The 72089-nt window shown below is 41.2% G+C and overlaps 1 protein-coding gene across 11 annotated transcripts; it reads right to left on the reverse strand.

Moving 5' to 3' along the window:
* Positions 1-19089: 19089 nt before the first annotated feature.
* On the reverse strand, positions 19090-48756 carry Slc35b3 (solute carrier family 35 member B3). Of its 11 annotated transcripts, none has more exons than XM_040755857.1 (11): positions 48621-48756; positions 44378-44493; positions 42047-42168; positions 32619-32773; positions 31201-31308; positions 27240-27337; positions 25131-25223; positions 24595-24706; positions 22725-22794; positions 21062-21200; positions 19090-20621 (listed from the first exon to the last, which is right to left on the reverse strand). In XM_040755857.1, the coding sequence occupies exons 2-11, from the start codon at positions 44423-44425 to the stop codon at positions 20553-20555; spliced, it is 1014 nt and encodes a 337-aa protein (XP_040611791.1). In that variant the 5' UTR covers positions 44426-44493; positions 48621-48756; the 3' UTR covers positions 19090-20552. The 11 variants fall into 11 exon arrangements, 10 of the variants coding, with proteins under 10 accessions (XP_040611791.1, XP_040611788.1, XP_040611784.1 ...); XM_040755854.1 differs by lacking the exon at positions 48621-48756 and adding an exon at positions 48416-48554; XM_040755850.1 differs by lacking the exon at positions 48621-48756 and adding an exon at positions 48416-48554 and having other exon boundaries at positions 44206-44493.
* Positions 48757-72089: the final 23333 nt, after the last annotated feature.

Genomic DNA, 72089 nt, shown 5'->3' on the forward strand with positions numbered 1-72089 from the left:
TCTTCCCTGAAGAATCCTTTCTGTTGTTCTAGGATTTCCCATAGCCTCCATCAGTCAGAATTATAAACGGTACTCTATTATTTATATGACAATTACTTTTTTATTGCTATGACCAAATACCCGATAAAGGCAACTTAGGAAATGCAAAATGTACAATTTGAGGAAAAAGGGGGCAGTAGGAAGTGGAATGGAGTTAAATCCCGTGTTCAAGGAGATAAATAAATTAAAGAAATGCCTGGTGTTAAATGGAATAAAGGGAATGGTGACTTCAGGGCAAGATCCCACAAGCTAAACTTCCAACTTGTGAAAAGGGATTAAAGAAAAGCTCAGAGCCTGGTGTCGTGGTACATGCTTTTAATTCCAATACTCCAGAGTCAGAGTCCGGAGGATTTCTGAGTTCAAGGCCAGTCTACAGAGCAAGTTCTGGGATAGCCAAGCTTAGGCAGTAAAGGAAACCATCAAAAACAGAAAGCTGGTGAAGACGCAATTGGGCAATGAGGCCATGTTCCAGCCCCAACAAGCAGTAGAACTTGATACCTTAAACCGCATGGTTCTGGTTTTAGAGTCAACAATAGATGGAAGGGGTTATGAGGCCAGGTGTGTGGCAGGTGTCCCTGAATGGAGGCCTAGAGAGGCTATTGTGTGAAGCTTTGAAGGTGAAACTTGTATTGCCTTGGAGACCATAAAATTTTGCAGATGACAGAGTTGTGGGATACCTACCCTCTGCTATGAGGGCATGGAACCAGCCCAAGAGAAAGAAGTGTGCTGCTTTCAACAAAGATAAAAGGATTGAAGATCTGAAGAGTGATTCGACATCAGATATAGAGATACAGATCTGAAGAGTGATTTGACATCAGATATAGAGACACAGAGTTTGAAGATTGCCCAGCTGGTCTTGCTTTGGCCCAGTATTTCCTTGCTATGCTCCCTTCCCTTCATTTTGGAATGGTAATATTTATCTTGTGCCATTGTATGGTGAAAGCCTGTGATCTGCTTTGTGATTTTGATTTTACAGAGGATTACTGTTAAGAGACCGCATGCATCTTAGAAGAGACTTTGAACTTTTAAACAGGGTTGAGACTATGATAGACTATGGAGGTCAAGGAGTAGAAAGTGGTAATCTGAATATGAATGCTCCCCATAGACTTGTCCCACAGGGAGTGGAACTATTAGAAAGTGTGGCCTTGTTGGAGGAAGTGTCTCACTGCAGTGGGGGAGGGGTGAGCTTTGAGGTCTCATGTGCTCAAGCTAAGGCACACAGCCTCCTTCTGCTGCCTGCAAGATGCAGAATTCTCAGCTCTTTCTTTAGCACCAGCACCAGTTAAATGTTTCCCTTTATAGGAGGTGCTGTGGTCATGGTGTGTCTTCACTGCAATAGAAACCCAGACTTAGACAGATGGTAAGGAAAAATAGGGTCAAAGCAAGACTAAAACCCAGCAAAAAAGACAATAAATCCTACAGGCCATTATCTAAAATCTGAGGGTCATGATGGAATCATCTTGGTTCCAAAGCTTTGGGAAACCTCACTCTTCTAGTTTTCTAGGCTTTAGCACACACAGCCTCTCTTAGGCTGACTGGCCTCTTTCATGCCTACAGCTTGCCTTTCTGGATGGGCTAATGTTCCTGTCATCTCCCACATCTTGGTATTTTTATTGTAGCTTGAGCTTCACATCCTCAGTGGCATACATGATCTCTCAGGACCTCCTTGTAAGGAGTACAACCATGTCACATATTGTCTGGCTTCAGGAACTTTCTAGAACCTTGCTACAAGTTTCCATGAGCATCTGCTTCACTCTTATCTTTCATGCCTGACTGACGTTGCCAAATTCTCCTGTCATTTGAGAGGCAGCCTTGCTCTTTGGGGCCACAGTTGCAGCTGGCTTTGTGAGTCTTTGTGGCCAGCCCTGGGAAAACAAGTCCCCAGGGGGTAGTTTTTCCAGCAGGATATCCCTTCAGCAGCCTTCTCAACAGTGAATCCCCTCTTTCAAATGAATTTGCATTTTCACTGGTAGGAGCCTTTGATGGATGGATCCTGCCCCGAAGGCACTTTTCCCATTGTCCCAGCACAGAACACTGGGTTTCCCTTTAATGGGGATAATCTATTTAACAATTACGGCTGCTTTTTCACTGTCCTGTCTGTAACTTTAACTTATTCATTCTATGTTTTTCCTCTCTTATAGAAGACCTGAATAAGAGCAGCGAACAATAGCCATAGCATAGCCTGGATGCTATGGTGTCTTGAATTTTTTTTCCAGCAAACAATTGAGTCCATTATTTTCCAAGTCATTCTCACTCAAATTCTTTTTTTTTCTGTAAATCTGTCTCTTTTTTCCCATCAATATATGTTTTTATTTAAATTAGAAACATGAATGCTTCACATGTCAATCCCAGCTCCCTCTCCCACCCCTCTTCCCTTGTCCCTCCACCAGTCCTCCCAGCCCCCCACTCAATCCCCACATCATTCCCCAGGAAGGGTGAGGCCCTCCTTGGGGGGGATCTCCAAAGTCTGTCATTTCATCCAGGGAAGGACCTAGGCCCTCCCCCATGTGTCCAGGCTGAGAGAGCATCCCTCTATTTGGAATGGGCTCCCAAAGATCATTCATACACCATGGTAAACATTGATCTACTACCCAAGGCCCCAGTGATTTCTGTGGCCTCCTCACTGGCACTACATTCATGGAGTCTGGGAACCAAGAAAAAGAGAGGGGGATAAGATGAGGGGAGAAGAAGGCATGGGGGAGCAGGAAGGTTGAGTCGAGGTAAGAATAGAGGAGAGCAAGATGAGAGATACCATAATAGATCAAGTCATTATAGGCTTGAGGAGAGAGCTGACACTAGTGAGATCTCCAGAGATCTACAAGGATAACACCAACTGGCAAACTAAGCAATAGTGGAAAGACTACATTAATAGGCCCTCCTTGATGATAGGGTTGATGACTATCCTATATGCCATCCTAGAACCTTCATCCAGGGACTGATGGAAGCAGAGACAGATACCCTCAGCTAAACACTGAACTGCACTCCTGGAACTTAGTGACAGAGATGGAGAAGTGATGAGCTAAGGGGTCAAGACTATGATGATGAAACCCACAAAGACAGCTGACTGGACAAGGGGGAGCTCTTGAATCCCAGACTGATGGCTGAGAGGCCAACAGGGGACTGATCCAGACTCCATGAATGTAGTGCCAGTGAGGAGGCCACAGAAATCACTCAAATTCGTAAGACCAGCAGAATATAGGTAGACTTTTTGCCAAAATATTATATGAATGACCTCTAGCCTGGTTCCCATTAGTGGTCTCCTTTAAAACCTCAGGAGACAGTCCTCTACTTTGTGTTTCTTCCACTGTTCTACATACAATCTCAATCTCTCTCTCTCTCTCTCTCTCTCTCTCTCTCTCTCTCTCTCTCTCTCTGACTTATTTTTATGTATTTTTATATTTATTTATTATTTTGAGATAGGGTCTCTCTATGTAGTCCAGACTGTCCTGGCACTTTCTGTGAAAATCAGGCTGGCCTCCAACCCATAGAGATCTGCCTGCCTCTGCCTCCTGAGTATTGGGATTAAAGGTGTGCACCATCATGACTGGCTCATACCAATTCTCAGTATTAGTAACTTTCATCATTACTGTGGCCAAAACAACTTAAGGGAAAAGAGTTTATTTTAGCTCACAGTTTAGGGAACACTTCACCGTGGTGGAGAATGGCTAGTCCTATCACACCTGCACTCAGGGAGTAGAGACATGACTTCTGCCACTCAGCTCATTTTAAATCAATACAACATCCTCGTCCAATAGGTGGTGCCACTCACATTCAGAGTGTGTCTTCTTTCTGTAGCACAAGTAACAGAAACCCAGAGACAGACATTGCAGTTCAAGATCAGAGAAGCAAAACAGCCAAGCCATCAGGGATACCTCCAACAAGGCTGGGGAAATCCTGTTGTCAACATGGCTGAAGACTAATTGCCCAAGACTGAATGCCGGGTCTGAGACCCTGCTCCTGTCCTATATACCTCTCTAGTGCTGGAATTAAAGGCATGAGCTCTGCTTCACTTTTAGACTGATTCACTCTCACGTAGCCCTGGGTAGTTTTGAACTCACAGATAGCCATCTGCCTCTCTCTCTTGAGTCTGGGGTTAAAGATGTGTGCTGCCACTGCCCAGCTTCTCTGGCTAACTAGTATGGCTGCTTTGCATTCTGATTTCCAGGCAAGCTTTATTAGCTCATAAACAATATATCACCACAACTTTCTCCAGTCAAAACATTCTGGAACTACTCTCATAGATACACCCAAGGATAATCCTAAATCTAGTCAAGTCGGCAGTGAAGATTAAAGATTAGCCACCACAATTGCCCACTTAATGATAGTTAAGCCAATCTAAGCTTACAAGAGAGCTTCTTGGATTCTTAGACATTCCTGTGACTTCTAAGGCCATCCAGAATGATGGATAGGGTCTCATTTAGGGCAATTCCTGACTAAGAAGGAACAGGAACTAAAGGAAATAAGAAGTAGCCATGTAGACAGAAGGGACAGGACATAGGGACTGCATACTGTCCCAAAGCTTTTTTTAAATTTAATTTAATTTAATTTATTTATTTATTGATCTCTTGGAAAGCAAGTTTGAAATTCCTGGCCTTGGATTCTTTTATAGAAATCACAGTGTTCTGGCAATAAATCTGCCCTTCTCCTCTCAAAGCCACTTAAAGGTACTTCATTGTGACTTTGGCACCACAATTCCTTTATCTTCATATTTCAGCTCAGCCAATCATTCTAGAATTTAGACAATTTTAGCATTTAGTTGTTTTTGCTTTTTTTTCCAGCCAGCATCCCTTTATCTGCTCCCTGTCCAAAGCAAGTCTGTATAATTCACTCAAATAATTAGCAATATGTGTTAGTCTAGCCAAGTCTGGCTATATATTGAACTTTAATGAATGTCTAACCTCAGCAAATGGGCTGGCTCAATTTCTAACATGTGTGCTTGGTTAAAAACGAAGGGCTGGTTCAGAACACGCATTTCACTGCAGATCCATCACCAGAAATCTAATTAAAATGCTGAGTGAGTCCAGGCTAGTCATGTCTGTGGAGGGAGTGAATCTGTTATTTGTCACATCTGATGAATAATTTATACCCACAAATGCCTAACAGTGATTCCCAAACCTCACTGAGGACCAGGGAGGTTTCATAAACACAGATTCCTAGGCCCATCCCAGAGCTGTGTGGGAAGAGGTCTGAATATCTGAAAATAATTCTTCAGGTGTTGCTGAAATCAGCTTTGAATACCATTATTTCAGAATACATATAATATGCAGTGGAAATTGTATAATGGAAAAATAAGAGACTAACCAGTATAGGAAAAAATGTATCTCTATATACCAAGAGTGCACACTGAGAAACTCAAGTTAGTAGGAAGTATAAGTTACAATAGCATCCAGAGTCATAGTTGGGTCTAAATCTAATAACACATACAGTGCATACATGATTTAAAGTGACTATTACTTAAAATTTGCACTCCATCCAAATGAAAATCATAGCAACATTTTTAAGGATGGAAATTAAAGAGATGATTCTATAATATACATAGAAAAGCTCAAATGCCTTGAGACCCTTAGGAGATGCAGAGCAAATGTACAGAATCTACCAGATTAATTCTTTCAAAGCTACACATCAGCACTGATTTACACATAGATGCATGGATGGAATAGAGACAGCACAGAGGTGGATCCATGCATAATTCATTGGGGAGTTTGGTAGAGAAAAGCATATTTTTCTAGAAAATGATTCTGGAACAGCTGGAAGTGTATGTGAACATCAATGATGTTTGAGGTATACTTTATGTCATGGAATTATTAACTGCCCAAATATAATAGAACTAATCCTAAAGCCTAAAACTAAAATAACATTCTAAAATTCATAGGAGAAATTTTGGTGACCAAAAAGTAGGCCCGTATGTTTTAGAACTACCAAATCAAGTTCCACAAAAGAAAAAGAAGGACTTCATAAAAAATGAAGGCTCCTGTTCTTTGAAAGACACTAAGAAAATGAAATTAGTGGCAAGATATATAACTCAGTGGTGGTAGATCCCTTGCCTGGAACCTGGAATTTACAACAACAACAACAACAACACACACACACACACACACACACACACACACACACACACACACACGGATAAAATATTGACAAAATAAATATACGTCTGATAAAAAAGGAAATTACTCGATGAAAGCTTAGCAAAAGATTTGAATATAGGTTAGAGAGATGGCTCAGTAGTTAAAAGAACTTGTTGCTCTTACAGAGAGCCTGGGTTCGATTCCCAGCACTATCATGTTGGCTCACAACCACCCTAAACTCCAGTGCCAGGGGATCTAATGCCCTCTTCTAACCTCTGCTGGCTCCAGACATTCACATGTTGCACATACATATATGCAGGCAAAACATTCATATGTATAAAATTAAGGGAATAAAAAAATTAAACCAAGATTTTAACAAACAAACCTCATGAAAAGTTACCCAACATCATAACTATTAGGGATGGTATATTTAAAACTGGATAAGATGTCTCACATACTCTTTAGAAAGGCATATTTTATTGCATTGTCCAGTGTTGGTGAGAATGCAAAGTTACAGGAACACTCACACATTGTGCCTGGAAATGGAATTTTGGAAAACAGTTTAAAATATTATTGTAAAGTAAAAGTATATAAAAAAAACAACCCACTCCTAAGTATTTCAGAAAAATAAAACACGTTAACGTAAAATGGTGTCCAGAGAGATACTCAGAATAACTTAATGCATAATTTTGAATATTAGAAACACCTCTAGTGTTTATCAACATGTGGCATGAGATAAACCATGGTACATCAATGTAAGGGAAAGTTATGGAGCACAGAAACGGGACATTATTGTATACACCATAGGTATATTAATTTCAAATGCATAATGTTCATTGAAAGGTTATATATTCTGTTTCACTCCATTTATATAATACTATTCTTGAAAATATAAAACTGCAGAAGCAAAATAATGAAGGAGATGACAAGATAAAGGGCCTGAATTCAAAAGACTCAGGATAAGGCATAGTTGGTAGGGGCCAGGCTGGTCCAGGGTCTTTCCTGAGTCCATGATAGATGCAGAAGGGTGTGATGAAGCTGTACATTACACTACTGGTTTCCACAATTTACAGAATATACACAAAAATGTATTCTACAAAACTATTTCTAAAAAGAGAATTACAATGTCTTAGTTGCTCTTCTGTTGCTGTGAAGAGGCACCATGACCAAGGAAAGTCTTACAAAGAATTTAATTGGAGGCTCGCTTACAGTTATAGAGGGTCAGTCCATGATTAATCGTGGAAGGAAGCAGATAGGCATGGCATGGGAGCAGAAGCTGATCTGAAAGCTTTACATTCTGATCTGCAGGGAGCAGATAGGTAGGTAGATAGATAGATAGAAAGACAGACAGACAGACAGACAGTGACACAGAGAGAGATGGCGAGAGAGACAGAGAGACACAGAAAAGACAGAGACTCAGAAAGACACACAGACAGACAGATAGATACTGGGCCACGTGTAGGTTTTTGAAACCCCAAAGCTGACACCCCGTGACACATACCCCCTCCAACATTCCCAAATAGTTCTATTAACTAGAGACCAAATATTCTAATATATGAGCCTATGGAAGTCACTATCACTCAAACCATCACAATATGTATGTCCACATACATGAATGCATAAAGAGGTCAAGGATTTGAAAGAGAGCTGGGAAGAGGTGTACAGGAGGGTTTTGAGGGAGGAAAGGGAAAGGGAAATGTTGTAATTATAATGCAACCTCAAAAAATAAAAGAAGTAATAAAAATGAGGAGGGAGAGAAAAAATGATAATTACGTTTTCTTATCAAACATTGTGAGATACATTTTGCTTATTTCTGGACAATATATAAAATCAGATTATATCATTGCATATGGTACACATGTGTCAAGTCTTTAAATTATGTATGCATGCCAGAAACTCATATATTTAATAATAAAGGAGGAAAGATTATAATAACAATTTTACATTTAATTTCAAGGCCTATAAACACCTTCTAGAAGTTGTTCTGATTCTCCATGAAAAAAATGCCCCACATACCTTTAAGTCAAGTAAAACTTTAAGTTAATGAAGAAGAAAAAATACTATGATGCATTCTAATGATTTCACCTTAAGCTGGAAGGCCTTCTCTTCTGCACACATCTGTGTGGGAATCTTGATGAGGAAGGAGGGGGGTCTGTGTGCTGCCAGTCATTAGGTATTGGGGTAAAATAATAGCTAATCTCCTGACTATTAACTAACTTTTAAGTGTTGAGGTATCCAATGGCTACAACACAAGAATTGAGAATATTACTGAGTTATAAAGATCTATATACTTTTAAGTATATTTAATTCCAGAATTCACCATCTCCCTGCAAGATCCCAGAAAAAAACTAAACAATTTTTCCATAACTGATTAGCAGCAGGGATTGTACTTAAAATCATAGCTTGTACCTCCAAGAACCTCTGCTTTGCTTAAATAAAAACAAAACCAGAGGTCTTTTCTTTTCTTTTCTTTTACAAAGTACACTTTGCATTTTCTCTTCCAGGAAGCCATAGTAAATGCATCTCTGATCAAGGGATGTGTGGGCTAAAGCATGGCCTTGGAAAACACATTCGAGTTCTAACAGATGCAGAAATGCCCCGGGAAGATAGATGCCCGTTGTCAATCACTGCTTCTAAATAGGACTAATGCTGATAGTGGCTAGTGTTGTTTCCTACAGCTGGACATTATAAAATCTCCGGATGCACAGAGGAGCAGTTGCCAAAACTTTCCATGTTTTGTTGTTAGTTCTCCAGTGTTTTAGACTGCAGACCCGGCATGTAGATGTCTTATCTTGTTTGTGATGTCACTCCTATTTATGTGTGATGTCACCAGTACCAAGGAGTTAGGTGCATATTTATCACTATTTGGAACAAATTATTGTAATATTAGTTTAATCATGTGTCCAAGACCCCAGTGACCACAACTGTCACCATTCCACAACTCACAGACCAGGAGCAGTGGCATATTGAGAAAATTTGAATGGAAAATAAACTTAAGGGGACATAGTGTCGGAAGTCCACATGAAGATATATTTAAAGTGAAAAGAGAAATTCCATTTGAAAGTGGAATACTTCCCTTTGACAGGTAACTAAAAAAGGCAGGTGCCTGTGTTTCAGTGAATGGTGCCACGGTCTGTGGTCAGTGAGGGTGTGATCAGGCAAACGCCCTTAGTTTTCTGAGACAAGTAGGCTTCATAGGATGATATTAATACAGCTGTGTTTTAAGGTGTCAAGAATCTGTTGTTGAGAGCAATAGACCTGAGGGACTGGAAACAATGCTTTGGTGAAGATCAGGATGGCTTCTCCCAGCTTTACCACAGTGCAATGCTTGAAAGCCTACTCATTCTCTGAGCCACAATTAGTGAAAGAAGGATTTGTAGTTCTGGGACCATTTCAGTCTCAGTGGAGAGGGCTTTGCACGTGAATTTTCTATAACTAAGGCTGATTCCCATTAGGGAAGAAAATCAAGTGTATGATTCATAATAAGAGACTGCTGCCTTTGAAATCACTCCCTCCCATAATACCGGCCACTTCATTACAATGGTAATTAGAAAAGAAAGAACTAGAAATGGCCATTTGAAGGGAAATTAGTGCTTAATTTCCAAGACTGTTTTGTTTCAATGGATTGCCACTCTAGCAAGATTTTACACTTAAATTGCAAACCTAAGAACGACAGTGCTGGTGCTTCCAATCTGTCTTCTAAATGGACAGCATTTAATGCAGCCTACAATGATGCCGGAGTGTCTGATGTGGTGCACCCGGGTAAAAGTTGCAGCCTGCAATGACGCCGGAGTGTCTGATGTGGTGCACCCGGGTAAAAGTTGCAGCCTGCAATGACGCCGGAGTGTCTGATGTGGTGCACCCGGGTAAAAGTTGCAGCCTGCAATGATGCCGGAGTGTCTGATGTGGTGCACCCGGGTAAAAGTTGCAGCCTGCAATGACGCCGGAGTGTCTGATGTGGTGCGCATCAGGTAAAGTCACATAGACTGTGGAGTAGGGGTTTAAACGGAAGATTTCTGTGTAGTTTCATGCTGTCATTAACCAACGGACAAGACCAAGCTCACCATTCACTTCCTAAGGCCTTGCAAATTGTCTACCACGTGTTTGGTTAGTTGGTGCTGTGTCGATGGGTGCTACGAGGATGATGCTCACTGTCTTCTCAGTGCTAACTGTTGCTGCAGCTTAGGTTTGTAGTTCCTGGACTGCCACTGTTCTCAATTGTCAGTTAAGACAGGACCATTGATCTGAGTGGACATGTGTCACAGGGCTATAATAAAGCCATTCGACTTTATAGCTACTTCATCCAAATAGTCATACAGATTTTCAAGATGACGAAACAACGCTGAAATTGTTTGCCTAAAACACAGAGAATTATATAATTTGAGTTTTGAGTGTAATTTTAAATTAATAGCACTATTGTAAGAACATTTTATGGGAAGATATATACACATATAAAATATTTTTAATTTTTAAAAATTTGTGTGTGTGCACATGTATGTTTGTGCTGGTGCTCATAGAAATCAGAAGGCATCAGATCCCCTGGAGATGGAGTTATAGGTGGTGTTAAGTTGCTTTGGTGTAGGTACTGGAAACCAAACCCAGGAGCTCTGAAACAGAAGCAAGAGCCCTTAACCTCTGAGCCATCTTTCCAGCCCACTAGTTTCTAGTTTTAATCACCTCTTTTGCAACATGATAGAGGAGCCACATGTGGCAGGCAGTTTGTGAATAAATCCTATTCCGTTACTGACAATTCAAACTCGTAATTTCCTACAGTAACAATGTTTGCAGCTTTCAGGAAAGTCACGTGATATCACTAAGAATAGCTTCACCTCTGTCTCTTTCACCCCCAAGTTTTTCCAACTGTTCTTTTATTCCTGCTCTCTTGCTAGCCTTAGTTTCATGGGGGTTCCATGGTTGAGAAGATATCTTTTGTCTTAGAGCTCTCAGTTTGCAAGCCAGATTCCCTCATCTCTCTCTTTTCTGACCGTGGGGCCACTATTTTCTGTCTGTGATCATGCCTCTACCTGTTTATTTCCAGTGCTGTCTCCTGTCTTGACGTCTACCATGGTACCATGCTTGAGGCCTTTGTCATGTGGAGATTCAGATATAGACTGGTCCTCTGACTACTCCTTCTTCCAGTATCCTTAAGCATCTCCCTGTGCATTGCCACTATGCTTCTCAAGGTGCCTGTCTGAAACACAGGCCACCCCCTCCTCACACAGGTGGATCTGGCTGTTTGAAGACAGACGGGAGGAAGTTATCCCTCTGTTAGTGCTGTGTCTATCTTACAGTGCGTGCCAAGGAGACCAGTTCTTTTGATTGAGGATTTTCTATAAGTCCCTGGAAAGAGTCTTGCCCAGTTTAATTGGGCCAGAGAAGACAGCCAGTGTTAAGGCCTCTGAGAGAACAAACGGCTTGAGAGGTGTCAGTCCTACCCTGTGTATAGTGTTGGGAAAGGGACCCAGGCTCAAAAACTGCAGGCCCTGCATTAGCTATTTTCTGTTGCTGTGAAAAGTTAGCAGGGCCCAAAGAAACTTTCAGATGACAACATTTACTTTAGCTTAAGGTTCCAGAGGGAGAACAGTCCGCCCTGGTGAGAAGACCTGGCAGAAATGGTAAGAGCAGGAAGCAGAGCGGTCACATAATCAACCACAGACAAGGAGCATTGGGAACTAGAAGTGGGGTGAGACCTTGACCCTTCAAAGCCTTATCCCCTGCCCCCAAGTGACATACTTCCTTCTGCAAGGTCCCACCTCCTAAAGGTTCCATAGCATCTCCAAACACAAACTAGGGACCAAGTTTTCAAATACATGAGCCCATGGGAGACATTTTTCACTTAGAATACCTCAGGTTTCTTCCAGTATTTACCTTATGTGAGTCTTATATATTTCTCTGCCCCAGACCCATTACTAATATCTAAAAAACACAGATTTCTCTGCTGACTGTTTCACTAGACCTTGTTCCAACATTTAATACTAGATGACAGATTTGGGAACTCTCACAAGGTGTGTGAATTTGTGTCATCTGAAACTATCAGAGCTTTATGATAAAGAAACAATTAGGGATCTAGATTAAAACAACCTCCCCTAATTAGCTATAATATGACTATCAGACTATCAACTTCTGTTTCTGAGGACAGAATGAATACCTTATATTTCTATCACTTAATTTTTCTGAAATCCTTATTTAAGTCACAAAACATTAAAAATCCTCCTTACATTACATTCTACCAAGTTACGCTGGCAGATGAAACATCTCTGCAACAAACTGAACCAAGGCAGAAGCCACGAAGTTCTCCAACTTTTATGTATTAGAATGGGAAATCTGAAAATCCTGAATGTAAACACTTTAGAGGAAGACTCAGGAGAAGTTCTAATTCTAAAAACAACCCAGAGAAACAAGACAGAGGGAGAGAGGAGAGGAGGAGGCCCAGCAAGAGGGACAGTGGAGGAGGAGTGTGAGAAACGGAGAAAGGAAACAAGGCAAGGGGGAGAGCGGTAGGGAGGGAAGGGGTCTGAGTTCAGGTTCTGTAGCTGTGATAAAACCCTAAGAGCAACTTGCGGTGGACAGCCTTTACCTGGCTTACATGTCCTATCACAGTCCATCACTGCGGAAAGCAGTGCAGGAACCTGGAGGCAGGAACTAAAGCACAGCCCATGGGGAACTATGTTTCCTGATTTGCTGCTCATGGTTTGCTCATCTTGCTTTCATGCACAACCCAGGACCTGCTGCCCAGGGGTGGCAGCACCACTGTGGGCTGGGCATGCCAACATACACCATCCATCATGAAAACGTACCTCCCCACCACATGCCCACAGGGTGATCTGATGGAGACAATTCCTCAGTTGATGGTCCCTCATTCAGGTCACACGAATTTGTGTCAAGTTGACAAAGATCAACCAGCACAGAGGGAAATAGGGAAAAAGAGAATGTAAGAGGAAGGCTAGTAATAGTTAGAGAAAGACATGTTTGTTTGTTCCAGGACAAACAAACACAATACTACTGAGAGATCCTGAAGAGACTGAGACTGACCTGCATGATTTTCAAGAAACATCGAGAAGAATGGTTGGAGGGATGCTGCCAATAGTTATGGGAAAGTGTATAACTGCTAGGGAACACAACTAATTGGAAAAAAAAAATCTGCTATTGGAAGCAGAATGATTAGAAAAAGCCAACCCAGGAATTTAAAATAACCCTAAACTCAAGGACACAGGTAAAAATGCTGTTGACATGAAACTTGTTAAGGAAACCAATTAAAAAGTCCATGTAGAAATATGAGGCAAAAAAATAGACAGGTAGACCAATGGAATCGAATTGAAAACCCTGATTTTAACCCACATGCATGTGAACACTTGGTTTTTGACAAAGAAGCTAAAATTTACAATGTAAAAAAAGAAGGCATCTTCAACAAATGGTGCTGGCATAACTGGATGCTGGCATGTAGAAGACTGCAGATAGAACCATGTCTATCGCCATGCACAAAACTTAAGTCCAAATCGATCAGAGACCTCAACATAAATCCAGTCACACTGAACCTGCTAGAAGAGAAAGTGGGAGGTACCTTTGAACTAATTGGTACAGAAGACCTCTTCCTGAACATAACACCAGTAGCACAGACACTAAGATCGACAATTAATAAATGGGACCTTCTGAAACTGAGAAGCTTCTGCAAGGCAAAGGACACAGTCAACAAGACAACAAGGCAACCCTCAGAATGGGAAAAAGATATTCATTAACCCCACATCTGACAGAGGGCTGATCTCCAAAATATACAAAGAACTCAAGAAGCAAGTCTCCAAAGCGCCAAAGGATCCAATTAAAAAGTGATCTACAGAACTAAATAGAGAATTCGCAATAGAGGAGACTAAAATGGCTGAGAGACCCTTAAGAAAGTGCTCAACATCCCCAGCAATCAGGGAAATGAAAATCAAAAAAACTCCTGAGATACCATCTTACTCCTGTCAGAGTGGCTAAAATCAAAAACACCGATGACAGTTTATGCTGGAGAGGATGTGGTGAAAGGGGAACACTCCTCCATTGCTGGTGGGAGTGTCAACTTGTACAGCCACTTTGGAAATCAGTATGGAGATTCCTCAGAAAAATGGGAATAAACCTACCACAAGACCCAGCAACTCCACTCTTAGGCATATATTCAAAAGATGCCCATTCATACAACAAGGATGTCTGTTCCACTATGTTCATGGCAGCATTATTTGTAATAGCCAGAACTTGGAAGCAACCTAGATGCCCCTCAACCGAAGAGTGGATAGAGAAAATGTGGTACATTTACACAATGGAGTACTATTCAGCAGAAAAAAACAATGGAACCTTGAAATTTCAGGCAAATGGATGGCACTAGATGAAACCATCCTGAGTGAAGTAACCCAGTCACAAAAAGACAAACATGGTATGTACTCACTTATATATGGATTTAGACAAGAATCAGGGGAGTGCCAGTCTACAATCTCACTGCCAGAGAGGCAGGGAAACAGGAAGGACCCTAAGAGAGACATGCATAGTACACCAGAGAAGGTGGAATGAGGCAAGATCTCCTGAGCAGATTGGCAGCATGGGTGGGGGGGAGGGAGCCAGGGAAAAGAGAGGGGGAGAAGAGGAGGACACGGAGGCACAGGAAGGGTGAGTTGGGGGAAGAATAGAGAAGAGCAGGATGAGAGATACCATAATAGAGGGAGTTGTTCTAGGTTTGCAGTGTGATCTAACACTAGTGAGATCTCCAGAGATCTATAAGGATGACACTAACTGGCAATCTAAGCAATAGTGGAGAGGCTACCTTAAATGCTCTTCCACGGTAATGAGATTGACAACTACCTTATATGCCATCCTAGAACCTTCATCCAGTGGCTGATGGAAGCAGAGGCAGACCTCCACAGCTTAACACTGAACTGAACTCCTCAAACCCAGTGACAGAGAGGAAGGAGTGATGAGCAAAGGGGTCAAGACTGGGCTGGTGAAACCCAGAGAAACAGCTGACCTGAACAAGGGGGAGATCTGGGACCCCAGACTGATGGCTGAGAAGTCAGCATGGGACTGATCCAGACCTCTAAATATGGGTGTCAGTGAGGAGACCTAGGCAATCTATGGGGCTTTGGGTAGTAGATCAGTATTTATCCCTGGCACACAAATGGACTTTGGGTGCCCATCCTATAATGAAGGATGCTCTCTCAACCTGAACACTTTGGGGAGGGCCTGGGCGCTCCCTGGAAACAATGACAGACTATAGAGATCCCCCATGGAGGGCCTTACCCTCCCTGGGGAATGGAGTGGGGGGCTGATGGGCAGGAGCAGGCATGGAGGGGAGGGAGAGGGAGCTGGGACTGACATGGTAAGCAAGCTTGTTTCTAATTTAAATATTTAATTAAAAAAGTGTTTTTAAAAAAGAAATATGAGGTCTGAATGTGTAGCAGTGGTGTCGGAAGCACGTGCATGGGAAATGGGTGCACATCAGGCAGCACAGATGAAAACAAAAGAGGCAGACACAATGGACTAAAGAATTTTCCCCATATCAGCAACGAGCATCAAGGTGGGAACCATGAAAGGCAACTCAGGACAGAAGACAGGTCTGCCAAGATGCAAAGAAAACTGTTAAATGTCCTTAGAACCTTTGTAAATAGACAAGTCCTTGGTCTCATTGAAAATATACAAAAAATTAATAGCTATGAGCACGTCTGAGTGGCAAGCTACTAAGAAATAGGTGTGTAATTCATGGGTGATGGGAATGCTAGGAGGCAGAATTTCAGTTTGTGGCTTTTACCGCTCTCTCCCTCACTGATGCAAACCTAGCTGGGTCTCATTCATGCTCACTTGGCTGCTGTACAGCACTATTCCCATCATGCTTTTCTTGAAACCATCAATAACTTCTACCACACAAGACAGACATCTCTATGGCACTGAATTGTTTTTGATGGCTTCATGACAGGTAACCAAACACCTAAACAGTCCTGAGACTATAAACTTGCACTACTCAGCACAGATATTGCAGGCCAGTATGATCAGTGAAAATACAATTAGAAGCCAGAGATGATTACTCATCTTTATGAACGTCTCTCATCCATCACACACAAAAATAAATTTTACACTTACGGTAGAGATCAACAGTTTTTCCTGAAAATATGAAAAATTCGTTTGCAAAATGTTCAAGTGAAAGTGTCTACACACTTAATGTATTGCAAGAATGAAGGAAATGGTGTTGATAGCTGCTCATCTTTCACTGTATTAGGAGAGAAAAGAAGAATCCAAACCGTGATCCTTAACAGTCAGAACTCCAAAGTCTCATGGTTATTATTCATATTTATTTCTTTCAATCTTAAGTTAAAACGAATTAAAACAACCTATGATATTGTAGACTGGAGGTATTATAGGATTGAGACATTCAATAAAACATACTTTGTGACTGACTTTCAAAAGACCTCTTCCCTTGTCCCTGTAACACACAGTGCACTCTGCAAGAGTAGAGAACCATTGAAGTGAGCATTTTCTTCATGTCACTCCAACAAAAACTTAAACTGCCTGTCATGAAAGTAAAGCAATAGACATGTCTGGGAGGGGACTAGGGGTTTATCTTCCTCTGATAAAAACTAGAAAACAGTCACCTTCGTGGAAATTTAATGACTATTAAACCCTGAAACAACTATGGTGATCAAAGAACCTTTTACCCCCACCAGAAGCTAATATTTATTTTTACTTTTAACACACATTCTGACAGCACTTACAGAGAATTGGGTCATGCGGACGTTTGGAAAGCAAATGGAGGGAGATCAGGTGAGAATTGTTCAAATAATTTAAGGTATTCAGACACTGGAAACTGTCTGAAGCATGGGCCTGCAACCTCAGATGGTCCGTGGTCCAGCAGCATCAACGCTGCCTGGGAGTTTGTTGGAGCAGAATCTCAGGCTTAAACCCCACCCTACTGATACAAGTACACAGACAAGTATCTTAGTAAGAAGATCCTCAGGCCAGGCCTGTGCCTCAGGTCAGCATCTCAGCTACTAGGGTGGCTTAAGTAAGAGAATCACAAATTTAAAACTTGTTTAGGGCATAAAGTATGTTCACAGTTATTTCTAAACAACTTAGTGAGACTCTCAAAATCCAAAGTTCCAAAGCGGGGCTGGGGAGACAGCTGAATTAGTAAGATGCTTGTTGGGGAAATATAAGGATCAGGGTCCATCCCTAGCACAATGTGCTCAGTGGTAATCCAGCACAAAGGAGATGGAACCAGGATGCCTGGGGCTTCATGGCCAGACAACCTAGCCAATTGGTGAACTCTAAGTTCAGTGAGAGACCCTGTCTCAAAATACAAGATGGAGAGTGGTAGAAAAACAAAGCAAACTAACAACAACAAAAACAAGTGACATTGACCTCTGGACTCCACAGATGCACAAACACACATACATACACTACACATACACAAAAACACACACACACACACACAAAGAAAAAAAAGGTTATAATATAAACCAATGGTGGAATACTTGCCTAACACACACACACAAAACCTGGTCTTTAATCCCCAGGACTGCAAATGAGTAAAAGCAAAACAAAGCTGCCAAGATCTTCATATTCAGATACATATTTAGGTCTTAGAGAAATAACCATAGTTAAGACTTAGCCAGGTAGTGGTGGCACATGCCTTTAATTCCAGCCTGGTGTACAGAGTGAGTTCCAGGATAGCTAGGGCTACACAGAGAAACCCTGTCTTAAAAAACAAAAGAACAAAACATCACCTACTGCAAAGACAACTTGGCAAGGCTGGGGTTCTACAGAATAGGGGTGCTCTCCCCCCTTTACCCTGAATCTTGAAAATCTAGCAGAACCAATGCCTGGCTCATCTTTTCCCAGTCAAATAAAAATCAGTGAACAAATAATATCATGAAATAAAGCAGTTATGCTAGAGAAATTACAATGGTGTTAACCCAGGTGCAGAGATGGCTGGTTCAAGGCTAAGTGTCTTCAACCTAAAAACAAACTGCACAAATAAAAAGCATTAGATCACTGCCCAAAGGATGCTAATGGTCTTTCATAGCTGTTAACAAGCATGGAGTCTACAGTTCAAATCTGAACCGTACTACCCCAAGGCAGCACAGTGTAATGAGAGCAGTCTTCACGGCTCTGGCATGCCTCAGCATTCCCAGGCCCCTCGTAAGTTCAGGGGTTCTCATGTTCAAATCACTAAACAATTCCCGGAACTCCAGAGAGCATGGCACATCCCATCAATTTCCTTGTAAAAGGCACACATTTAAACCAGCCAAAATAAGCCTAGAGGTAGGCTTTGGAGGAGAGGTTTGTGAGGCACCCCTATTATTTAGGAAATTTTAAGGATTTAGAGGTTCCCTGCCAGGCACTGAGGATAATGGCCAATCCAATTCCTTATTACACAAGGTCTTAACAAGAATTCTGCCCTGTCTGGCTTACCTAATACTAACATGATTTACAGTTCTTGGAAAGATTCTGCTGTTATTTTTCTGTAAGAAGCCAAAAAGAGGGACATAAGAGCAAAAGTTTCAATTTAGCAGTATGTCTTTGGTTACTCTGCCACATATTTAGTGACTGCCTATATAAGACAAAGGCATAATGTGAACACAGAATCGGCATCCACATCTAGCTTAAAACAAATAGATCTATATGTAAATGCCAAAACGATGCTGGCATATTTGTTGTATAAATTCTTTACTTAATACTTAATCAGTTACTGTCTATCATTTATCAGATTGGGTTTGTCAGAAAACTTCTCTCCCAATTCTGGAGTCTGAAGCACAAGTACTTACCACAGCAGCAGCTCAAGACAGCACAATGAAGCGTAGACTCCCATTTAGGGTGAGAACTATGAAATAGCCACCACAGTATGTGATGAATAAAAACCAAGCACAACTCCTTACCGAGACACTTTCATGACTGCAGGCTCTGCTCGACCCACGCAGCAAAGAACAGGTTAAGCATCCATTAAGATATAATAATCACAACAAAATATGATGCCACTAAAGAGGCATAAACCACAGTTTTAATTATATTGATTATGCTGCAAATGAAGAGTAACAGCTTTTATACACATATGCACTCATGTGTGAATGTGGGCACATACACACACAAGTGAGCAGACATATACAACAATTACAAAAATCAGTGCTGGGCTGGGCATTGGTGGCCCACGCCTTTAATCCCAGCATTCAGGAGGCAGAGGCAGGCAGATCTCTGTGAGTTCCAGGCCAGCACAGTCTACAGAGTGAGTTTCCTGGACAGCCTCAAAAACAATACAGAGAAACCCTGTCTGGAAAATAAAAAATAAATAAATAAATAAAAATCAATGCTGAAAGGCATTAAAACTACTTATGTATCCTATATTCTCTTGTAAAAATCCCAATTCCCTAGTGACAACATTAGGAGATTGAGTCACAAGGGCACAGACCTCATGAAGGGGTTGGAACTGAACACCCGAGGACACAGCAAGAAGATGCCATCTACGAAGTAGGGGGCAGCTGCTACAGGTTTGCTAGCACCATGAGTGTGAACTCATTAGCAACCAGAACTACTAGAAAGAAACCTCAGTATATCGAAGCTACCCAAACAGACTATCGAGATTTTATTAGAGTCTGAGAAAAAATGCTGTCCAGGTCTGCCAAATCTACCCAGGTTTTAAGTGCACCCCACTTCATCTCAACCCTTCAAATCACATTTCATCCTTTATGAAGAATTAGGAAAATTCTATATAACTTAAGATGCTATCTTCTGCCCTTTGATTAAAACAACCCAAATTAAAGCCACCGTGGCACACTGTGACCCTAGCATATTTCCTTGAAGCCCTTCATCCTGTGCACACACACAAGGATGCATTCAGAATATTAAAGTGCATGTTAAGCCATCTCATCTCCATTTTCATCAATAACAAATTTTATTAAAACATCATTAAAAAATCAAGGATAATTTTATTTATAAATGAATGCTATTTTCTCTAGACTTTAAATCATCGGTTCACTCTTATAACAGAGAAGCAATTTAAATAACACCACCAAAACGGAATGGAGACGAAACAGTGCACTACTACACAACCCGAGCTGCATGTTGGAGGGATTTCCAATCGGTTTTGCAACACGGTCCATTTCCAGTGAAATGTTCAGGACACTGCTAGGAAGTGCTTTCCTTCATACTGCCTTTATTGAAACATGTCCTGGGAGTGGCTCTGACTGTTTCGGGAGCTGGTCAAACGTGTGCTCTGCAGAGGCTGACATCACAAACCGCTGATCACTCAACAGCAGCCTTTAGATCCTTTGGTTTTCATCACAGTCCTTTGGAAAGTCAACTGGTGAATGATTATTCCCTTAGATTCTGTTTTATATAGGCTACCTCAGTGCCTACACAGTCTGTGCCAATGTCCTTGACTTTTTCACATCCATGGCTTTGTTTATCAGATTGTACACTGATGGTAATCTTATTTTATCCGTATTTTTGCTGTAAACATTGAGAAATATGCCAAGGACAACTAACAGGCCAGACCATATATACCTAAAAGAAAGAAATGAAAAGTAGATATTAAAATTAACAAGTTAAAATTTCACTGTTAATTATGACATGTGGTAGTCAGTTCATAATAACTTCAATCAAATGAAAAACTTGCTGTTAGCTGGGTGGTGGGTGCACACCTTTAATCCCAGCACTTGGGATACAGAAGCAGGCAGATCTCTCAGTTCAAGGCCAGTCTGTTCTACAGACTGAAGTTCCAGGACAGCCAGCGCTACACAGATAAGCCCTATCTTAAAAACAAAACAACAAAAAACACCAAAAAAAAAAACCCCCAAAACCCAACCAACGAAACCCACAAAACTACTAGAACCATATGTTGAATGGAGCAGAGAGGGGCTAGTCTGTTCCAGTCTTCTTTCCATTACTACTGCATAGACCATGACCAAAAGCAACATGAGGAAGAATGGTTTTCTTTGGCTTACACATCTCGAGTCCCATTTCACAGAGGGAAGCCAGTCAGGAACACTCAAGGCAGGAACAAAGCAGAGACCATCAAAGACACTGCATACCTCTTGCTCCTCCTGGCTTGCACAGTTTGCTTTATCACACACGCAGGACCATCTGTCCAGGGAAGGCAATTTCCAGTGAGGTGAACCCTCACACATCAATCATTAGCCAAGAAAATGCCTTGCAGGCTTGCCCACAGGCTCAGATGGAGGTATTTTCCTCAATTTAAATTCCCTCTTCTAAGCTGGCCCCAGATTGTGTCCAGTTGAAAAAAAAAAAAAGCAACCAAAAGCCTCACCCTTAGCTAAGGTATTGGCAATTAAAGGATGCTGATGGAGTGTTAATTTTCTTTAGGGATGTAGTCCCTGATAGGTTGCTTATGCTCCCCATGGATGACCCTATACTTATATATATACTAGCAGCACCAAGTAAACTCAGTAGTTAACAAAAGAGAGTACATGAAGTTGGGAAAAAATGGGGGGGCAGTGGATAGATTTGATCAAAACACATTGTATACATGTATAAAGTCTCAAAAACATTTATGCTGAACATATACAGAAAAAGTTACACAAAGTGAGAGTAATTTAAACGTCAGGGCTACTAGTACATTCAAAGTCTAACCTGTACCAAAAGACACTAACCTGTACTAGTTAAAACTCCAGATCTCTATCTATCAAAGGCTATTTCATTTACTCAACCCAGCACTCCACCTAGTTGTCCCAGGTAAGTAGAACACAGATGACAAGAAGGGACACATTCTGCAGGAAGCAGAGGACCATCATAATTCAATTACTATAATATACTATCACATACATAGAGAGAAGTAATCTATAGACAACAAACAACCTGTAATGTACTGATGGAAATTTACAATTTTACTTAAAATTATGTACTTGTAAACTAGGTTTGAAATCTCAATTACTGACATATAATGTTTAAACAAACATCTTTCAAACACATCATAACAGACAGCAAAGACTGTCGAACACTTTTGTAAGAAGCCACGCACTAAAATCACTAGGATACATTTACAAAATACTTTTCTATCGTTTATTATTATGGAAAGAAGCCACAAAGGCTTTACAAGAATGAATTTTAAACACAGTTTATATATGTGTGAGAAGAAAAAGTCCTTTACTCACCACGTGCACACCACTTGTGCTCACCCCCGTCAGATCTAACATGCACTAACAGTCGTCACACTTGTGCTCACCCCGTCAGAACTAACATGCACTAACAGTCGTCACACTGCACTCCAGGCTTCTTCCCTCACACAGACACACGCCACCAACAGGCAGCCCTACTGGTACACACACTTAACCCAGTCAGTGATTCTGCATCACATGTCCCTGTCTTACACAGCCTCAATGCAATAAGACCACATTCCCACTGGGCTTTAGCTGGGCAATTCAAGTATACAAAATGACATTCAAAATAACAAATTATAAAATTCTTAAAATAGCAGAGGACACGTAATAGATAAGAGATTAGGATGAAAAGGATTCTGTGTAGAAGACAATAGGTTAATAAAGATTAACATATAAGTTAGCACAAAGTAAAAGTCAGAAAATAATGTTTAAGACAAAATATGAAATACAGTATCTAAATTTTGAGAAACTTGAATTAAAAAGTACTTACTGAAATGTGAATGGTTTAGCAAAGAATATAAACGAAAGGACTATGGTCATTGCTTTTCTTCCTGTTGTCACTGCAGGGGGGAAAAGATTTAGATGCACCTTACTATCTTGGCAATATTTGTAAATCATTTATTCTACTAATATGCATAGCTCTGTATAAGACAGAACCTCTGAGGTGCCAGAGACAATGTGACCGACCAGCCAACAGCCAACTGAGTTCATGTTGCTGCTGGCTCAGTAGAGAACCCGCACTGGTGCAGCTGAGTGTCTAGTACAGCTGTTGTGGGTACTCATCAGCTGGCATGGCACGCTGGAGCAAGGAAGAGCAAGGGTTATCCCTAAAAACAGGGAAAGGGGAAAGGGTCACTAGTGTCTGGGTTTGTTTTTGAGACAGGTCTTGCCATGTCTTGCTCAGCCTGCTCCAGCCTCCAACGCACTGAGATTCCAGGTATGTGCCCCACAGTGTGTAGTCACGGTGACCTCTGAGAATGGGACCCTTCCTCCCTCTCTGGGTATCATACTTCGACCTCTGTTGTAAGGCCCATGCAGAGGAGCAGCCACACATGTCTCCATTCAGGGCTTTCCTCTCCCTCACACGGCTTCCCTCAGTTCCATGCCTATTCTCCTGTGTCTCACTGGACTACGGCTCCAGGCACTTAACATCAAGTGTGAATGAGGAACTGAGGAACTTGCTCTGGAAACACAAGTCATGGCCTGATCTGCAATGACTGTTTTTAGGATACCCTATTTGAGATGGGCATATGTTCCTGCCTCCTCTACATTTAGGTGTGGTCATGTGTCTCAGGATCTGGCCTGAAAAATGCAGGTTAATGTGTTGTTTTGAGGAATACAGTATCGTAGAAAGCTTCCACCAGAGGTTGTGTCTTTCATCTTCTTGGACTCCATCCTGCTGCCCAGCACAGCTGGAGGATGCAATTGTAGGGAGGGTACTGAGGACCATGCAGTCTCTCACCATGCCAACCAAGGAAGCGTAGTGAAGACAGTCGGTGTGGACCCAGGCAGCTTTCCTGGGAATCCTGATGTTAGTCGGTTGTCACCCAAGCCACTTAACCTTTCCACACTTGTGTTTATCTGAGTGTAGCTAGTTAGGATTGAGATGAGACTTGTATCTGGAAAGGTGACTAGTGCGTAGGAAGGGCCCTGTGTTAGCTACTATCATGTCTATCTCTGGCTTTTAGTTGACAGTGAAAAAAATGTCATGGAGGCACGTGCGTATTACAGCTCTGGAAAGTGATGCAGTACACACAGTCATTGGCTCCCCTCACTCTGCTGTGCATTTCTCCAAACATATCAAATGCAACCTGCAGTCCTCTACAGTGCCAGGTACAGACACGTCATCACTGGGCAAGAGAGAAACTGATCTGGGGCTGGTGCTAACAAACATTCAAGTGAAAGGTTTGCAAACTACAAAATGCACCTGCCATATTTTAAGTGCAAGAAGACTGGAATTTCAGTAATCAATTAAAAGTATATGAAGGTAGTGTTTTCCCTGAAGGGATTTCATTCCATCATAGCTTCACAGCAAATTTTTTCTAATGTATTTAACGTTTTCCATGAAAATGTATATATTTGACACAAAAATGAAGCCTTCAGGGCTGGGATGCAGCTCAGTGGCAGAGTGCGTGCCCAGCATGCTGAGTGCCAAGGGTCTATCCTCAGCCCTGCACAAAGGGAAAAACAGAAATGAAATCCCGAAACAAGTAATTAAGACCAAACACCGTTTCCTTTAGAACCAAAGCATAAGATAGAGAGCAGTACTCTTTTTAGGGAAGCGGTCATACTCTTGTGTTTGTAAAACAGCATCAGAAACACAGCACTTACTTCCCAATCTTGAGCACATCTCCTCCTACCTGTTACGGCAAGAAGAGCACCAAAGATTTTAATCAGAGCCAGAACGAATGAGATTCCAAAGTATCCAGTGAGGGAAAAGAGGAAGGCATAGCCATAGGTTCGAACAGGGTTCTGCAAAGAGTGAATGACTCGTTACAAAGATATAAAACTACTCCCCCCTTCCCAGAAGCCCACCTGTTAGAGAGACACAAAACCAGCCCCGAGGGAGCTCATGGAATCAAGCCACAGATGTGAACTGGACTCTTGAGCAATAGTAAGTCATCCCACAATGCAGTCAAACAGGCAATATTTAGTTTTTATTTAATGGGAAAATACTGATGAAATGAATAACCCTTGATTTGTACATTATGATTAGAGATTTAAAAAAATTATATATCAATCATTTCTGAGATCTTTCATTTCTGATCTGCAATGTTGTATTCGGAGAGTTACCAAATTATATCAACAATAGCCTTTTTTTTGAACTAGGCAAAAACAGTACAGAGAAATTTATTAAACGTAAGGTGTTTATTTCTAAAATGTGATTAGTGCTTACCTTTGAACAAAATGTCACTGCAGGGCCTAGTCCACTAGTGCACGACAATCCCAACAAAATGTATACAAAACCAATCGAGTATGAATATAAAACCTGGGGGAGGCAGAAGTAAAGGAGAAAAATGACTGTCATACCAAAAGGGGAAACTGGCAGGATTGAATACATAGAACAATTAATTTACTCAATCAATGCTGCAAAATGAAACATTCTTAAAGCAACATTATCATTGCCTATGGCTGAAGTTTCTAGAAATAGTGGCTGATTCTAGTGACCTATGACTTAATACGTACATAGATACTTATGCACACACACACACAGTATTATGTTCATGGCCATATGGAACCTTCCATATAGTTTAAATTTTACTCATTTCTGGATTAATTGCTAAATTTAGACTTTGTCATTCTAAAAGCATAAATATGACAAAATCCTTAGAGCTACTTAAAAGACAGAATAAATGTCCTGAACACTGGAGTTTGCAGAGGATATGAAAATCTCCACTTTTTAATTTCCACACTCACTTTTTACTCCAGTTTATTAGCTCTTCACCCAGGATTCCTCCAGATTCTAAGTGAAAAGTCTGCTACAGGTTACCTACACTGTCCCATATGTGGGCTACTCTCCTAACTCTCACAGATAACCTACTCTTAATCCTATACCCATCACCCAGCTTTCAAACGAACACAGAGTTTGTAGTTTGCCCCAAAGGAGAGCTACAGAGTAATGTAGGATATGAACCAAGGCTTCAGTTTTAAGCCTTCCGCCCTGTGTGCTACCCTGAGTTCCCAGGTGACCTGTATACTCTCAATTCTGAGGCATCCTTACCCCAGCCATGAAGAGTAGTGCAAGTGATCAACAAAGATCTACCAAGGTTCAAGTTCCTGCTACTGAGATGTCACTTAGGATGCCCCACGCTGTGTCCAGACAGCAACAAGAAACATATCCCTTTATGTCTTCAATGCAGTGTCTATCTGAACAGCAAAGCAAGTGTGTTCTCAATGTCTGTCTGTCTGTCTCTCACTCTCTCTCCTATATAAAAATAAAAGCAGAAGATATTTTATCTGAAGAATCTTTTTAAATCTAGTGGACATTTAAAAGGAATACTTGGGGAGACTGGAGAGAGCTCAGGAATTAAGAAGGTGGATTGCAAAGTTAGGTTCTCAGCACTCATGGTGGGTGGTTCACAACTGTCTGCATCTCCAGCTCCAGGGGAATCTTGGCCTCTGCTAGTACCTATACTCATGTACACACGCATGCACACACACACACAACACAACTAAAAATAAAATAAAAATATTTTAAAGAGACACTTGAATAAAAGGAAAGCCATACCTTGGTCTTAGACTGAAAGAATCAAGTATACAGATGTCATGCCCCCAAATTAACTTATAATTCAGTGCTACATCAGTCACCATCCTGGGGGATGGTTCTAGTTTATGTGAGGGTATGAGCACCCAGAAGTAACTAGCTGCTCGTAGTGACACTCTCTTGAAAAGGAGCAAAGGTGGCCAGTCCTAACAATGAGGAACGAATGAAGCTGTCCAAATTTCTATGGGCTGAGGCAGAAATCAATTCTAGAGAATTCAATTCTGACCCCTGTGTGAGGATGTGGAGTAAAGAAGGCTTCTAAAACAAGTGGGAAGGGTGGGGTGTTCAGTAAACAGAATTGGGTTGTAGCACGATTTATTTAATAAGAAAATGGAAATAATAAAACTACTAGGCAACATGGGTGAAAATTTTGAGTTGGAAAAGCCTTCTGACACATAGCCAGAAGCCATCAATTAAAAAGAGAAGTTGGACCAGTAAGAATTATAAATTTCCACACTGAGAGTAAAACAAAGAGAAATACAACAGAAGGAAAACAATGTCACAAAGAGGTTTCTTTTAACAGATAAAAGATTATGGAAACCAACAAGAAAAACATTGACCAGTTATACAACAAGCTGTTAGCAGTGACAGGTTCTCTCCCAACTTTCCCATTATTGTTAGCATCACGTTCCTGAAAATGATAAAGTGGGTTAAAATGTACATTAAGTCTTTGACACTGCAGCTATTTCATAAAATTAGCCATGCATCCTACAGACATTCAGGAAACACTGGGGTGCTCACCATCTCAGAGTTGGAAGCACTGTGCAGTTTCATAGCTTTCTCCTGAACGTTCCCAATGACAGCATCTGCACACAGCGCCAGAGAGATAAGCATCACACCTTCAAAGAATAAATAAGAGAATGATCCTCTTTAAGTCTATGAACTGTAAGCAAGGTTGACCAGAAGTCTAACTGGGCTAAAAATCAAAAGACGAATATCAATCCCATTTGGCTGGAATGCTGAATATTCTGATCTATAACTTGTTTTGTAAGCACATAGGTGATGATACTAACATAAAAAGACAGACGCTAATAAACTAATGCTACCATCAGAATCACACTTCACCATCACGTCAAATCAAGTACTACTTTTAACCTGGATCGTATGATGGAAGGAACACATGCAGAAACTCCTAGAAGATCTATTGTGATTGATGGCCACACTAAAGATTTGAAAGGAAAAACAGAGAAAAATCATACACATAAAAGGTCTCCTAAGAGATTCAATTTAAATGGAACACATGGGCATTGCCAAGGTCATTTCTGCTGCATGGCTCCTGATGGGAACTCTACCGTCTCCTCTATAAATCTCTCAATTCCATGGTCTCCACACTTTCCAGGTAGTGTCTGTTAAAAAGTGCAGCTACATCTTGGAAAATTGGAATGACCAACCCCTTTTGTAGTTTTACAACCCTTCAATTCCTTACTGTTTCAGGTGCACCTAAAATAATAGTGCCTTTGTTAGCTTGCTGGCCAAACTGTCTCAGTGACTCTTCACATAAGCAAGCCTCCCTTTTATGTCCATGAGGATAACGTGAGCGATATTAAGTTGTCACACACTGCAGTGACAGGTCCAGTGCATAGAGTCTGGGTGACAGCACTCACTCCTAGGAAGCAACATGCAGGTGTACATGAGAACAGGCCTGGCTGTCTCTGAGTTTCACATATAGAGGAAGGGGCACCACAGTTCCATCTGTGGGTTTCATGGCGCTTGCAGGCTTTCTTGTCCCAATCTTCTTAATGCTGTGACTGTTAATACAGTTCCTTATGTGGTGATTCCAAACCATAAAATTATTTCCTTGCTACTTCATAACTATAATTTTGCTTGTTATGAATTGTATGTAAACATATCCAAATGTAGGATATCTGATATGTGACCTCATGAAAGGGTAGGTAGCTCCCCAAAAGGGTCATGACCCAGGTTGAGAACTACTGCTCTAAAAAGTAGGGACCAGGGCTCACTAGTTTCTTTCATAAAGTATGTCTGGGTTCCAATTCTATCAAAACGTGCCCATGGAACTCAGGAAAAAAGAAGGTCCAGTGTCCTGGGGCACACCTTCCCGCCTTTGTCCCTGTTGCCCTCCCTCCCTGCATGTGAATGCTCTCAGCCCTTCTTCCTCAGGTAAGGCCACATAAAGTAAGACAAAAGGGACTAGCCCTTGGTGCCCTTAACTGAAGAGTGGGTGGGACTTGTTCTGGAGAGTTCTGATCTCTTCGGTCAAACAAAGCCAATCTTTCCTACTTATTAAACAGCACAACAAACAGGGCATTACAAAGGAATAAGGAAGGTCTGTCTTGATCTTTTACAGGAGTTTCCCAAATGGAGAAATTGCTTTTCTGATCCTATTGATTTGGAGCAGCACCCACAGCCACTCCCAGATGTTATCATTCTATACCTCAGTGCTGCTTTCAACACCTTGCTATTTCCAGAGAATCCTCTTAGGTCTAGCTACATGCAAATATGCATACAAACACACTGTTGAGTCAGGGGCTTCAATAGGTCACCAAGGAGAAATAGAAACATTGTACATCTGGGAATCTAAAACAATAAATAGTTCATTACACTGTTTTTCTTACAGGTTAATTTTAAACAGGAAGAGGATACAGTGTGTAAACAGAATGAATACATAGTTGTAAATCATATCAAAGTACACAGCTAGCCTGGCCACAGGTTAGGAGGTCAAAGTCTTGAAACAGCATGGAAAATTATTCCCACATCCTCCACCATCTCCTCTCAGCAGCTCTGTATGAGCAAAGAGTTCTTTCCATCCTCTGGGAGAGCATAAAGGGCCTACAATTCACTCATTCTTGGTTATATTTTTTACAAAATTTATATTCACTGCAAATCTGTGTCTTCTCTAACTTGGTTTTTATAACTACTTAAAAGAGCCAACGATGTCTGTTTTCATTATGCCCTTGTTGTGAAAGTCTGTGATGTAAAAAAATGAAGATTTGATGAACAAAGGGGTCAAGACCAGGCTGGAGAAACCCACGGAAACAAAGACCCCAGACTGATAGCTGGGAAACCAGCATAGGACCAAACCACACTCTCTGAATGTGGCTGTCAGTTAGGAGGCCTAGGCAATCTATGGGGCTTCTGGTAGTGAATCAGTATTTATCCCTAGGGTACAAATGGACTTTCGGAGCCCATTCCACATACAGGGATCTTCTCTCAGCCTAGACACAAGGGGGAGGGCCTAGGCCCTGCTCCAAATGATATGACAGACTTTGGAGATCCCCATGGATGGCCTCACCCTCCCCAGGGAGCAGAAAAGGGGTGGGACAGGGGACTGGTGGGGGGCAGGGGAGGAGGGGAGGGAGAAGAAACTGGGCCTGACATGTAAAACAAGCTTGTTCTAATTTAAATTTAAAAAAAGAAAAAAATTGAAGATTTCCTGAAAATTCTTGACCCTGATGACAACAGCTGCTACCATACACATTCTCTGAAATTAAGCATCGAGGTTTCTGGGAAGCTGAGGCAGCGAGTTCCCTCAGGGCTGTGGCTATGAGAGGGCTGCCCCAAGAGGCCCAACTGGTTCTTCTTAAACACATCAGCTCAGGCTGGTTAACAAGGGCAGTAAGACTGACTGATAACTGGTCAGATTCTTTTTCTTTTTCTTTTTCTTTTTTTTTTTTTTGTTTTTTCGAGACAGGGTTTCTCTGTATTGTTTTGGAGGCTGTCCTGGAACTTGCTCTGTAGACCAGGCTGGCCTCGAACTCACAGAGATCCACCTGCCTCTGCCTCCCGAGTGCTGGGATTAAAGGCATGTGCCACCAATGCCTGGCTAACTGGTCTGATTCTTAAGAACAATTGTGAAGCTAATGCAATCAATATTTTCATTATAGAAATGATTTTTTATATTTTGTGCTTGCTGGTATTCCAATATTGCCTTTTCCCTGTCCTCTTAGATATTTTCTTATTTTTGTTTTCCTGGTCTAGAAATTTTAAATGATATTTCAGTCAAGATAAATGATGGGATAACACTGTGTTCTTAGTAAAATTCTTTTACTAACTTAGGGAAATGCCTAATAGTAAATGCCCTAAGTAACCCAAAACAATTTATCTCAGTGGTTCTCATCCTTCCTAATGCTGTGACTCTTTAAAAAAACACTTTCTCATGTTGTGGTGTCTCCCAAACATAAAATTATTTCATGGCTACTACATAACTGTAATTTTGCTACTGTTATGAATTGTAATGTAAATATCTGATATGAGATCTATGTGTAAGGGTCATAAGACCCCACAAAGGGATTATGACCTCCAAGTTGAGAACCTCTGATTCATCTGCATGGTCATGAAAATAAAAACAGGATTGTAATGTTTATTCTTATTCCTGGACATACTGTAATACTTCCTTGGCTTTTGAAAATCTAAATTTAATTGACAAAAGGCATAGAAAACAATGGAGGAAACTAAGTCACAGAGTTATACCTGTATTCATATTACCACCGTGACTTCCCCACAAGCACTGTGTGTATGCACAGGTCAACACCCACACCTTAACTTTCTTGTCTTTGACAGTTAATGTTTTAACCGGGAGCTTCCTGTCATGCTACCACAGTGTTACATCTCCAGAGCACTGACACTTTTACTATAGTTTGAAAAGTCTGAAAGCCTTGTTAGGTATGAGACTCACCGGCATCACAGCACCAGCTAAAATCCTCGTGAATTGTTAAGTTAGGAATACGGATACATTCCTCACCTGTCAGATTAAAGTTTGGTGCAATCGTGCTGTCAGCCAGGGTAAACCAGATCAGGCCAAGGCTCATGCACACTGCAGCAGACACATCTGCAAGGTTGTAACGCTTTCCTATACAAGACAAAAGGAAGCCTGCCTCATTATGCAAATATTCACTCAGCCTGATATCAGATCACAGTGCCTCACTAAGCAGTAAAAGGATGTGGTATTTATGTCTAATGCCCTAAACATAAGGGACACTCACATCAAGGCATATAGCAATGTCAGGAGGGTTAAGATTAAAGCAGGCACCATGTATTCTAATAAGATAGAAATGAGATTTTATCTATTAAGACAGGAAAACAAAACAAAAATCAACACATGCACCACTTAATGGGGGGGAGGGTGTGTCCTGAAAGTGCACCTGAGGGGGATCTTCTTCTTGTTTGGCGTCATCAGGAACATACACAGACTGAGATGGCTATGATGTCACTGAGCAATGTGATCTCATGGAAGCACACACACATACAGTCTACTGGTGACCAGGGCTTCCTTATACAGTGCATGACTGCAATTTTGTGAAAACTAACCAAAGTAAAAGGTATACTCCCCAATTTTAACTATTTGTAGAAATGAGTATGCCTTTTATATAATATGTAATAAAAGGCTACAGACTTTCCTGTAGTTTGTAAGTTTACCAAGGGAAGAAACTAATGGTTGTGGCTATATTAACTACCATTTCAGTTTATAAATACTATGTGAAAACTGTTAGGCAGGGAAGTATTCCCTCACTTTCCTCTGCCTAATGTATTCTAGCTTTTGGTAAAAATTCTGAGGAAATATATGTGCCTAGTTAGAATTTTTAATAGAGACCGAGGTATTCTTTTTTTCATATGAACAGCTGTCCTGAAGTGTTCAGTGAGGGGCTGACGCATTTCCACTGTAAAAGGTCAGCCTCAGGAAGGCATCTTGATGCACACACTGAGAGCGGGCTGCCCAAGCCCTTCAGTGATGGGAGATCTCCAAGACAGGGACCAAGCAACAACTTCCTCCCATGATTGCTGCTCCAACTGCCTCCTCTTTCCATTCAGCTCCACCCAGCTGGAGTCTAAATCATGAGAGCTAGTGCCGTCAGGGAAGAAGGGGATGTACTCAAAAGGCTTCACTATGTGGGTATGGCATTGGCGATGCATTAAATTCAAAGATAAAATAATAAAGCAAAATACTGGCTTTTCTCTCTTATGTCCAATTATGAACCTCAAATACTACAATATGTTAGAAATAGCAATTTTTTATGACCCTCTATTTTTACCAGATGCTATATTTTCACAGTGTCTAGAACGTTCAATAACAGTGTTGTGGACATTTGCTGTTTTTCCTAATGCCAGATGCCACAACACAGCTTCGCGCTTCAAACAGTATAAAACATGTCATTACTGTACCTTGAATAAAAACTCCTCCTAGCATAACAGGAATCAGTTTGCAGCACTTGAAGATGACTTGGGTGGGATAATTCAGGTAGCCCAAGGAAGTGTTTGATAAGCCCATAGTACCCACAGTTAGAAAAGCTATTATCATGTAGGTTTTTCCTGGTATTCTGGAAGAGACAATTTTTAAAACCTTCATTGTGGGACTTGGTTTCATAGTACTTTAGATGGCTTACAATGTGCTTCCCTAATTCTGTTAATATTTCTGGAAATATACATTTTAAAAATCACTCTTGTCAAGTTATAACACCGTTTACTTGTATACTGACAAAAATCACAATATACTTTTACTAAATTATCAACAAGGAATCTCAACTGTGTGTTATAACAGTAAGAGACTTACTGAGATTCTAGCTGATGTATAAATGCTGATCAAAGATGTTCTCACAGTAGCTCTAGGTATAGATAAAAACTATCTTGAATTAATTTGTAAAAAAGAAAGGATTAAAAAGATAATGGGCTTCTCCAATGGTAAAAAGGCCCAATCACTATTGTTATAAACTACCTTTTACACTGCTTTTGTTTCCTAACTTCTCCATCCAGCATTAGGAAAAAAATGTAACCACCAGAACAAAGAACTTCTCTAGAGAAAGCTATGGCTTCACAACTCCAGGCATGATTGTTAGCACAGTATTTTATAAACCACCTCTCCATTTTCCATGTTAGAATAATCAGTTTCAGGTAGTTTCCGATGCTGTCTTCACCACCTGTAAATTTTTAACTTTGGCTCCACTCAGGTTTCCTGAAGGAGATTCTGAATTTGGTATCTTTACAAAGTATGGGCATATGCTCACTCTGAGTAATTACTAATGGCTTATAGTACTAATCTGGCATACTATATGATGGACACAAACAAATAAGTCACGTAATTTGATTATGATGATTATGATGTGTACTTAGATGTAACCTACCTACACGTAGGCATTTGTATTGGCATTTTAATCAGGCACACAATTCCCAATTCCTCCAATTTTTTTCTTTTCTTCCTTCTTTCTCTGTCTCTCTCACTCTCTCTTCCTCCCTCCCTCCCTCTCTCCCTCCCTCTTTCTTCTCTTTTTCTTTCTTTCTTTTCTTTTCTTTTTTTTTTGTGAGACAGAACCTTTAGCCCAGGCTAGCCTCGATGCCATATGGAGCAGAGGAAAACCTTGAGCTTGAGTGCTGGGACGACAAGCATGTGCCACCAAGCCTGGTATACGTAATGCTGACAGAACCCAGGGTCTTACATATATGCTAGGCAAAGACTCTACCAACTGAGCTACAGTGCCCACTATGTCTATATCTTTTATATTGGTATATATATATACACTAAAATAACTTGTTGGAAAAATTCTATTGAAATGCATTATTTACCCTTTCAAGTTTAAGGTTTTTCCTACTTCAGTACTAATGTGGGAGTCAACCCTTAAAATCCATTGCCAAGAACTGGCCTGCCCATAGGTGCCCTTCAATTACTACAATTGTATTTCCTCAGTGTCCCGGAGTCTGACGAATCACTGTCCTTGTCAATGAATGAGGAAACATCACTTTCCAGGCTTTGCATAAAAGCCAAAATTCCAGTCAGCAAACTTAAAGGAATGGCTATGAAAGCAGGATACAGGCAGACAGGAGTTGTCTTGACTTCAGGGCCTCAGGGAGCCCAACCCCCAGAGGAACTTGCTGCATGACCTTATAAAAATGTCAGTCCTCCAGGTCCTGTTTCCTCATGGGTGATGAAGAAGCTTCATTTCATCAGCCTGTCTCCTGGATTCTGGATTCCTAGTGCTTATATTTTATTTAATTTCTCAACACTTCTTCAAAAAACAGTGGGGAAAATACAATTTAAAAGAAAGTCCTTCCATGCAAACTCATATATTTCCTGTATCCCAAACTCAGGCAATGGCTAAAAAGGTGTTACTTGGTGACGGATGATAATAGCACGTTCTGAGCACTGGAGCTGCCATGTTGCTCCCATGTCACACTCTCAAACAAGCCCAGAGTTCAGAGACTCTCCAGGTCTTGAGAGGTCCAATGAGAGACAGTGCCCAAAGCCATGACCTTTAAATTCTAAATCCTGTGCTTGTGCTAACATATCATCACTTATACAGACCCAGGCAGAGAAAACAACTAAACAGAGTGCAGGTCAGAGGCTCAAGGGAGTAACAACAGACCAGGAAATTTGAAGTCAAGTACATTAAAGACAAGGAACTCTGGCTGGATGAAGCTCTAAACACTTCAACACAATGTACCTTGTAAAGAAACAGCTTCAGTTCACAACCACTGATACCAAGTCTAGAGATTCATCTTTCAAAATCTTTCTATGTTTCAATCAAATGCAACTCATTTTTTTTCAAATATTTTACGGTCACATAACCAGACAGTGAGATAAATTAGCCCACAGCACACTTCATCTGGCTGGCTAATATTGAGATGCTTCCTCCTCAAACTCAACTTCAGGAGCTATATCCTGACACGACTTCCACCTTGAAGCAGCGGTTTCTAAGAAAATGGCTCGTTGATCCCTTACTATTAGTCTTGGCAATGATATTTACTTACTTTCTAGTCCATCACCCATGTTTTATCTTGTAGTTTGAGAGCACGAAAAAATAACAGAGATAATGTTCTCACACTTGAGTATTTAACTGTAACAGCTGTAAAAAAAAATACCAGCAATAGAATTTGGGAAATACAAATAAATCTATAAAGAAATTTGTTAGATTCTTCCAGTAAAAATCTTGTGTAAGTGGATTTGAATATTTGAAGCTGAATAGTTACCTATGTACATAGTTCAAAACAATTATGTAGAAAAATAACAATCTATGATTTTTGAGGCATTAAATGTTTATACAGAAGATGGAATGTCAGTATTGTCTTTACTATCCTTTAACTGCCCCAGATACATGACTATATGCATCCTACACTCAATGAAAGGATGAACGTACTTCATTTACCCCCAAACTGCATGCCCACATTCCTAACTACCTTCTGTTTATGGTCACGATATAACTATTTTGTTTTATATGCCATTAAAGATAAACCAAAGTATTGTTTTTCAAATCTATATGGTTACTAATTTAAGAGATTTTCAAATTAGCGTTCTGCATTTAACAAAAAGAAATGCGTTCCTCCAGTACTTAGGAAACACATCTCCAAACTAAGACAAGAATGCAGTAGATGGACTTGTAGGCCGAAGGGAAGCTCACAGGTTGGGAGAGAGAGGAGGGTGGGCAGGGTGAGAGCATATATACTCGTGGGAAACTGCCAAAGAACAAATCGTATCGATTAAAAGACTAGAAACCTTGGACTTTCAGGGAAGGCAGCCACCTCCACACGATTTGGTGAAGAAATAGCTGTATAAAAGACTGTATTTCAGGACAGTGGGTACACCAAAGGAAGGGAGCGAAGACTAACAGCTCTGACTGCTGTTTGGTGGAGGCAGGGTGGGATAGAGCAGAACCTTATCCAAAGGGAAGTTAGTTCTGGTGAAGACACAGCTCTACCCTCAGGACAAGGCAGAAAGAGCCTCCAATTTAGTGGTGGGTTTTGGTGAGACTAATGTCTCAGGCACATGGGTCAGTGCGGGAGAGGAACCCACTCTGAGGGCAGTGGCTGAGCACCAATCTGAGGGAACTGACTGTTTAAAACTTACCTACCTGGCCAGGTGGTGGTGGCGCACGCCTTTAATCCCAGCACTCGGTAGTCAGAGGCAGGCGGATCTCTGTGAATTCGAGGCCAGGCTGGACCGACAGCCTCCAAAACAATACAGAGAAACCCTGTCTCGTAAAAACCAAAACCAAAAAACAACAACAACAACAAAAAACTTATCTACTTGGGGTGACCTAAAAAAGGGACAACAACAAGTCAGAGAGCCTGCTGTAGGACCTGAGATCTCAGAAGGCCCAGGAAGCTGCCTGAGAGCCACAGCTGCATCCCTCCACCAGGGTGTCAAGTGGGCTGCAAAGGACAGACAGGTGCTTTGTCTGCATGGGTCTCAGTGCTGTGTGCCACACTCCCAGTACACTTGTGAGCCCCCTTCAAGCAGAGTTTCAGTGACACCAGGGAGGGGTACTGTGTCAGAGGTCACAGGAAGGTGAGGGTCTGCCCAGCCCACAATTGCAGAGATTTTGTTATACAGGCAAGATTCCAAACTCAACACAGAAACTCGTTCACTACCACACAAACCACAGCAAAGACAAGGGCCACAAGGCCACTTGCCTCTCTGCCAGCAAAAGCTGGCAGGACTCACATGGCTTCATGCTTTGTTCCCCAAGCTTCTCTTCCTTGGGTACAATTAGTATTTTTTTACCTTATTGTATTAAAAACAGATCTATGTTTTCACTTTTCTCCTTCAAACATTCATCTAATTCTGTTTACCCCTTTTTTCATTGCTAAGCAAGTTTTTCTTTTCTTTTTTTCTCTTTATGCCTTTTCCCTTTTTCCTTCATTCCTTTTAGTAATGCTCTAGCCTTAATTAATTAAGGTGTTTTTGAGACATGGTTTTCTCTGTGTATTAGTCCTGGCTGCTCTGGAACTCGCTTTGTAGATGATGGTAGCCTAGAATTTACAAAGATCCACCTGCCTCTGCCTTCCGAGTGCTGAGATTAAAGGTGTGTGCCACCACACCTGGCTTGATCTTATTTTAGAAAACAAACAAACCTATCTTTTTTTGAACTTTCTCATTGTAGGAAAATTTTGTTTATTGGTTTTTAATTTTTTTGTTTTTCTCTTTCCTTTTTTACCACTCATTATTCTTTTTCCCTCATTTATTTGCCTTGCTTCTTCTCTACTGTTCCTCCTTCTCATGCCACTTTCATCGCATTCATTCACTATTACCAAATTTACTATAATCACTTTTAACATTACTGCACATTCTACATTAGCTTTTGCCATTTTCTGTTTATGTCATTGGTGATATGTGAGCTGCATTTAAGTTACTTTTTTGAATTGTACTGGGGATTGAGCCTTCAAGAAAAGGAATTGGAAGGGATACCCAAACCAAGAGATGCATAAACGGCTACAAAAAACATACACACAAAAAAAGAGGCGGGGGGGGGAGAGGGGGAGGGGGAGGAAGAGGAAGAGAGAGGGAGGAGAGGGGAGAGGGGGGCATGTGACTTCAAAAGATCATAACTCAATTAATGAACTCAATAATACTACTGAAATGGTAAAATATTGAAGACACACCCAGAGTGTACTAGTAAAAATGATAAGTGACCTTAAAGAGCACACACACAGGCATTAGGAATAAAACCCAGAAGTTGAAGTCAGAATGCAGAAAAGTTAAAGAAATATAGCAGCGGGGGGGTGGTGGTGGTGGATTGCAATATAGATGAAAAGCTGGGCAAGGGGAAAAATCATCAAGGAAATTGAGATTTTGAAAAAAAAAAGTTGGAAACAAAAACTTTCAATGAATTAAAAAAAAAAAACACAATTGAAAGCATAACCAAGAGACTTGACCAAGCAGAAAGAAAGTGTCAGGGATGGAGGCCACAGAAGATAAATGCTACATTCAAATACTGATAAAGAAAACAATAAAGGGGTATAACCGCAAAGTAAGAACCTTGAGTAGAAGCTGAGTTAAGAATGACAGGCATGGAGCCTGTAAAATCATAGCAGAAAATCTTAGAAGTCTAGTGAAAGAAATGGGCATCCAAACACAAAAGTTCAAAGTTCCAAATAGACATGACCAGAGATGAATGTCTCCATGGCATACAAAAATACAAAGAACAAGATTAAAAGCTCAAAGAGGAAAATGCCAGTTCACCTACAGAAATACAAACATCAGAGTAACATCAGATCTCTCTCAGCAACTTCAATCCAGGAAATCATGGAATGACACAGTTCAAGCCTGCTATATTCAACAGCATTATCACAGAAAACTGATAAAAACTGCAAATATTTGAAGATAAGCACAAATTAAGGCACTTCATAACCACTAGTTTAGTGTTCCAGAAGATACTTAGAGGAATACTAAACACAGAGGAAGATGAAAAACCTGTCTCATTCATGAGACAATAATAAAGCATAACTTTCATGAGAGGAACATACAAGAAGCAATTCACCATGTCCAATGCAGTAAACCAGCAAACCCCTAAGAGGAGGGAGAAAGAACAAACAACAATTTAAGCAAGAGAATTACAGTAATTAGTAAACAATTTCCAAAGATAAATGACCTCAAGTGTAGATGACTTCAACTCAACAATGAAGAGATGGAAACTGGATGATAATATTAAAATCTAAATCTAGCTAATGTTTCCAAGAAACATCTCTCTGGAAGATACCTACAGACAAAGAGACAAAGGACGGAAGTGAACTTACCAAGCAAATGGAAACTGAACACAAGCTGGTGTGGCTTTCTGGTAGTTGATAACTTGAAGTCCACTTAAGTAAAAAAAAAGGGCAACATATAGTAATAAAGTCTCATCTTTAGACAGGTCATTCAAACTAAAAATCTACAAGGAAACTTTAAACTATACCACTGGTGAATGGATTTAACAGACATAGTAGCTTCACATCAGAGATGAAGGGCTGGCTCAATAAACACAAATCAATGTAATGCATCACATAAATAATCTTAAGGACAGAAATCACAAGATCATCTCAATACATGGAGAAACCATCACAAAGTTCATTACCCCTTCGTGATGAAACTCTTAAGAAACTAGGAATAGAAAACATCCACATCAAGAAATTCAAGTCCCCAGACTACAAGCCTATATACTCAAAGTGCTCAAAATCTTAGCTAGACGGCCAGCAAGATGGCTGAGTGTATAAACTGGCCTGCTGCAAAGACTGAAAACCAGGACTCAGAGAGCAGTCCCAGAACTGACTCCTGAAAGGCGTCCTCAGACCTCCTCACACACATGCCCACATACATGCTGTGACACTCGGGCTTTCTCTTCCTGGTCCTCAGCCCTCCTCACACACATGCCCACATACATGCTGTGACACTTAGGCTTTCTCTTCCTGGTCCTCAGACCTCCTCACACACATGCCCACATACATGCTATGACACTTAGGCTTTCTCTTCCTGGTCCTCAGACCTCCTCACACACATGCCCACATACATGCTGTGACCTTTTCCTCCCTCCCTGCCTCCCTGCCTCCCTGCCTTCCTCCCAGTTTCACACACACACTGCATTTTGAAAAACTAAAACACCATATTCTTTGTTAGAGAAGAGAAAAAAGAAAACAAATAAGAAAGAAAAAAGCCAAATCATATTTGTATACAGCATGATCCTATATTGAAAGAACTTAAAGATTCTACCAGACGATTCTTCTGATTAATTTTATATACCAAAACAAAGTTTGCTAAGGAAGAAATGAAGAAAATCTTACTTACAATTGTTTAAAACCAAAATAAAAACATGCAGTTAACTAAGGAATAAACTTAACCAAGAGTTCATGAAAGACTGCTATAATGATACTTGCAGACAATAAAGAAACTGAAGACACTGGATTGAGACAATCCTAAAAATCATTCACAAGCACAAAGGACCTCAAAGTACACCTAATACAAAGTACAATGCTGAGGTGTCACAAAGAATTTCACTATAGAGCCACATTGATAAAACAAGTATGACGGTGAACCCCCAACAAATATAGACCAACAGAATAGAAGATCTGTAGAGAAGCTCACACAACCACATACAACTCATTTTTGACAAAGGTGTCAAACATAAAATGGGAAAAGACAGCCCCAGTCAACACACAGCGCTGGGAAAGTGGACACTCATATACAGCTATAGCCATAACTCATACCACGTAAAAAATGAGTTAAAAATAGACCAAAGAACTCAATGCAGGAGTTAATGCTCTCAGACTATTAGGGGGAAGCACTTCAAGATACAGGAATGGGCAGTGACATTACTAAAGGTACTCCAGAATTGAGGAGAATCCCAAGAACAAACAAACTATATCACATAAAATTAAAAAAACATCTCTTCAGCAAAGAAAACACCAAATGAAGATGCAGCCTACAGAATGGGGCAAAAAAGTTTGTGCTAACTATACACCAGACAGTGGATTAATACTGAGAATATATTACCCCTCCCAAGTTAAAAACCATAACACAAATCATGCAGTCAAGAAACGGGCTAAGAAACCGAATACACAATTCTCAAGAGCAAATGTCTGTGGCCAGTAGGTATTTGGAAACATGGACAACATCCCTAGCCATCAAGGAAATGCAAATTCAACCTGCTTTGAGATTCTACTTCAATCCAGTCAGAATGGTTATCACAAAGAAAACACAATGCATGAAACTACATTTCTGGAGGGGATGAGGGGAAAGAGGAATGTGTATACCCTGCTGGTGGGAATATAAACTGGTGCCACCACTGTGGAAATTAGTAAGGTTTTTAAAAAAAAAAAAAACTAAAGAATAGTATCATAGCACACGGTCCAGATATGCCATTCCTCATCTACTGAACAGATGACATACCACAGAAGTATTTGCACATCCATGTCTACAGCTTTACTATTCTCAACAGCCAGAGTAGTGAGACATCTAACAACCTATGAACAGATGAGAAAACAAGGCGTGTCTACATAATGGAGCTTTACTTAGCTATGAAGAGAAATGAAATCCTGACAACTGCAAGGAAATGGATGGAGCTGGAATTCTTGATGTTAAATGAACTAGTGGATAATCATAAAGAGACAGCCATATGCCCCCCCATAAGGGTACCTACATTTATGTATATGAAACTTTTGAGGAAGTACTTGAAATTAGAAAGTGGACAACAGGGAAGAAGGAAGAGAGGGTAATCAAACACCTGTGACATCATGAAACCAGGTGAGGGGACTACCTATGGGAAGGGACAGCAAGAGTGGGACAGGTAAGATGTAGGGTGCGGTATGGGAGGGGATGATCTAGAACATCTTATGATGACACATGTACATGAGAATGCCATAATGAAACTCTTACTATTAACTCATTAAAAAAGTAAAAAATACCCAGATCTCAACTACTAGACACTTTGTGACAATGTCAGGAGATACAACCCACAAAACATTAACTTGACACTTCAAAAACTATTAGAAAAGTTGACACTGGCCTTTCGCTTACCTACTGTGATGTTGGCACATTTTAAATCTTTCACTAGGCATGCTCAGGTTATGATAATGTGTTATCTGACCTCTGAGGAAGTGTGCCCAACCATGAGTTGACCCATGTTCTATTTAATGTTGTGACACTGCATTTAAAAGGGGAAATCTACTTTTTTCCAGGGCATAAAGGAAACAGATTTATTATCTTAAGCAAGTAGTTTATACTGATTAAAAACTCATGATCACATGTTAGCAGGAAATGTAGAATCATGCACAGTTGGCAGGCTGACACCCGCCCCCCCCAAAGCCGCACACCCACCCCACATTCAACTGACGACGATAAACACATCACATACCTTCTCCTTTTGTCCTGAATGAGCTGAAGTTCTATTAGGCCAAATATTGAGTAGAATGCAAACTGCACTAAGGTAAGGTACCAGCCATAGGGCTTAAAGCCTTCCATTGAAAATATCAGCTCCTGTAGGAAGACAACGAATGCTGTTATGTTCAAGGCGGAGACTGACTTTCAGTCCACTGTTATGAGTACATTTTAAAAGCAAGCAAGCCATACTTCATTCACTCCACTGGTTTTCTACAGTGATACGGTTCCTATTATAGCATTTTCAAAATTATGTGTCACAGATTATATAATAATCTCCTTGTATAGGGGATGTTTTATTTCCCTAAACACGCAGTATGTGCATTTCTCTCTCTTCTTTTTTGAGACAGGGTTTCACATAATCCAGGTTAACTTCACACCCACTCTCAACCTACAGCGACACTGCATTTCTGTTCTTCCTGTGTTTGTGTCCACAGCGCTAAGATCCTAAGCACATGTCACCATCCTGTTTATGCAGTGTTGGGAAATGAACCCAGGGCTTAGTGCCTGCTAGGCAAACACTACCAAAAGAGCTAAATTCCCAGCTCCTATACACGATATTATATTATGAAGTAACATGTACACTTAATAACTAATCAGCCATTTTAACAAGTCATTGAGAAGTATTCTACAAATGTTACATGGTTTACTTTTAATTGAATGAACTGAACTTTCCACCCAGTATGGGTGTGTGTGGGATAGATAAAATAGGCCCTAGTCACTTTATATTAACTACTTTAATGTACAATTACAAAGAGTTAGAAACCACATAAGTGCTCACAAAGTCACAGTAGAAAAGCTACAGTGTGAAGGACTTACACAACTAAAAACTTTGATATTTGCTTTGGATGGAAATATGTTAATTATTCAAATAGAAAAAATGCAGTCAATAACAGTTATAGACTACACAGTGAGAGAGTGAAGTCCTAAGTGACTGCACACCGCTGAAATGGGCATGGCCATGCCAAAGACCCAGATGCCTCAACCTCACAGGAGTGTCAAAGCCATCCCCAGGTGATGCCTCAGGGGAGTGGTAAAGCCTTCTTTTGCTCCAACTACAAATGTTGACACTATATGCAAAAAATGTTCACCTTAGCTCTCCCCAGCCTCAACATGGCCTGAAGACAGCTCCCCTACAGAGAATGCTTGGAGTAAGCCTGGCTAAACCTGCCTCCCTGTTCAGCTGTGCCTCCTTGTCCAAGCTGTATGTAATACCTCACCTCCCCGTTCAATCGTGTATAATAAATATGCTGAGCTTCCGGGGTGCTGTGGCTTCTTCATCTGAGACCCCAGTGCACCCGATCCCCAGGTTTTCTGTGTCCACGTGTTTATCATTTTTCAGCCCCTCACTATCTCAGTCAGGTAAGGCCCTGGAGCTTTGCAAAGAATGGCAAGGCAACTGCATCATTTTCCTTTGCAATGGCTACCTGTGCCTCCAAGTTATTTGTAATAGGGGCATTTTGAAGGGAAGAAAATGCTTAACAAGAAAAATTCCAGTCCCTATTTCTAACTGCTGATACGTTGCTCTTTCTTCCTTCCTTCCTTTCTGTGCTATTTCCAACTCTATTGTAAAATGATCTTCCTAGGCATGGACCAATGCTCAGGTCATTCTCTTTAAAATCAGCATGTGTGTGCATGTGACTGGATGGTTCAGAGGTTAAAGGAAGTCACTGCTGCTCTTGCAGATGGCCCAGGTCCATGTCCTAGCATCTACACAGCTGCTCACAATCTCTGTTGGCCCAATTCCAGGGATTCAATACCCTCCTTAGGCTTCCTTGGGCAACAGGCACACATGTGGTACACTTACATATATGCAAGAAAAATACTCACACAAATAAAAAATAAATGAGCAAGCCTTTAAAGATATGAACACACAGCTGCAGTCACCTGTTTTGTTAAATATTTGTAAGTTTACTTTCATAACTTTAATTTTGCAAGACAGCCTTCCTTTCCAACTTAAAATATTTAACTTCAACAGTCTGATCTTTACTTTTTAAGAGGTTATTGTTCTACAAAAATCTCAAGCTTTGAGTCAACTGTTAGCCTGTAAATAAAAATATCATGGTGAAAACAAGTAGTCAAAACCAACATGGGCATTAAGTGCTAAAATAGGACTGATATAGGACTGCTTTTTACCTGTAAGTATCCATAAATTAGGTAAAATACAAAAACTCCAGCAACACATATGAAAAACTGTGTGAGCTTGTTAAACTTGCTGAGGTTCATGCCCAGCACCACAACGTCGTCAACTGACTTGATGTGTGGTGACATTGTCTGGGTTTTGGATGGCACAGTGATGGAGACATACTTCCTGGAATTGTTGAACTTGAGGTCCATTGTTGTTGCTTTGCCACATTCAAGGCCTGCAACCTTGTCTTTGCTGGTTTCCACTATTGGGTCCTGTCTTTCCTTTGCTGGCTGAGCCTAGAAAAGAGAATAAGCAGTTATGGCAAATTGCACAGCCTATGAAGTATCATATTCAAACAATCCAAAGTACACTATAAAATTTACAGGTGCAGCTAAGTCGCTCTGGGTATCAGTGTTACCCCCTACAAATCATTCCTTGCTGTGTCTCAATCATTCTTACTTCCTTAAGATTTTTACAGGTTTCATGATAAGCCGTGTTTTAAATTGCCCTCCTCCCACTGTCCTGTGTTTCAGTGCTGAGAGTATAAACAGAAAGAGAAAGGAGAAAGAGGTGAAGTAACAGGAGGATAAGGGGAGGAGGATGTCAGGAGCCAGCCACCCAGCCTGCCTGGGAGCAGGAGTCAAAGTAAGGTATACAGAAGCAAGAAAAGGAAAACCCCAGGGGCAAAAGGAAGAGTGGTTAAGTTAAGAAGTGCTGGCAAGAAGCAAGCCAAGCTAAGGCTGGACATCATGACTAAGAATAATAAGCCTCCATGTGTGATTTACTTGGGAGGTGGAGGGTAGGCCCCCTAAAAATTCAAGAGTTTTTTTTTTAAAGAAAGAAAACAACAGTCAAAAATGTAGTTCAATGTTTTACTCTTTTTGCTTTTTTGGGGGGTGTACCACTCAGCTCCCAAATTAACCACACACTGGAGACTTATTCTTAGCTATGAATGCCCAGCCTTATCTTAGCTCGTTTCTTGTCAGCTTTTCTTAACTACAATTACCCCATCTACCTTTGATCTCAGAGCTTTTATCTTTATTCCTGTATACCTTTTCTTTCCTTATTCCATGTCTGGCTGGGTGACTGTGTAGCTAGGTGGCTGGCCCCTGAAGTCCTCCTTCCTTTCTCATTCCCCCTCATATTTCTCCTCCTATTCATCCTCTCTGCCTGCCAGCCCCACCTATTCCTCTCTTGCCTTGCTATTGGCCATTCAGCTCTTTATTAGACCACCAGGTGTTTCAGTCACATTAACACAGCATCACAGAGTTAAACAAATGCAACATAAACAAGAGTAACACACCTTAAAATAATATGCCCCAACATGACACCTTTCATTAATCCCTGGAAAAGATAAGGCCAAGACCCAAACATCACCAGTCTCTGCATCTTGGTATCTGGCATAGACTTTTCATCCATAACAGAAACCAAATAAATTGGCATGTCTACTAGACAGGCCTCAAACTCCAGCTCACATCCGCCTCACTTGGATACATTTTTGAAAGGGCCATAGTGTTGGCAAACTTGATGAGATAAACGGAAAATGTACAGTAGATATGAACTGGGAGGAGTGGAGATATTATACTTGGGCTGAAAAGCACACACAGAGAATGAGTCTTGTAAAAATCAATTCCCTACTTATAGTGACATCAGAATATTTCTTCAGAAGGCAATTCTTCCCAACATTGCCCTCTTCTGAAATGCTTCTCGTTAAATGGCAAGCACAAAGTATAAGAAAGCAGTCCCCATGGTTTGCAACTTTGAGGCCTAAACTAGGATGCTACCTGAGGAGTCTTGGACAAAGTATTCTCTCTGAGCTTTGGGTCCTGCATCTGTACTGGGAAAAGTAAGGTACACCTTGTAAAGAATTTTGCAGAATCTAGGAGATAAATGTAGATGTGCACGGCACACAGTATGACAATCCCCATGCATTAGCTTTCATTATTCAGCTTTTCAGTATGATAAACGCAGACGTGCACAGCACACAGTATGTCAACCCGAGTGCATTATTTTACATTATTCAGTTTTTCAGAAACGTCGTTGGCAATGGCCTGGTGTGCTGAAACTAGTTCACCCTCCTGACATGAAGGAAGAAATGAGGATCCGGATTCCCCACCTAGCCTGCTCTACAAATGGCTCTGCATCACCCACAATATGATACCACACGACAAAACATTAAGACACAGAATTGAAGGTCTTCTGTGCACTTCTAAAGACATGGTCAACAACATTATTCCATTCCATTCTCTTCCAGAACTTTATCACTCCTACACACTCCCCAGAAGCCTTATAGCTGCAGATCTAGGATGTATGTGCAGATAAATAACTTCAGCAATACCATTTCTTAATGTGTGCAACACACTACTCATCTCTCCTGAATTTCCCATCAAGCACTTATGATGAACGAGGAAATGGATTCACTGCCATTGCTTAGGTGATGCCTGGGTACCACAAAAACCTGCCCTTTAAAACCCTGGCATTTAGTGTGCAGTTTTACAGGACACGAAGGTCTCTGCTACTCTCAAACTGCAATCGTTGATGTTTGCACCTCACTTGTTTCTAATACTAATAATTGATATTGTTATCTAAAGAATCAGAGCCAGGGCTGGAAAGATGGCTCAGTGGTTAAGAATGTTTATTGTTCTTGCAGAGGGTTCCTAGCACCCATGCTAGGAGGCTTGCAATTGCCTTTAACTCTCATGCATACACACACACACACACACACACACACACATACAGATAAATCTAAAAAAAAAAAAAAAAGGAACCTGGGACAAAGTTCTTATATTCCAGGTGAAATACCTAAACTACATAGGGACTTTAATATCAGATTGGACAGAGATCTTGTCTCAAGAAAAAAAAAAAAAAGAAAAAGAAAAACACACAACAAAAACCCAAGCCAAAGCTCAAGAAGAGGATTAAAAGTAATGAAATAATCAACACCTTGCTTTGCTTTAGAAATCTGAAATAACCTCTGAAACTAAAACAGGAAGAAATCGTTAAAGTGGATCTCTGCCTTAAGACATCTGCCTTCTTAAACTTAACCCTTTAGCACATTGAAGGAAAAAAATAACAGCTAAAATGCAATTAAAGGAAGTCCTTTCAGTCTTAAAAAAAATCAGAAACAGGTGATGTTGACTTACAATGACATACTGACATAGAAGTTATCTGGACATATTTCTTTAAAATCTGTGTGTAGATGCCACCGATCTCAGGTGGAGGTCAGATGACAACTTGTGGGAAACAGGTTCTCTCCTTTCACTTTGTGGGTTCTGAGGGCCAGGCTCGGTGGCAAGTGCTCTCAGATGGTGCCCCATCTCACTGGCCTCAGCTTGGTCTTGTTCTAGGTCTTCTTGTAACACGAAAAGATAAAAGCTTTCTACTATAAAAAGGTGGGATGTGAAAAAGGCCAACTCCATTCAGAACTTGCCACACCCAGGTGACACACTTGTCTTCACGTCTCGTCTGCACTTTGGGTAAATTACAGTGTGTGGAATAAGAGTATAAAGCAGAAAGCAAGATTCTGATTTCGCCTATACCTCATCTCACAAACTGTGGGAGACTGGTGATTTTTGAAACTTTCCTCCTCAAGTGCTAAAGTTAGGGTTTAATTTATACTCTATATTTTCAAATGCTGGCAGTGTCTTTTTTCTCCAAGACTCAAACTATTTCAATTCACCTGTAATAAAAACATTAACTAAAATTCTGGACTCTGATAATCCACTGTACGAGAACTGTAGAAGTAGTTTTTAAAAATACAGAAAACAAAACAAAAAACCCAACTCTTGTTAGCATACCAACAAAATCTTTCAGTGTTGTTTTTGGGGGGGGGAAGGGGGCAGAAGGGCGGGTATGAGGAAGAGAATTCAGCTGCGAAGCCGGAAAGAACACACAGGACTTTCCGCGGTATAAGCTTAATAGCTCTGCAAGAACAGCCACTTCGTGGCAACGCAAACAGAGGAGTACCAGAGGTCCGGACACAGACCCGGAAGTAGCTCGGAACTGCAAAAACAGTCTGGGGAATGCGGGAGACCAACCAACAGCAGGCTACGGGAGTCCGGGAGGTGGTCTCCCGTCCCGAGGGGAGGATGCTCGTCCCGGAAGCGCTCGCACCCGCTACCCCAACAGGTCCGCGCGCGCCCCGGCCACCCCGACGGCGGCGTCCACCTTCTTTGCGGACACGGTGTGGGCGCCCTCCCCAGTCCTGCCTGACGGCACCTGGCCGCGCGGCGAGTCCCACTCCCAGCTCCGCCGCTGTCACCTCCTCCACCTAGGATCCTGCTCCGGCGCCGGCCGCCGCGGCCGCCACCTCCCCGGAAGGTCTTCACACAGCCAGACCCCGCGCACCACTTCCGCCTTTGCGGCTTTGTGCGCATACGCAAGCGCGCGGCCCCGCCCCTCCGCCGACCCTCTGGGCCGCTACCTGTCGCGCATGCTCCCTGCTCTGTGGCTGGGCGAGGACACCGGTTCTATCTGTCTTGTGGGGGTCCATGACCCAGGTGACTTCACATCCGTGGCCGTGAGCCGATACGTGTGAAGGAGGCCACATGCAGAATGTTCGAACTGAAAGCAGCCTGTTCCCTCTCAACTCCTTCCCTGCCTCAGTCTCAGGACCCGTTCTTGATCTTATGGCCAAGATGGACTGAAGAAACACACGCCTAGGGATCCTAACATCACATGCCCCTTCAGTGATGATGGTTTGTAATTGGCCAGAAACGTTACCGGGATTGTATTGAAGGGGCCACTCACTGCTCGAAACGTAAATCTCCACTTTGGAGTCTGACAAATATCATAACGTTTATGGTTTATTTGGTTTCCAAATATCATAAATTAACCTCCACTGAGAGCTACACCTACAATTACTGAGATACAATGAAAATACCAAGATGCGTTTGGTGACAAGGGTAATTATGTTTGCCATAACCGATACAGTACTTGAGAGCCTGCTTTGGTAGGGAAAGGGGTGAATAGTGCCAACAGAAACGTTAGAATCCAGGCAGTTATGACTAAGTTTTAAACTTTCACCAGAATTATGAAGACAGAGAAGCATTTTTGCCTTGCGTGTGTTGGGGTGGAGGGGTCCAATTAGACATTTTTTTAATGCCATCCTTGTTAGGCCAGTGTTGTATGAATGTTGAAACTTAAAAAAAAATCCTAAAGAGAGTAACAAAGCCCATCCAGTGATGTCATTCTGTCGCTCAACAATAGCACACAGCAGCAGTAAAGCCCTATTACTGTTAGCTACTGCAGCAGCATGTCTACCAAGCACCTGCTGAATGGGCATATGTGTAGGTTATATGCATAATTTATAAGTAGAGCTCCCCACCCTCAAGGAGTTACAGGGCACAGGTGAAAAGGCAAATATAATATAAACCTAGACTACAAGAGGTGTCAAGGTCCTCCCACTTTGCCTGGGCAATCCCAGCAGCCTAACAGGGTTTTCGACTTCCTTATTTCTTTACAGCCTAATTCTGCTCAGCAGCGGGAGTTAGCCTTTTAGGATCTGACGCTGTTGTGCTGACAACCCTTTCATGGCTCACCATCTCATTGACACCCAGCACCCTTCCCATGGCTGGCAGCTTGTCCTTGATGGGTCCTATCCACAAACCCTTTCAGAGTTCATCTAGTCCCTGTCAGGCACATCATGCCTCATGCTTCGCATTCACTGTTCCCTTTGCATGGTACGCTGCCCTCAGATACGTCCACTGGGAATGGAAAGGAAGCATTGCCAGATGTTACCATGGAGTTAGGGATGATGTTAATGATAGGTTTGCAGCCCTGTTCACCAATAGGAGCCAGGTGAATGCAGTTATGACCAGCCATGTAGCTAGAGCAGAAACCCGGTTACTATTGCCTGTGGACTCATGAAAGATGCATATTCTTAATGTGAAGACAGGTGTGCAGTCTCAGCATGTCCATTGCTTTAATTAGCCACAAAACAAACAGAAGAACCAAGGAACTTCTCCCCCCCCTCACACACACACCAATAATCTCATGTGCCAAGTCCTCCCTTGAGGGAGAAGCAGTTCCCTTGACTCTTGATGAAGAACACTGTAATAACACTACCAGGTACTTTCAGTAAGGGTTCAACTCCCGAGGTACTTGGAGCTATTTGCACAAGGACTTACTCTGTGGAAAGCAAATTACCAAGTCATGAGGGCAGTTGGACACAGAGTCTGAGTTGACACTGATGCTGAAGACTCAGTAGAGGCCAAGTGGCTAAAGGCATGCTGGCCATAATCTGCCTCACAGAATGTGCGTGAGGTCCGTGCAATCCTTCAGAGAATGAGTGATAGTCAGCCACTTAACAACAGCATCTCTGAACTGTGATGACTGATGATGTTTGGAAGGAGCAGGTGGAAACTCTTGAAATCATCTGCTTCTTAGGGTCCAAGGTAGGAAATCAGATATTAATCGTACCTACAGGGAATTTGAGAAATTTCATTGCTAGCTAGACTTGAAAATGTACAGAAAGGTGTTCTCTCCTTAGTGGGGAGAGTCTGAAATCACATGTTAATTCTAAGGAATTTCAGAGATGGCATTACCAACCACGACTTTCAAAATGTAGGGATGTTGACATGTGTTTTTTTTGTCCTTTGCAGTAGTTAGGTAAAGGCATGATGTTCATTTGATGGGCTCTGGTAAACTTATCCAAACAGTAGCTCTGGTAGCAGCTGCTGTGAAATATGTGAGCCTTTACTAGAATGCAAATTTTATGTCGTTATTGAGCTGGCAGATGCCCCATTAGTAAAGTAGAAAAAGATCAGTTGGCTCCTTCATGAAAATAACTGGAGTACCGTGCACTGACTGCCTCTAGGCTTGTAAAAACTATCCTGCCTCAAGTTATGATTCAGTACTGTAGGAATTGTGATTGACATGAAGGGTTGCAGGCTACGTTCTTGTTTTTCTCTAGTCTCCGCATGCTAATTGGATCTAGAGAGGAGGTAAGAGCTATGTGTCTGTGGAAGATGTAGATGTGAAGTAGGACGGGAGAGAAAAACCTGTTTGAAGTCCGCCAAGATTGTGGAAGTATGATTTGGAGAGCTTGTGTGATATGTTCTTTCTTTGGTTTCTTTTCAGCCACTGATTTGAGACATAATTGTGCAGGTAGCAGAGGTAGATAACAGAGACCAACACAAAGAAGCATGGGATTCCAGAGTTCATTAGGGAGGTTTTTGCCCTTTTAAGTGGGTGTAATGTCATTAGGACTGAAATTTCAAAGAATGGACTTCCTGTACAGATCAGTAGTTTGACTTAAAGGAATTGATGCCACTCTTCAGGTGAATTTCTTCCATTCACAGCTCCCCTGCCTTCACTCCAAATACAATTTGCTGACAGATTGCCACTGACTGCCGAAAATGCTCATGGCCTCATGGCAGGAAGATGGCACAATGGGGCATATGACTGGGGTGCACTGGTTCTGCCACATAGTACCTCCTGGATGTCATTGTTCTAGTAGCACCAGCAACATCCCCAGACCCAAAGCCCTCAACAGGATGGGGATGCCATTGTCTGAGATAGTTACAGAACTGGAATAGTTGGAACCTGAGATCCAAAACTCAGAAAAGGTATTGGTCCTTCTCATTGTGTGTTCCAATGACTCAGTGATAGAAATTATATTTCCTATTTATCTGCTAGATTGGAAGTTCTTGTCTCCATGGAAACAGAAAAAAAAATCATGCTGCCCCCACAAGCACCTGGCCTGGATAGGAAGTCTGCAGACCTCCTTACTCCAAAACACAATTTTCTCCCTGTAAGCATCCCACCCAGATAAGTCAGACATCTCTGCTCTGCATCCTGTTGGCCTCTGCTCACTCTAGGTCAGAGTTCTTTATTTTTCCTCTACAAAGTTCCACTGCTCTCTCCCTACCCCAGGCACACAGGCTAAAAGACCATGGACCTTCCACCACCCCCCCATACACCCTCTATCATGCTTTCCCTGACTGCATAGGTTAGTCTCCCAACCCTCTTGTCTTCTGTGCATTTCTGCCTCTCAGCATACCCATCCTGGTTATGCACGTTAAAGATTTCAAGGCCTTCCATCCTGTGCCTTCCCCAGCTGGGGAAGCCAGAAGAAAGACACTTCCTCTCCTTCCAGTGCACACCTTTGCCACTGTGCGCATGTCCCAACTGAGCGAGTGAAGAGACATAAAGCCCACCCATAACTGGCTAACATGCACCACACTCTTGGAGCACCCTGGCTCATAAAGTTAGAGGAAGCATGATCCCCAGTCCCTACACACATTCCTGCAACATCTTAGGAACCTTACACCTGGAGGTCAGAGGATGCCATTCTCCCTACACTGTTGTTTTTATCTATTTACCATTAGAGACTCTAGAGTCAGATGTTGGGGTGAAAACCTGCTAGATTGGAGAAGCCAAGAAGCAAACAGCTGATCTTCCTTTTTGTCTGGAGACCCAGAAAGAGGTCCATCTGTCCCAAACTCAAGAAGCCTGTGGATCTCTATGCATCTCTCTATCCATCTTCCTGGGTCCTCTGAACTCTCTATGGCTAATTCTTGTCAACTAGTTGCAGGCTCCACCCCCTGATCCAAGGTTAATTTTATTAACCTAGTCTCAGAGTCTTGGGGGAAGTCCTTCTGTATATGTTTGTCTTATTGTTGGCCAATGGGGAAGCAAGATAGGTGAGACTAGGAAAGGTGGAGGATTCTGAGAAACAGAGGCACAGTCAGTCACCACGTAGGATGTCACAGGAGTAAGAGGTCCAGACCCTTTCTCTGGTAAGAGAAGACCATGTGGAATTACTCAGATTAGCAGTTATGGGTTAATAATTAAGTCAGAGATAGCCAACAAGAAACCATTACAAACGGTCAACAGCTTTATAATTAATATAGTGTCTCATATGTTATGGCGGGATCCAGGGAGCTGGTGGGAAAGAGTATGTTACATCACAGTTTGACAGTGCAATCAAGTATCCCACAATACTTAATAAGCATTCACTGCTGTGATTGTGGCTTACGAATTCACAGAGCATGTCTCCCTAAGTAAGCCAAAATCACCCACAGCTGCTCCAAGTCCCCAAGTCTCTGCAGTGACACTTAGTCAATCCAAGATCCACAAAGCAAAGGAATTCCAAGCAACCCAACAAATGCTCACAGTACCTTGGTTTTTTAGAAAGTCCTAACCAACAAACTCTGAATAAAATCCCAACATAAATACTACCACCAACATGAAAAGCCAAGTGTCTCCTCCAAAAATCACTAATCTCATGGTACTGTCACTCCAGTGATAGTGATATAGATGAAATTCCAAAGAACTATAGAGAATGATTTTTAAAAATATGATCAATGATCTCAAAGAAGATATGAATAAACGCATGAAGGATTTCAAAGAGAATGTAATGATTTGCAAGATTCTTTGCCTAGAATTGAACTTCATCATAATAACCTTTCACAAAATAGCCATTGTGTGTGCATGTGTAGAAATGTGTATGTATGAATGTATATATATATGTTTGTACATGTGCATGTATGTATATGTGTATATGTGTTGGTATGTATGCATATATATGTGTGTATGTATGTTTTTTCTCTTCACATTGTAATTATTTTGGTATGTATTAGATCTTAGTGACAATGCAAAGCACTATTTCTCTTAGATTCGATGGATGACTTGTATTCATTAGGCATTTAGTTTTGTGATAAGGTAATATTGAATGAAAATGTTCTTGAACTCCTTTAGAAAAATAAAAGACTGTTAGGACCAACATAACTTGGAGTAAACAGCATGCTCTGACATAGCAGATGGTGCTCTTCCTTGTCCTTGGTCTTCATGTTTTGGTCTTATGTGTTAACAGTTGATGGGGGGTTATTAGGAACCACTAAGAGGGGAGGCATACTTGGAGGCAGTTAGGTCATTAAGGAGATAGAATTGATGAGGCCATAGGAACTAAGATCTCTTCAGTATCTTTGTATGTTTCCTGGATTCCATGGGGTTAGCAGCCTCCTCTGTCATACACTCTCATGGTGATATACTCTGTTACTATAGGCCCAGAGTGACAGGGCAAGTAACTATGTACTAAAACCTTTGAAAACATGTTCCAGAATAAACCTTTTATCTTTATAAGGTGATTTTTCTCAGATATTTTATTACAACAATGGAAATCTGTTAGTATACCATGGAATTCAATATTACCACACATGCTATATGACCAGGTTTGCATTGGTTCTTAATGGTTTTTGACTCTATCTTGATTCATTTGGTTTGCTTCATAAAAAGAATGATTTTTAAATATATCCTTGGCTTTTTCCAGATTAAAATTCCTGGCATGCCTGGGTTTGCTAAGGTAACTCCATCAGTTTGTGGCCTATTGAAACACTTGGTAGCCATTCTGTGTTGTCATAGTCTGATCCTAAACATTGGAGGAAAGTGTAAAATGTCATTACTCATGAAACAGACATTAATGGTGCAGTCTAGTTTGTTACACCATTAACCCATTGCAGATTAAGAATCTCACCAAACTATCAGACAACTTCACTACTGTCATTGCAGAAATGACCAATGATAGCACAGTTGTACATTTTCTTGTTATCTCCAGTCAGGACATAACATATAGTGTTATTGTAGATGAAATATGCAAAGGAATGAAAATTTAAAGACAATGATATTAAATATAGACGAACAGGAGATTTATTTGACCTCTGTGTCTATCCATATGTAGAAATGTGTCTTGGTCTGGCTCTCATGGAAGAGAAAAATTTAAGAACTGAATTAAACTCAGATTATTTTGTCTTCCTTGTGGTCAATGAAAAAGCTGTGAATTACACTAAAGACCAAAGAGGATGCCTCAACCATGCTATATCAACTTGTGAGATTTTTAATTGAGTTTATATTTTATTATCTTCTTAGCTTATCGTGCTATTTATAATTATAAAATATAGTCTTATAATTAAAAATTAAGTTCCCAAAGCATAAGTGGTAAAAATTTAATCACACACTTAATTCTTTTAATTTCTTCTATCCTATGGAATCTGATGGCACTTGGTACTTAATATTCTTCCAGCAGTCGCACATGCATAAGAGACGCCCACACCACATTTTTCCTTTTGAAAAGCTCAAGATGGTAGTGTAATACATAAAGCTTCTGCATCTACTCTTTATTGATTTATTTAAATTAGAAACAAGCTTGCTTCACATGTCAATCCCAGTTCCCTCTCCCTCCACTCCTCCCCCCAACTCCCCCAGATCCCAACTCAATCCCCATTCCACTCTCCAGGGAGGGTGAGGCCCTTCATGGGAGATCTCCAAAGTCTGTCATATCATTCGGGGCAGGGCCTAGGCCCTCCCCCATGTGTCCAGGCTGAGAGAGCATCCCTCAATGTGGAATGGGCTCCCAAAGTCCATTTGAACTGCATCTACTCTTATTTAATGTTACATCTAATGTTAAATTGGTTTTAGGGTAAAGGTAAAAAAAAACTTTAGACTCTGTAGCAAGTAATAGGTTAATATTTGGTCTATTTATATACTATTTAGAGTTGATCTTACAGTTATATTTTCAAGTATATTTATATTAGGTGTAGTTCTGATTAAACTGGTCATTACGCACTTAGTTGTGACATTCGGTTTTATCAGCTATTCCTTTGAAACTGGTGGTAGAAAAAGAGCTAAAGGACAAATGTGTTCGTCACTGTATGAGTGTACTAAAGAACAAAATCTTGTTATGCTAGGACCTGGGAAATAGAAAGAAGCATCTTGGAAAGTCAGGAGTGTGCAGCTTTGTCCTCAAATAATTAAGTAGGCATCACACACAAAATAGATTTATGTGGCTCTGAAGGCAGAGCTATAACTGAGATGAAATTGTTCTTCTGGGTATCCAGTAGCTTTCCAAAGTCAAATGGGAAGTTCATGGCCAAGTGTTGAGTGAGCGTTCTCTAAGATACTAATTAGATCTCCTCAAGGTTACTGACCCTAAGATGCTCCTGTTCAGCCAAGGCTCTTTATAAGGCCGTGTCAAGTCTTGGGGGCACCTGATTGCTACAATGATACTCCATTCCATGTGGAAAATAATACTTTCACAGGCCCACATCAGCCTGCGACTGTGGCCAGTGTGCATGATTATACACAGGTGTTTTGCTACAATAGCAGAAAGCAGGCTAATGTATTGTTCTTTAAGATTCTTATATTCATTGTTGGTAGTAAGAAGGAAGTCTATATTAGTATTTTTCTCTTGAGTCTTCATTCATTTTGCATCAATTATGATCTTCAATTCTCCAAGTTCTACAGTTCTGCAAATTTGGAATCTAGTCTCTTATAATTTATTATTAATTCTCTCTTTTTTATTCAAATGCATAAATGTTTGTTTCAAACAGGTTACATGTAAGTATCACAGTCTATTAGTATGTATACTGTATAAAGTCCTTGTGGTTCTCCAAAAGCTGAGCAAACGGTAAAGCTGATACATGACCTATCCCTGTTGATTTCCTTTGCTCTTAGCACCTTCCATTAGCGTGCTACCAATGTTCCGATTGTAGAGCCAGTGTGATTTGACACAGGCTCAAATCCACTGTGATTTTATACATTAGGGGAATGCACTTAGTGCTGTGCATTATGGGTCTGGAGAAATGTACAACAATGTGTGTCCACAGGAGATCCTTGTGCTGAATAACTCTCTTGCCTTGCCCTACTTCCTCTCTGTCCTCCTCTCCTCTAGTCCTCTGCCTGTGTGCTGTGTGCAGTAACTGAATTTTAACTATCTATACAGTTTAACATTTCCTGGATGATCATGTCATTAGGATCATGCAGTCTGGTTGTTGGTTGGTTCCCTCCACCCTGAAAATACTCATTTAAACTTTCCATACTTTGTGACTTGTTCTGCAGATTAAGCATGAAGTCTCACACGTGCTTACAAACTCTACCACTGAACCATCTCTCAGCCCTCACTCTTATTTTTGCTTTGAGATAAGGCTTCACTAAGTTTCCCAGGCTGGACTTGAACTACTCTAAATGAGACCGAACTTAAACTTGTGATTAATACTCCCAAGCAGCTGAGGTTACAAGTCTGCTGCTAGCCCTCTGCCTTATATTTGCAGTTGTGTAATAGTCTAGTGCATAGATGTACCCTGGTTTGTACCCTATCCACCCATTGAAGAGCACTTCTACTGTTTTTTAAGGAATAATTTTTCCTTACTCAATTTTAGAAGATTGATTCAATGCCTGGGTAGAAACCAAAAGTTAGGCAGTCTGTTTACTTCCCAAAAGATTTTAAAATGTGCTTCCTCGAGGCATTCAGTCAAAGACTCTTGAACTTCCAAGTTTGGTCACTACATTATAACAACCTATGAGGTGTTTATATCCTAAAATAAATACAGTTTTATAATAACAAAACAGTTTTCTAGAATTATCTGCATAACTAAGACACAAGTACAAATAAATATTTCTTGTGGATTTTAATTTTCTCTATATTATATAATATTAGATATTTTAAACACACTTTTTTTTTTTTTGGTTTTTACGAGACAGGGTTTCTCTGTATTGTTTCGGAGGCTATCGGTCCAGCCTGGCCTCGAACTCACAGAGATCCACCTGCCTCTGCCTCCTGAGTGCTGGGATTAAAGGCGTGTGCCACCACCGCCCGGCAAACACACATATTTTTAAGGCTTCTCTTTTGTAGCAGTTTCCTCCTAGGCTTAAACCTTCCATCTTGGACAGAAACTTATTAAGACATAATATGTAACTGGAACATGAAACAACAAGATATTTTAGGATAGGTTGTTTACAGGGAGATGAACCATTCCATCCTATCTGATAGTTTTTTTTTAAGACAGGAAGTTAACAACTCAAATAGCTTCAGGAAGTCCCTGAAAATTAACCAGACCCTCTAGGATCCTCCCTCAAGAGTGCAGCCTTCCCGCCAGCCTGGTTCATCAGTCTCAAATGAACACACAGAAGGCTATATTAAATATGAAGCTGTTGGCCGTTTGCTTGTTTCTTACTGGCTAGCTCTGACTTAAGTATTTAACTCATAATTTTTAATCTAAGTATTTCTCTTACCGGAGAAAGGGGTCTGGACCTCTTATTCCTGTGGCGGCTACATCATGAATGCCTGTGTTTCTCTTTCCCAGAATCCTCCTCGACTCCTAGTCCCACCTCTCTTGCTTCCCTTTTGGCCAACAGTGCTTTATTCAACAACCGATAAGAGACAGATTTACAGAATGACATCTCCCATCAATATAACAATAAAGACTGCTGCCAGTCACTCTGAGATGATCCAAGAGGCTGGGAGAAGCAGAGACCAGGTGAGCTACCTAGAAGAAACAAAGACCAGCTGAGCTGCCTGGAAGAGGCCAAACCTACCGAGTCAATCACAAAGGACACTCTCCAACCTGTTGAGGTAGGAACTTTCCAACTTGTTGGGCTATGCACAGGCTGTAGTGTGCTCCACCTTGCTAGCTTTTATGAACTGTTGCCCATGCTTGGGGTGTGCTTTGGTGATACAGTTATCTCTGAGCCATTTCTGCTTCTCCTCACCTATATTCCTGTAAAGCAATCCTAAAACTCATTGGCTTGATTAAATTGGACGTTAGTGGTATCTGGACTTCTGTCCATTGTGGACTCCGTATCTGGGGTGCGTAGACTGTGTGTGTGTGTGTGTGTGTGTGTGTGTGTGTGTGTGTGTGTATTATGTTGTGTCTCCCCAGGAAAAGTCACACAGAGTCTTAGAGCAGTGGTTCTCAACCTTTTAATGCAGTTCCTCATGTTGTGGTGACCACCAAACATAAAATTATTTTCATTTCTATTTCACAACTGTAATTTCACTAGTGCTATGAATTGTAATGTAGATATCTGATATGCAGGATATCTGGTATGTGACTCACCTGAAAGGGTCATTTAATCCCTAGAGGGCTCACAACTCACAGGTTGAGAACCACTGGTCTTAGAGTATGAAAGTATATCTAATTCAGCCAAACCCTGGATATGAAATATTGTCTCATATATTGCAGGCATGCTGGTGATAGCTTACATAGGTTTAAACATTTTGAATGGCAGGAAGATTGCTCTGGCAAGTGAACTGGTTTCTTTTTCAGATAACTCTAGTCATTACAAAGCTCTGTATTTTATTCAGCTAAGCTCTGTTTTCCCATAACTTTTACTCATCCATTCTAATTCAGTCCCATGAATTATAAAGTATAACTTAATCTTTTCCCTCATAGTAGTCCCTTAAATATTTTAAAGAGAACTGCAATGTCACTTTGCACATTACACTTATTAACTACCTCATCATCTTAGACATATTTCCCTGAGTGGCTTTGCTTTGTAGCTCTTTAAAAACATTTTATGAATGCATACCCAACACCTTTCATCACTCATTCCCATTTTCATTCACAAACTGTGTGTGTGTGTGTGTGTGTGTGTGTGTGTGTGTGTGTGCATGTGCATGCTCTCTCTCTCTCTACAAGACACTTAGGAATGGGGATGTGATCATAGACCAGCCACAGTGGGTCCTCCACATGAAATATACTAGGGAAATGAATGAGATCAGTATGCTGGGGGAAGCCACCTCAGAAAAGTGTTCAGGGTCGGTCAGCCAGAGAATGTCCTGCAGACAGGCATGCACATGAGTGAAGGAACTTGGAGACTGAATGGTTAGCAATCTTTAGGAAATAAAAGAAGCTCCTAGTGACTAAAAAGCAGTCAAAAAGGACATGTGTGGTTTAAAGTATCTGCAAACTCCCACCTAAATGGGGGCCTAATTCTTAAACTTGGCTGAGGATTAGTGATTCCCCAATGGGTAGAAGGGAGTCTCTGTGACGGGTGAGGTTAGGTCCTAAAGGGAACAGCTCAGCCTTAGTTCTCTCACCCTTGGAAGGCAGCTCAGAGCAGTCTCCTGGCATAGTGTGGGGGGCAGCTAAGGTCAGGAACTAAGGCCTTTGCCAAATCAGATAACAAACTGTAAATTGGAGAGATACTAAGTTTCTTGTCTAAGTCCCTGAATCTGAGGTAATTTGTTATACAAATAAATGAAGGGGATTTTGAAGAGACATTAGTCCATGCAAGCATGTGACTCTGTCAGTTCTTGCCCTTCTCTTCCATTCCCTCTGCCTTGCTCAAAAACATTAGATTGCATTCCTAAAGCTAACCACCAAGGTCCATACCTTCACTTGGTCCCATCCTCTGACTATTGAGGTCCAGCTACCAAAAGTACTAAAGTTAAGCAATCAGAAACCCCTTTTGAATCACCTAGTTAGCATGCCCAATTAACCTAATTGACATGCCTAATTAAACACCTCATCCTAACACAGAGTTTCCCATTTATAAACCACCATTTGTCTATGGGCCACATCCATCTCCTCCCTATCCAGAGGCTGTCCTTTCTCCCTCTGGGACAAATACCCTACCCCTTTCCCTTTTTCCCTTCCCCTTCTCCCTCATCCTCTATCTCATTTAGCACCACATCCTAGCCCATTCTAACACAGACCTCACCCGTTTCTCTTCTTATAAATTACACCTGCAAGATCATTTGCTGCTGTTCCCTCCACCCCCAATCAGAAAGCAGCCATTTTAACTTGTCTTCCACACACAAAAAGGATCTGTCCACAAAAACAGATATTTAGGGTTAGTTTGTTTCCAATCCGGGGTCTGAGAGGGAGCACCCAGTGTGTATAGGGGTGTCTCCTTCAGGGGTGATGTGCAAATCAGAAGATATTTAGCTTCAAGAACATGAGAACAGCCGGGCAGTGGTGGCACACGCTTTAATCCCAGCACTCGGGAGGCAGAGGCAGGCGGATCTCTGTGAGTTCAAGGCCGGGCTGGACCGACAGCCTCCAAAACAATACAGAGAAACCCTGTCTCGTAAAAACCAAAAAAACAAACAAACAAACAAACAAACATGAGAACAAAAGTGGGGTAACCTTTTTGTACACTGTGAAGATGTGTCTCTAACAAGCCATCTTGTGATTGGTTTAATAAAGTGCTGAATGGTCAATAGCTAGGCAGGAGAGGATAGGTAAGACTTCCAAGGAGAGAGAGGAACTGGGGGAAAAGAAACTTGCACAAGAGTTTTGCCAGCCAGACATGGAGGAAGTGGGATGCACAGTTCTAAACAAAGGTAAGCAGCCATGTGGCAGAATATAGGTTAATATAAATGGGTTAAATTGAAGAACTAGTTAATTACAAGCCTAAGCTAAGGCCAAGCTTCCATACTTAATAAAAGTCTCTGTGTCATTATTTGGGAGCTGGCAGTACAAAGAAAGTCTGAGTATAATTAGTACCCAACACATGACATGTGCACATAGGGCCTGAGAAAACTGAAAAAAAAAGTTCTGTACATAGAACCTGACATGGATGGCTTCCTAGTAACTTCCATCTTTCAGGTAGCCCTGGTGCTCATGACATACAGAGGTGCAGCTTAGTTAAGAGACCTTGCTTTGCATCCTAACACTGAAGCAGCTGGTGGGTTACTTGGCATTAAGTAGAAACATTTGCTGGAACACTGGCTCAAGAACTTCCCAGAGCTAGGGTAGATAAGTGTAACTCCTGGACAGTGCCTGTGGGCATGAGGCTCAAATCTCATGGAAAGGCAACCCGTGGCTGCATCCCAGGACCAGTGGGGTAGCCTTCTCAACCAACTCTAGGGGGACACAGCCAGCCACCAATGCCATGGAGTCACTTTGTCAGAAAAAAAGCTGCAGCCATGCAAAAAGGCAGACTGAGAAAACTTCTAGACAGGTACAGTATTCTTGAAAATGTGCTTAGAAGCTGAAGAAAGTAAAGAAAATGGGTATAGACAGTCAAAGAAAAATAGTTTAAAAATAATAAAGCCTTTAAAGAGAGTAAAGAAGTATAAAAAGAATAGGCCATATAAGGATGGGAAATAACATAACGCAGGGAGTCTGGATCCTATGTAGTGCTTTATTAACTTTATTTTTTAAAATGCTAATAACTGAAAAGCAAAAGCTACTTAGAAATATTGGATTGTGGAAAAATGACTAAATTAAATCAGCCTATGTATTGTTAGGATGTCTTAAATTCAGAATGGAAGTTAGTAAATATGTTGCATTGGGGAGAAGTCATGCCTTTGTTTCCACAGGAAGCAAAATCTATCGATTCCTTCAAAATGAATAAAGGTCAGATTTGAGCAGGGAAGACCTCCTGAGAATTTTGACTGCAGACATGAAGGAATAAATAAATAAAAAAATCTACAAAACAGGTGAAATATAAGCTGATCACTTGACGTGGGAACATCTCTGAGACTGGATGAGATGTAATAAATTTTGCTAACTAAAGAGTCCTCATGACTTATTATTACATGCCATCCTTTTATATGGCATGGATGGAAATTTATATTATAGTTTTGTTATGCAGTCCAAATGGATTTAAAAAGTTGACAGATATCTTTTACCTGCTAAAACATAGAGCAGAAAATCATTTTTAGCTGATTTATTCACACCATATATTCCATACTTGTGTTAATACAGATACTCATGTTACCTTTAAAAAATTATATGTTTTAAGAACATAAGGACCAGACAGAAATGACAATAAGTAGCCCAGATTATCCAGCCTCACAGAATGTCTCTGCATCAAGAACAACTTCAAAGCGGCTAGCTGGGATGTTCCAGCCTCACAGACTACTCCAGCCAGGACTTCAGTTAAGCCCTGTACTCGCCCAACACTTGGAGACTGGCAACAAATGATATAGCTAGCTCTCCCAGGATGTGACCATTACCCCAATAATCTCAGAGTCCCCTAAAGTCTCTGTCACCCCCAGACAACAGGAAGTATTTTAAGAACGTAACCAAGAGTTGGGGTGGATGGTGGGTTATAGATGTTTGTCATTGTTCAGGGGGGTTAGTTGCATGTTGTTATTGGTCATGGTCAGGGAGGAGACTAAACAAAGAAAGTTAGATTAAGGACTTACTTCATTTTTCTTCCCTCTGTCATTCTTTTTCTCCTATCTAGTGAAAAAGAGGAAGTGGTATAGGAATGATAAGGAAAAAGGGTAGATTATTTAATATACTTTTAAACTAAAAAGTAATTATTAGTCTCAAATATTTTTACATTGGAATGTATTTTTACACATTGACACAAATTTAAGGTTATTTTTGTTGTAACATACTGTATATGTTTTGCTACTCTTTCTTAAGGTATTGCACCAATGTAGCTCATTTTAAAATGTAATGTAAAGTTCTAGTTATTGAAAGCTATTTTTACAAACTGTTCAGGATAATTAAGAAATGCAGATTAGCAGTTAGTCATCTATAACAATGAAACTTGTTATGTATGTTTTCAATGTTAAACAGATATTTTAGGTAAATAAGTGGTCTTCAAACAGAATATGACATTTTAGGTAAATAAGTGGTCTTCAAACAGAATATGACATTTAAGATGTTTTAATAACATATGACTTTTTATGACAGTGAGATAAGTGTTCTCCTGGCAGCACCAATCTATTTCAGAGAAGATGATGGGCACTGATAAACCTCCATATAGAGTTTGCTTTTAATGTGGCAAAGGTAGCCACTGAGCAAAAAGCTCTTCTTGCCTCAACTTCTGGCAGTATGCTGTCCAAATTGGACAAGAAGGACACAAAAGAAGGTGACTGGTGAACTTTGCCAAGACAAAGTGAGACAGTCCTTCAAATTTCCTGCTTCACAGAAAAGTCTGTTATATATTCTTGCTGTGGGATAATCCTTCTGTATGCTGTGAGTATGTATTGCTCTCTTTGGTTAATAAAAAGCTGTTTGGTTTACACCAAGGTGCTATAAAGGTAGGCAGGACAAACTGAGAACTGGGATGAGGAAGGGGAGAGTGAGGAGAGATGCCAGTCACCAGGGAAGCAAGATGCTAAAGGACAGGTGATGCCATGAGCCAGGCGGTAATACGCAGATGAGTAGAAATGGGTTAATTTAAATATAAGAACTAGTTAATGATGAGCCTGAGCTATGGGCTGAGAATTTGTAGATAGTATAAGCTTCTGCTTCTGTGCGTTTATTTGGGACTGGGCAGTCAGGATAAAAGAAAAACTGCACCTCTGATTACATATTCTGGGAATGTAGGCCAAAGATGGATGCCTTATGTTGCAGAGGAACCTTGCCTGCATAGCTGTCCAGGTAGCCAGCTGTCTCTGTCGTTTCTATAGTTTTGGAAGTTGCTTATTCTGCAATTTCTGTTTACTCAGGTAATATTTTATTCTTAGGTTCCTGCTGGGGTTGAAGACTAGATAGTTACAGTTAAAGTTTTCCTTGTTGCCAAATTCAAAAAAGAAACTCACGGAAGTGATTTAATGTTTATAAAGGTTGAGAGACATAACATCTTCAGTTGTTTATCTAAGAAAATGTTTTAAGGCCTAAAAGGATATTTTTATTTTGGTAATACAATTATGATAGAAAGTGATTTAGGCCCTAAACTTTGGTTTAGTAATAATAGAATACCTTCTCCAAAGCTTTCAAATACAGATCGACTAGACATTATAAATATAATTTTTTATCTGATAATTATTCTTATTGTTTATACTTTTTCTGTGTTAGAGTTAAACTTTTTCCTTTTTCTTTAGACAAAAGGGGGAAATGTTATTGGATTATCTTTTTGTGCACTGTGAGGCTGTGACTCTGCTAAGGCACCTTCTGATTGGTTTAATAAAGAGCTGAATGGCCAATAGCTAGGCAGGCGAGCGTAGGCAGGACTTCTGGGGAGAGAGAGGAACTTGGGGTGGGGAAACATCTGGCACAAGATTCACCAGCCAGACACAGAGTAAGTAGGATGCACAGTACTGAGCAGAGGTAATGAGCCATGTGGCTCAGAATGTAGAGTAATAGAAACAGGTTAATTTTAAGTTTAAAGAGCTAGTTGGGAACAAGCTTAAGCTAAGGCTAAGCTTACATACTTAATAATAATAAGTCTCCATGTTGTTATTTAGGAGCTGGCAGTCCAAAGTCCGACTACAAACAATTGACAAATAAAGCCAGTGTGAATCTCATTATATCATGTCATAACTGGTTCAGTCTGTTAAGTACTTTCTATACAAGCATGAGCTTCTAAGTCTGACACTAGAACTCATAACATAAAGTACATAAAAACTACAGGCATGACTGCCAGGTGGTGGCACACACCTTTCATCTTAGCACTAGGGAAGCAGAGGCAGGCAGATCTCTGTGTGTTTGAGGTCGACCTGGTCTACAAAGAGAGTCCAACCAAAGCCAAGCAGCCAAGGATGTTACAGAGAGAAACCATCTCTTTAAAAAGCCAAAAACCATCTCCCCAAAGGAAACACTAGAATGGTATACACTTACAATACCAGTGCTGGGAGAAGAGACAGGTGAACCTCTGAGGCTCCATGGTCAGGCAGCCTCACTTCATCTGGCAAGTCTCAAGTTAGTGTGCCTCAAAAAGCAAGATGGATGACACTTAAGGAGGAAGGACACACACATGCACACACTGTGCAAAGGTAGGATCACTTTGGAGTTGATCAAGCCCATATCCCAGTCACTCAGGACATGTCTGCAGGGACACACCATTTTTTTTTTTTGTGGTTGGTATATAATAGTTGTGAAATTTGACCTGATTTAGAGTCACCTGGAAAGGAAAGGCTCAATGAAGAATTGCCTTGATTAGGTTGGCCTCTAGGAATGTCTGTGAGGGAGTATATCTGTTATGTTAAGATTTGGGAAGACGTGCCCACTGTGAGCAGCACCATCCCCTGAGCTTGGAGTCTTAGGGTGAATAAACTGTTGAATGTGAACTGAACACTGGCATGCATTCATTGCTCTAATTGTTTCTAATGTGGACATGATGTGGCCAGATGGCTTAAGTTCCTGCCTCTGACTTCCCTGCTACAATGGGGCTTTCACCTGGAGTTGTGGGCTAAATAAACCCTCGGTAATAGAAGTTGCTTTTGCCACGGTATTTTATGATAGCAAAAGGAAATGGAAACATCACAGCATCCTTACCAAGCTTTCCTTACAGATCCATATGACTGTCATAAGTTTCAGTCCTGTGTGTGTTTTCATAGATAAAGAAAAATCTCCTCAGTTACAATAGCACAGCTAGATGAAACGTCTTTCCTCTACACAGTCCCTGGCAGGTGAGATGGACAGAGCAGTGGCTGGGGACATAGGCCAATGGGCTGCAGATGAGTGTGAGAGAGGATAGATGTGGTTTGTTTTGGTGTGTGTGTGTGTGTGTGTGTGTAGAGAGAGAGAGAGGGGAAGAGCAGGAGTCATGTGGGGAAACCAAGAGTTCCGTTTGTATTATTCAATCTGAAAGACCTGGCATATCACAGGGACCAGGCAGACATATGAACTGACAAGAGATAAAAATGTGAGCACTGGCTGGGATGCAGCTCATTTGTGAAGTGCTTGCCTCACATGGGTACAGCCTGGGGTTTGATCCTGTATGCACAGTGTAATGGTGCAGGCCTGCATTCCAGTACTCATAGATGATCTTCAGCTATGCAAAGAGCTTGAGGTCAGTCAGGTATACCTAGGATAAAACCAAATAATAATGTTCTTTAAAAAGAAAGAAAATGTATCGATAAAATGATTCCTAATAATATTCTGCTATACTCATAGATCAGTGTCTTGCTCAGCCATCATCAGAGAATCTTCTTCCTGCAGCAGATGGGAACACATATAGAGATCCACGTCAGCTTTACTGGGCTCCTCAAGCTCCTTCAGCTAGCCCTTTACCCAGTGAGCATCTCCCAAGTCCTGTCCTAATTAACTATTGCTTGATGTGGAAACTTTGCAAAGTGGCTAAGAACACACACTCCCACAGACATATTTTGGGGCTTTCAGATTAGCTGTGTGGCTTGAAGAATTTGCTTAACCTTTCTATGCTAATTAATGAGTAGCACTGACTTCATCAGATCTTCAGCTAAGGTGACTGGCTCCGTCTGTATGACTTGGTCACAGTGGTGGCTGGTATGTGGTGAAGGCTTTGTGTGCCAAGTATCTGTTTGTTAGTAGTTGTTGGGTTTGATTTTCTTAAACAACTTAGGTTAAAGGTGCTGCCTTCAGAAAAACTCTATTGACTTAAATTTTATTCTGTTTTTTGGATTTCTATAAGACTTTATAACAAGTGTCATACTGAGGTCTAACCTCAAGAGAGAAAATGAAAAGGACCTGGGCTTTAGTAGTTAAGCATGGTCAATATTTGATATTTACTGTTCTCTGCTTGCTAGAAACTGTTGCTCTGAAATAAAACGTATGAAAATATGGTAGCTGAACAACCATCAGGGATGTGCGTCCAGCGCAGCCCAACGCAGGGGAGGAGGGCAGGTGAGTCTGGCACACATCCTCTGGGTGTCTGTTTCCCTGAAAAGACCATCTCTGCAGGAGCCTGTGAAGACCCGGTGTCTACAGGAGTTAGTGTTCTGTGGGCACACAACAGGGAGCTGAAGGACATCGAATGGCATCCACGGGAGCGTTCCAGCCACAGGTGCAAGCAGGCAATGGTGTCGTAATGTTTGAGGGCGGAGTCCGTTCCCCGAGTCCGGTCCCTGAAGGCGGCGCACAGACATCAGGGGCGCCCCTCGGTGTTTCAGCAAGGTCGCGTTATGGGGTGATTTTTCCTTTACTGCCGTTTCCAGATCATCCCCTTCCTTTCACACACAAGGTTAATTCACTTCTTGATCACATTATTTCCTCGCCGCTCTTTGACAATATAAAAATTCTGAGTGGACAGCTCAATCCCTCTTCCATCTCAGATTTGATTGTTATGGTATTGCCTGGCGTCCCTCAGAGGCCTCCAGCAGCCTTTGCCGCTCTTTATGACACTTAAATGGCTCGGCTACAATTTCTCCATCTATTCGCGAAACGCTGTTAATAACTCATTTCCAAAGAGGCCCTTCTTTATGTCCTGGCATTAAGGAATTTTTATTAGGTGCCAGGGTAGGTGATACACAGCCCCAGTAACCAAAGAGTTAATTAATCTGTTGAAATTTATTACCTTTTATACTGCACTCAGTGTGACAGTCCCTAAGAGAAACAGACACTGTATTTACAGCCTGGGCTGAAATATTCAGTAATATAGTCTGCATACTGACCTCCTCCATCAGCGCTGCCTTCTGCTGGAACTTCCATTAATCACAGAAGACGAATTTGTGTAATCCATCTCCTTTCTTATTCTGAGATTCCAATAAATATTGAAATAATAATTTATTGATTACCTTGCAATATAAATGTGTGGTAAAAAGCACCCAAGACGTTTGCATGGTAATGCATTTTGGAAGTTCTGCACATTCTGTGGGAATGCAGGGACGAACCGGGAGGGGATGGGATGGGTTTCTCACAGCGTGAAACGGATTTCTCACTGTGTGATCAAGGAGACAGCCGCGATTGGTGATCGGCGTGTCTTCCATCGCGCACATGCGCCGTTGTCGTTAGCAACTCAGCTTCTTTGCTCTCTATCTTTACAATATTGTAGAGCACTAACAAATTTCTTGTGCCACAGTTTCACCAGCAAAGCCACCTCCTGCCTGAACTTGGTGCCAGCAGAGACGATGAGGGTATTCACGTGTCTTCCTGTGAACACCAGTGAAACCTGCTGGGACCCATTTGTACACTCTTCAGGCTGCGATGTGTGTTTCCTAGGGCCATGCTTTGCAGTGCTTTGGGCTGTTGGCCCAAGAGGAAATTCCCTCACAAATTTCCATGAGTTCTTATCCTTACCCATGATGGTGTTAGCTTCAGCACCTTCCTAGAATCCTAATAATGCCTGCATCAAAGCTGACTTGATTCAAAATGTCGGGGCTCCCTAGTCTAGGAACCCCAGACACTCCCGGAGATCCCGTGCTCTTATCGGTAAAAACTCTGAAAGTCTAGATGTGTTTGTAGCTGGGCATTTTAGCATGCTTCTTCAGGGCTGGGTCAGGGTTAGCTGAGTGACAGGCATTTTCGATTCTGCACTTTCACTGTCCCCAGGACTGTGGCTTCACACCCGCTCAGTTCTTCCCATCCAATTCAATCACACACAGTTAATGTAACCCATTTCTGGTCTCCATTATAATTTATCTCAGTTTTGTGCAGCACTTTGTGGCCAGGATAACTCAGAGAATGGATGAATTCTAATGTGTGGGCTTGGTTTTCTTGTGCTCTTCTGATAAGGTTAACCAGACAGGGAGATGGAATAGCTTGGGAGACCTAGCTTTGATATACGACAGCTGGTCACCCCAGAATGATAACAAAAATGCAGAAGGAACAAGCTTCTGAAATAAAAAAAATATACCTTTGTTAGGCAATAAAGGTGTTATAATTCTGACATTTAAACAGCTTGACCATATACTTTTTAGAAGAAGACAAATTAATTTAAAAATCTTGTAAAAATTTTATATAGGATGCCTATGACAATTTTAAATGAAAAATTGTAATTTTCATGAGCCCTGAAAGTATTTATGATATGGATTTCAAAAGAAATGATATTTTCTTCAATATCTTCGCAATAAATGGCAGCAATTAGCTCCTTGTTTCTCCTGTGACATTTCATTTTGACAACAGTACAAGCCAGTGTGTCCAAAGATATGACACAATTAGGTGACCCTGAATTTATTCTGCTCTAATACTAGCTATTTGGACACATATCTTATTCTTTGAAGAAAGACGAGACACAATTTTTGTTTCTTTTGCTTGTTCCGTATTTGGATGAGTTAAGCTGCGGACAGAGATGTTTAAGCAGTTCACGGGAACTGTGTGGGCACAGTAGACAGTCTGTGCTGCATGATGATAAGCTTTTGCTGAGATGGTTACACTCACGTGACTGCTGTCATTTCTTTGGCTGTCATTACAGTGAGCATTAATGGCTGTTCCTTTTTGCTTCATATAAAGTTACATTCTGACTCAAGTTCTCCCTGGTGTTTGCCTAATTGGACTTAAAATATGCAGTGTTTTATTACTTTATCTTTCGTGGTATTTTACATTTTGGAATGTCTGGTTCTAATTCCTCTTCCAGGGTAGCATAATTTCACAGTGGCACAACCTCAGGAATTCATTAAACTTGGCCTTTACAACACTGCTTTGTTTTTTCCACACACACAACAGTGAAAAGCGGTGGCATTTTCCAATGCACACGTTGTCTCTTTCCCTCTTCATAGTAATTCAGCTTTCTCTTCCATTGATTTACATCAGTGTAATAGTATTTATTTCTTCAGAAGTCATTATCTGCAAAGTTTTATACAACGTACTGAATATATGAAGTTGAAGACACGTGTTCATCTCTCAATCTGTTCAAAGTCAAAGCCTGTCATATTAGACAAAAATGCGACAAACAATTGATTGGCAAGATGGCTAAGCAGGTAAAGGCACTTGTAAAAAAAAGCCTGGAGACCAGTGTTCAATTCCCAGAACTCATGTAGTAGAAAGAAAGAACCCACTCCTGAAAATTATTGTTCCCTGACCTTTACACACACACACACACACACACACACACACACACACACACACACACACACACACACACACAGAGTAAATAAATATAAAATCACGCGTAATGACTTTTTAAAACAATTCTTTCTGCTATATCACACTGAGGCTTTAAATCTGGGAAACTGGAACCCAGGAAACTAGGCACTTACTGAGAATTGTGGCTAGTATTTCTATATATACTTGAAATGGCCTACATTCTTCCCATGATGCACACAGGGATTCCTGTTTTCAGGAAGCCTTCAGATACCAAGAGCCACAGACCTGGATTCCGAATAGATAATGGCTCAGTATTACTGGGAACCCACACACGTGCTCCTGCCCACGTGGCATGAGCTCTAGATGACTTGTAATAACTAATACAGTGGGAATGGTCATTGTATACTGTATGGTTTCGGGAATCTAGACGAGGAATAAAGTCTGGACAAGTTTGTAAGAAGCACATACACATAGAACTGGCAGATACTGGAGGCCAACTGTGCTGTATAATTTGCCACAAGGCCGAAAAGCAAGTGCTTTCATTTTATCCCCATTTTAGTGACGAGTAAAGTGAATTACAAACTATCAAGGCCAGCTGCTGAAGGATTAAAACGCAGTCAAAGGACTGCAAGTTGAGGCTCTTCAGGAGCACATGGAAATTATGCAGTAAGAATTAGCCTCTGGTGGCGCATGCCTTTAGTCCCAGCATTCGGGAGGCAGAGACAGGCGGATCTCTGTGAGTTCGAGACCAGCCTGATCTACAAGAGCTAGTTCCAGGACAGCCTCCAAAGCCACAGAAAAGCCCTGACTTGAAGCACCCCCCCCCAAAAAAAGAATTAGCTTCCTATCTTAGTTTGCTTCCCGTTGTTGATATAAACACCAGGCCTAAAAAGTCACACTCCATCCCTGAGGGCAGTCAGGGCAGGAACTCAAGCAGGACCCTGGATGCAGGAGCTGAAGTAGAGGTCCTGGAGCAGCACTCTTTACTGGTTTGCACATGACTTTCTCAGCCTGATTTCTTAGCCATCCCAGGACCACCAGCCCAGAGATGGCCCCATCCACAGTGGGCTGGGCCACCACACAGGGATCATTAATCCAGAAAATGTCCCATGGATGTGCCCACCGGTCAATCTGATGAAGATATATTCTCCATTGAGGTTCCTTCTTCTCACAGGACTCTAGATTGTGTTAAGTCGACAAAACTGAATTAGCTCACTATGCTTTTGATTTATTTCTTGCCCCGGTGCTGTTAGTTGAGTCCTTTTCTGGGGTCTACAATGCATCTCAAAGGTGTCAGTCAATTTCTAGGCTGTTTACTCAAGGTTGCTTTACCATCCCCATAGATTGTTTGTTCTATTTCATTCTCACAGTTTTCTTTGTTACAATCTAATAAAAGTGTTAATGTCTCATAGAGGAACACAGGGCTTGTATGATGGATCCTTAGAAAACATTCATTGGGTTGCAGAGTGTATTTGAATTAAGACATACACACTATGGCTTTCTTATTCAGAATGCCTTTTCTGTTCTTGACCCCTTGAGTT

Source organism: Mesocricetus auratus, unplaced genomic scaffold, assembly GCF_017639785.1.
Source record: "Mesocricetus auratus isolate SY011 unplaced genomic scaffold, BCM_Maur_2.0 Super-Scaffold_100013, whole genome shotgun sequence".
Classification (NCBI taxonomy): domain Eukaryota; kingdom Metazoa; phylum Chordata; class Mammalia; order Rodentia; family Cricetidae; genus Mesocricetus; species Mesocricetus auratus.

Coding starts and splice junctions, on each gene's coding strand:
- Slc35b3 (XM_040755850.1), bottom strand. CDS start 44,406: ATGGACCTCAAGTTCAACAATTCCAGGAAGTATGTCTCCATCACTGTG. Junction 24,707..25,130: donor CAGTGACATTTTGTTCAAAG/GTAAGCACTAAT, acceptor CACTCTTTGCAG/AACCCTGTTCGAACCTATGG. Junction 21,201..22,724: donor GCTAAACCATTCACATTTCA/GTAAGTACTTTT, acceptor TTCCCTGGACAG/ATGGTCCTGCGTGTGTGATA.